General features: G+C 43.0%; 1 long non-coding RNA gene across 1 annotated transcript; it reads left to right on the top strand.

Moving 5' to 3' along the window:
* Positions 1 to 25,663: 25,663 nt before the first annotated feature.
* LOC114675831 (uncharacterized) lies at positions 25,664 to 31,568 on the top strand. Its single transcript, XR_003726680.2, has 2 exons — positions 25,664 to 27,483; positions 28,712 to 31,568. It is a non-coding gene; the product is annotated as an uncharacterized LOC114675831 (long non-coding RNA).
* Positions 31,569 to 64,595: the final 33,027 nt, after the last annotated feature.

Genomic DNA, 64,595 nt, shown 5'->3' with positions numbered 1-64,595 from the left:
TCACACACCAGGGCCTATTGTGGGGTGGGGGGAGGGGAGAGGGATAGCATTAGGAAACATACCTAATGTAAATGACTATTTAATGGGTGCAGCACCCCAACATGGCACATGTATACATATGTAACAAACCTACATGTTGTGCACATGTATCCTAGAACATAAAGTATAATTTTAAAAAAAAACACACATCTTGGCTGGAATACCATAAGCAGTGAGTTTTATCTCAACAACAGTAGAAAAGCAAGCAGATACAGAGTAAGCAGGAAAAAAATAGAGAACTTAGAGGACTCCATATGTTAACTCTATAGTTGTGAGTTTTTAAAATAATAACCATTTAAGCCCTAAATTTTCCTGATGTAATTTTGCCTTTTTATTTTAAAATGTCCAAAAGAAACATCATACTCTGTAGCCACGAGGAGTCCAAGAATCCTAGCATATCTGAATGTTTGAGAATCCTATTCTGTTTCTTATTAATATCTAGAGAGCAAAGGAAATTCTATAAATCTTGTAAGAAAATGCCAGGAGGTTAGCCCAGTGTTTTAGATAGTGGCAACTAAGCTAGTGTCACTTTTTAGAAACAAGTAAGGGGGAAACGTCAAACAAATTCAAAGGAGCCCAAGATAAAAACATTCATATAAAATATAACCTTGCTGTGTAAATCAAACAAAATATAAAACTATGTGTGCAAACTAGAAAATAAATGCTTCACAAACAGAAGGTAAGTTCTGTAGAAACCAAGAGTACACAATCCAGAAAGATGTTTGTCTTTATAGCAGAAAGGACTTACCAGAAATGACAAAAAAGCTTTCATTGTTCTAGGAGCGATATATGGTCTTTTATTAAAGGAGCCTTATTCAAACCAGACCTCAACATACCAAAAATCATGTATCAAATAACTGAGGTTTAAACTGAAAGAAGACTCACCAGGGCAGAAAGGGTGACTTATAGAAGCAGAGCGCTAAAGGGTATAAAGTGAAGACTGCATACATGCTCCAAGAATCACCAATTCCTTCCAATTGTAAACTTTGCAGGTCCCATTTATGACACCATATGTGTAAACCTAAACAGCAAACAAAGAGTCTCTAAAGTAAAAAATATTTACTTGGAATAAATTATTGTAATGAGAATGTAAATGTCATAGTAAACCATGTGCATATTAATAGAGGTAAAGAAGAACAAAATTTTTAATGTGGAGGATTGCATAGTTGTTTTTGAATTAATTATTCTTGGCTGCAAAGATCAGTAACAAGGGTGATGAGTCTGAGGTTAGACCAGCAGTTTCTGGGCCTGTGTCACTGCAGGTGTCTTTTCTGTGTAAGGCTGCAATGGCCTTTGTGCAAGGTTGCGGTTTTTTAAGTCTTTTCTGATAGTTTTTGTTATCAGACATATAAACATGACAGTCCTCTAGTGATGGCCTTCTTGGGTCTATTTGCCCAGGTTTTCTTTTTTTTTTTTCTTTTTTTTTTTTTTTTTTTTTTGAGATGGAGTCTCGCTCTGTCGCCCAGGCTGGAGTGCAGTGGCCGGATCTCCGCTCACTGCAAGCTCCGCCTCCCGGGTTTACGCCATTCTCCTGCCTCAGCCTCCGGAGTAGCTGGGACTACAGGCGCCTGCCACCTCGCCTGGCTAGTTTCTTGTATTTTTTTAGTAGAGATGGGGTTTCACTGTGTTAGCCAGGATGGTCTCGATCTCCTGACCTCGTGATCCGCCCGTCTCGGCCTCTCAAAGTGCTGGGATTACAGGCTTGAGCCACCGCGCCCGGCCTGCCCAGGTTTTCTTAGTCTTAGTGAGACCATTTTGATTCTGATAACTTCCAGAGGGGTAAGGTGTACACGAGAGCAACATACCTTTTGTTTAATTTTGCTGTCAATGTTAAAGTTTTCTAATACAGAGTATATTAAGAAAAAGAAGGAAATATAATTAACCAATATTTAAATAAATTTAAAGATTACCCTGGCCTTTATTGGGAACCTGATAAGATCTTATTTATTTCAGCATGAGTGTGCATAAATTTTACATCAGATAGAGTTTCTGTGCAATGTGAATATTGTAAGATTGTTCATTTTGTTAATTTGATCATTTTAAAACCATATTAAATGAAAATAAAACATATAGAATATTTTAGCTTTAATCCCCATCAGAGACAAACAAACAAAAACATAAACAATGTAATGCATTTAAATTTAGCCATTAATATAAATTGAATTTTATCCTGCTAATAAAACAATAATTTACAATTCAAACTTTATGCATTAAGTCAAAAAATTAAAGAAGGAAAAATTACAACATTAGATCCTAGAATAAAGTATTTGATGATTACACATGCAAAATAGCATAATTTAAAAGTTCTTAGTAAAAAAGGGAAATTCTGCAAATATACTAATCAAGAAAAAACATTAGAAGTATTTCAATAAAGGTAAAGTTAAAAGATGGAGGGGACTGAGCTCTCACAATTCACCACTGTGTGAGATGGCTGAGTAGGAACCAAAACAAGGAAGAGAAGAAAAACAGGAAAGAAGCTGATTCAAAGAATCTGAATTGTAGCTGTTCACAGATGACATGGATGTAAACTAGAAAAGGAAGAAAATCTATTTTAACATTCAGAACATGAACTGTTAGAAACACAACATCCAGAAAATTGGGTAAATGCATGGTCAACATACTACTCTTCAGTAGTAATAATGGATGAACAACAGGAATAACAACAGCATAACACAGACAATCAACGTCTATCTTGATTATCAAATGTACCAAAGTACACATTTACAAGACATGTCTAGGCCTGCAAAAACTCATAAAACTTTACTGAATGACACACACACACAAAAACATGTTTTAAGACAAATCAAATCCTTGGATCAGAAAAGGTAGTAAGATAAAGATCTTTACGACACAAATTTAGTGTACTTTAAACCTGAAGTCAACATATTTCAAAAAAAGTCTCTTATGTATTAATCAAGAAACAAAATTATAGTAAAAGGAAACAAAATGGAGGGCTTGTCAAGTTTGATAGAAACTTATATGTATAATATAGTTTGGCTATGCCCCCACGCAAATCTCACCTTGCATTGTAATAATCCCCATGTGTCATGGGCGAGGCTAGGTAGAGATAATTAAATCATGGGAGTGGTTCCCCTATACTGTTCTCGTGGGAGTGAATAAGTCTCATGAGATCTGACACTTTTATAAATGGGATTCCCCTTGCAAAAGCTCTCTTGCTTGTCATCATATAAGACATGACTTTGCTCCTCATTTGCCTTCAGCCATGATTGCCAGGGCCACCCAGTCATGGGAAACTGTGAGTCAATTAAACCTCTTTCCCTGATAAATTACCCACTCTCGGATACGTCTTTATTAGCAGTGTGAGAACAGACTAATACGATGTATTATCTTAAACTTCTAAATGAATCAAATACAAAACACATACCAAACAATATTGAAATAAAATGACCTTAATACTACTTAAAACAAAATAAACAATGACTCAAAAAATGACCCAAAAATGAAAATAAACTTCACACATAGAATGCCAGGCTTACATATAGTCAAATAAGTAGGAATACAAAAGAAAACATGTTATTTTCACAACTTAAACGTAATTATCCTGTATGTAAAAGAGTGTGTAATTATCCTGGTATGGTGGCACATGCCTGTGGTTCCAGCTACTCAGGATGCTGAGGTGGGAGAATCACTTGAGCCCAAGAGGTTGAGGCTACAGTGAACTATGTTGATACCACTGTACTCCAGCCTGGGTAACAGAGTGAGACCTTAGATCAAAAAACAAAGAAAATAAAAATAAAAGAGTGTCTTACTAGGTATCGGTTAAAGCAGGAGGTAAAGCACACATCTTTGGTGCGAGAGACTATCTTTGCAGCTTTGTGAAAGGGATCTTTCCAGAATGTATCAAAAATTTGGCCCCACACTCACACTTCAAGTTGCCCAACCCAGACAAAACCTGACGTCTGCCATGACATCATCACGGCCCACAGAATCCACAGTCACATTATTTATAATAGTAAAAATTGTATAGTACCCATATGTCCTAACTAAGAAAATACTCCAAGACAGAGCTTAAAAGCAAATATTTTAATATGTAGTACCATGATGACAGTGGCTCCCGGTTGACACAATGATTGGTAGTGGAGGATGTGACAAGGAAGGGTGTTTTACTCCTTAGTATCAAAGCTGTGTCATTGTTAATAATTTTACCACAAAATAAATATATATATTATTTACAAGAAAAATAATATTTAATAACCAGAATTTTGCTTCAACCTCTGGATGGTTAAGAAAGTTGTCTGCTTCAATGTCTCAGCAGAATTTTAAATTTCTTTAACCTATAACAAAAGATGAATGAGAGTACCTCCATGAACAAGATTTCATTGAGATGGATGTGCTGTCAATGATTTAAACAACTTGCTAGCATTAGATATTTAGGTTGATTCAACTTTTTTAAAGCAATGATAGAAAAAAACACCCTTTATTACCTAAATGTAGTGGAACCTTTATTTTTCACTAGTATCAGGTTTTGAATATTCTTTTCCATTGTATTTCTAAAATTGTAATTACTAGTTTAAAGTCAAAAGTATACTGATTCACTCGGTTTAGCTTCAAGTTCATTGCAGCATTAGGCAGAGCAGTTTCCTTTTCAAAAATCTTCCTTGTCCTGAATTTTCCAGCTCTTCCTGCCATTAATACAGCACTGAGGTGTGCTGTTTCTTTAATCCTGGACCACAAAGAGCAGACAGTGTATCCAGATGTGGACTCTGAACAATTGCTGCAGCCCAACCCCACTGACCACACAGGATCTGCTCTTCGTTGCCACCGTAGGTCTGGGGTGGAGCCCTGCCAAGGATGATGCCCCAAACAGAAGCTCTTCACAGCTTTCATTTCACTGGGAGGCTGTGACAAGGAGATGGGAGAGGGCTGAAGCCAGGCCCTCGGTAAATGTGAGCAAATGTGTGAGGCAGGACACTGCAGAGTCGGAGAAGATGAGCAAGTCCTAAACACAGCACTGCAGGATGGAGACAGACCCGTGATTCTATAAGGAAAGGTGCCATTTCTGACGCTTCCTCCTTTTCTCTTCCTCCAGGGTACTTTCTTAGGTACAATCAGTATTGACAAATAGGTCCTGAGTGCTGAGAATATTTATTTTAGGGCTTCAAATCAACACACCCCTTCCTGTGCCAAAAGGGAAGGAACTCAGCATGTGGGAAGGATGGTCCTATGCTGTTCACTGGGACAGGAGAATGTGGGAACAAGAAACTCCAATGTGAGACAACAGGAGCGCTGTTTCTATTGCTGTCCTCAGGACACCCTCCTTCCTAGTGAAGCCCACACATTAGGTGCCTGCCTTGGGTATGTGGCTGCACTGACCCTCCACTTCAGGTCACAAACCTGCAGGTCCTGCCAGCCCCTGGTGAGCATAGCATCACCAGGGGAGGCTGAGTAGAGCTTTTCCTTGCTCCTGGTCCTCAGCTTCCCAGTCTCTCTTCCATTACCGAGCCTTAACCCCAAACTGCATTCTGCCTCCTTCTCCAACCTCCCTTCCCAGAGCCAGTGCCCCCTCATCATTGCACAGTCAGTGAATGAGTAAGTAAATATGTGAATAAACAAATTTCCTTCGTGCACATGTAAGGAAGTCTAGGAATCAGGATACAGGCAGGGTGGAATACGGAGAAAGTGTTCTGGATGACTTTGTATTAAATACACGAGTTTGGAAGTGTCAGCCACAGACATCCCATGCACAGATGGCTATGCCTCTCTAGCAAAGCACCTCTGTGCTGCTTTCTCTGCAGGACACACTCTCCCTGGTGAAGTCCACAGCAACATCCTTGAAGGACACTGGTTCCTGGACAGATGGTGGGCATTCTTATTCAGCCTGCACCATCTCTGGCAATGTCCACAGGAAATGGTCAAGGACTATCTCCCTTTCCACTGGGAAAAGGTAGCTGTGTATATTAAAAGGTCAAAATCTGCTTGGGGCCCAGTCAAATATTCTCCAGGCTGACTTGGCATATGCCTTTCAGATACATTCACAGAGGTAAATACACTCTAAATACATGATACATTTTACCATGAGGACATGACATAAGGTGTGGTGTAAATATCCTGACCATTCTACAATGAGATGCTAAAGGTGACTACTGACTGCTGATTCTAAAATACTTGAAAATCTATAAGTAAACTCTGATCCCAGGTATTTTAATTAAATCTGTGAACTAAACACATGCAAGCAATTATGTCATGAATCTTATTAATTGTGACTATGGACAAATGATTCCCCAATCTGAAACTCACAATTATCATCTGCGAAATTATTTAAGAATCATTTTAGTGTGATTAAATGTTTTAAATGAACCAATAGAGAAAGTGCTTTTGTTTTGTTTTGTTTGTTTTGTTTTGTTTTTGAGACGGAGTCTCATTCTGTTGCCCAGGCTAAAGTGCAGTGGCATGATCTCAGCTCACTGCAACCTCCACTTCCTGGGTTCAAGCAATCCTCCTGCCTCAGTTTCCTGAGTAGCTGGGATTACAGGTTCCTGCCACCACACCCAGCTAATTTTTTGTATTTTTAGTAGAGATGGGGTTTCAGTATCTTGGCCAGGCTGGTCTTGAACTCGTGACCTCGTGATCCACCCACCTCGGCCTCCCAAAGTATTGGGATTACAGGCGTGAGCCACTGCACCTGGCCTGAAATTGTTTCTTATATAACAAAATGCAATAAATAAATGCTACAGGTATATTATTCGTTAAAATATTATTGACCTTTGGTGCAATGTCCGTCGTTCTGCATGACTGATCAGACTTTATACAGAACCTGGAGTCAGCACTTGCTGCCTCTCTCATCTGACCAGAGATCAGGTGTCATTCCCAAATGTGAGGTCAGACAGGTTTAGCTTCACAAGCCTGTGGTACCTGGGACTGCTGTGCTGAAGGATGGTTCTGGCCTGGCCCTTCCTATAGGATGAAGTCTCCCTTTCCCTCCTGTTTACTCTGGATCCTCACAACTTTCACTATGATTATCTCTTCTATAGCCTCCTGTCTCTCTGCTCATAGAGTAATAGAAGCCTTTCAGTGAGTTCAGCTCTCTCCAGTCTTTCAAACATGGCCACAGTTTTCTAAAATATACCTTCCTCGAACTGTCCCCCTAGACGCACCAGAGATGCATCTGTGCCGTTCAGAGCAGAAAAGGCAGGTTCCTAGTCTCCTGCCCGCCAGAGCAGGATGGTTAGAGCTCACTCTGTAGTGATTATTGGGTGCCTCCTGCTGGAACCCCCACTGGAGCACTGAAATTCTCAATGTCCTGCTTTATCTGCTGTGTTGGCTGGGGCATGCCTTGGATCCATGAAAACATAAAGTGAAGAAAGTATTCTTCAATTCCTTGTCACTCTTTTTTCACTCATCATTAGTTATCGAATTTAGTGCCCAGCCAAGAAAACAGAGACCAAGAGAGACTGTGGAAAGACCATGGTGTACCAAGACATCTATCTTACAGACGCAGCTTCTCACAGGGCGTTTGGAAACTTTCAGCCAGTCTGTATCCCAGATAGGCACAAGAGGAATCACCTCAGTCAATTTGGAGACTCCAGGAGCACACACGACAAATAAATATGAGCGCGGAAGATTTGATGGAGAAGGTGGTAGGAGGTAGATAGTTTCCACAGGCAGAGCTACATCACTCAAATCCTATGAAAGGAGAGAACGGGCAGAAGGAAAACTATGGAGAGGAGATATCAGCAAACCTTGAGGCCTAAATGGTAAACAGTCCCGGCTCCGTCATCTGTGCCCACTTCCCAGCAGGTCTAAGTGGAGTGAGCAAAGCTCGTGGCAAGAGAGTTCAGCCCTGGAGACCTGGAGAGAAGTGGACAGGGCTTTCCTCTCCCTCTCTTTTGTATATGAATACAAGGGTTGTTTCTGCTCCTTCCCCAAGAGAAATTTATCTTCCAAAACTTAAAGCCATTTAAGGCTAAATATTTCATATGAAAAACCCTTAAAGATGGAGACAGGAGAGTCAGCTCCAGGAAAATCAGAAGGATGCTTTGGGAAATAATCTTTACTTGAGGGAAGAGTGAAGCAAGATGGTGAAATAGGACCCTCCAGAAATCATCTCCTCCACAGAAAAATAAAATTGAACAACTAAGCACAGAAATACCTTCACAAGAGCTAAGGCAACCAGGTGAGAGATCAGAGTACCTGATTTTAGCACAGCAATAAGAAAAGAGGCTTTGAATATGGAGGAAAGACAATATTCCATTGCTAATCTCCCCCTTTCCCCAACTCCAAGCAGTGCAGCTCAGGGACATGGCTCACTTGAGGAAGGAAAGTGATGAGGGTGAAGGGTTTTGACTTGAAGGCCAGTGCTGGGCCCATCACAGTAAAATGCAATGCCAGGGAGAACCCTACAGTCCTGACCCCAGACCAGGACCCATGGACAAAGTCCCTAGACTCCCCCCAGCACCTGGTGGAAAACTACAGCCCCAACAGGACAGTCTCAGGTTCTGGTTTGTATCACTGCTGGCCTTCTCCAGTGGCATTGGGCGATGAGTAAACTTGAGCAGCAGGCGGAGCATATCAGCACTGGTCTGGGACATGCTCCAGGTTTTTTTCTGGTTCTAATTTCCATGAGCTTTGGGCATTGCCCACCTAAGCCTTGGTGACCAAGGGACTGCCCCCACCATTCCTCAGCAGCACAATACTGGAAGTGACTATCTACTAGGGAAAAGGAGAGGAACATGAGCTCAAGGCTTCGCCTGGCAACCCAGTGCCAGGCTGGCCATGGTGAAATCCAACGCTAGGCAAAACCCAGTGGCCTTGACTCCAGGCTGGTGCCTGTGGACAGAGCTGCTGGACCCGCCACAGTGCCAGATAGAGACCCACAGGCTTGGTGAGACAGTCTTGTTTCCCAGCCCACATCACCACTGACGCTCTGCAGCAGCCTTGAGACACACATAAACCTCAGTGGCAGGCAGTTGTAGCAGTGTGGGCCTTGGGCATCACTCTGTGCTGTGCTGGTCTCTGGCTGTGGGCTTTGGGTGTGACTCAGCATTACAGCAGCTGTGGTAGCCATGAGACTGCCAGTCTCATCATTCCCCTACCCCAGGAAGCACAGCACAGACAGAGGCAGTGTCTGCTTAAAGGAAGGAGAGGGAAGCAGGCACATGTTGCCATGAAGCCCAGTGCCGGGCCTCACACTGGGCAGAGCACTGAAGTGCCTGACCCCAACCAGAGGACCATAAACAGAATCTCTGGACCTGTCCCAGTCCCATCAGGAAACTTGCAAAGCCAGTGGATTGGAGTAGCCACTTCAAGCCCTCTTCTAGTCCTTTCCAGCCAGAACAACACAGCAACTTTGAACATGTGCAAACCTAGGCTTAGAGCGCCCTCTAATGCTGAAAAGAAGCAGTGACCATAGGAGAACACAATAACCAACCTGCTTAGAATCTGTGAAAGAATAAGCACAAAGCCAGACCGCTGAGGCTGTAATAAATAGCTAATCATGTAATGTGCTCATTTGATGCCCACAAGCATCAAATACATTCATAAAACCATGACTTGAAAACTAAAGCACCAGAGACTGACACTAAAGTGATGAAGATGTGTGGTCTCATAGTCAAAGACCTTGAAACATGTGTTTTAAGAAAACACCAAGAATATCAGTAAAACACAGAGAAACAACTTGAGAGTTTAAAAACTTTTTTTGCGGGGGGGGGGCGGAGCAAGATGGCCGAATAGGAACAGCTCCAGTCTCCAACCTCCAGCGCGAGTGACACAGAAGACCGGTGATTTCTGCATTTTCAACTGAGGTACTGGGTTCATCTCACTAGGGAGTGCCGGACAATAGGTGCTGGTCAGCTGCTGCAGCCCGACCAGCGAGAGCTGAAGCAGGGCGAGGTATCGCCTCACTTGGGAAGCGCAAGGGGAAAGGGAATCCCTTTTCCTAGCCAGGGGAACTGAGACACACAACACCTGGAAAATCGGGTAACTCCCACCCCAATACTGCGCTTTAAGCAAACAGGCACACCAGGAGATTATATCCCACACCTGGCCGGGAGGGTCCCACGCTCAAGGAGCCTCCCTCATTGCTAGCACAGCAGTCTGCGATCTCGCGGCAAGGCAGCAGCGAGGCTGGGGGAGGGGCGCCCGCCATTGCTGAGGCTTAAGTAGGTACATTAAGCCGCTGGGAAGCTCGAACTGGGTGGAGCTCACAGAAGCTCAAGGAAACCTGCCTGTCTCTGTAGACTCCACCTCTGGGGATAGGGCACAGTAAACAACAACAAAAACAGCAGAAACCTCTGCAGATGCAGATGACTCTGTCTGACAGCTTTGAAGAGAGCAGTGGATCTCCCAACACGGAGGTTGAGATCTGAGAAGGGACAGACTGCCTGCTCAAGTGGGTCCCTGACCCCTGAGTAGCCTAACTGGGTGACATCCCCCACTAGGTGCAGTCTGACACCCCACACCTCACAGGGTGGAGTACACCCCTGAGAGAAAGCCTCCAAAGCAAGAATCAGACAGGTACACTCCCTGTTCAGCAATATTCTGTCTTCTGCAGCCTCGACTGCTGACACCCAGGCAAACAGGGTCTGGAGTGGACCTCAAGCAATCTCCAACAGACCTACAGCTGAGGGTCCTGACTGTTAGAAGGAAAACTATCAAACAGGAAGGACACCTACACCAAAACCCCATCAGTACGTCACCATCATCATCAAAGACCAGAGGCAGATAAAACCAAAAAGATGGGGAAAAAGTAGGGCAGAAAAGCTGGAAATTCGAAAAATAAGAGCGCATCTCCCCCGGCAAAGGAGCGCAGCTCATCGCCAACAATGGATCAAAGCTTGACAGAGAATGACTTTGACGAGATGAGAGAAGAAGGCTTCAGTCCATCAAACTTCTCAGAGCTAAAGGAGGAATTATGTACCCAGCGCAAAGAAACTAAAAATCTTGAAAAAAAAGTGGAAGAATTGATGGCTAGAGTAATTAATGCAGAGAAGGTCATAAACGAAATGAAAGGGATGAAAACCATGACACGAGAAATACGTGACAAATGCACAAGCTTCAGTAACTGACTCGATCAACTGGAAGAAAGAGTATCAGCAATTGTGGATCAAATGAACGAAATGAAGCGAGAAGAGAAACCAAAGGAAAAAAGAAGAAAAAGAAATGAACAAAGCCTGCAAGAAGTATGGGATTATGTAAAAAGACCAAATCCACATCTGATTGGGGTGCCTGAAAGTGAGGGGGAAAATGGAACCAAGTTGGAAAACACTCTGCAGGATATCATCCAAGAGAACTTCCCCAACCTAGTAGGGCAGGCCAACACTCAAATCCAGGAAATACAGAGAACGCCACAAAGATACTCCTCGAGAAGAGCAACTCCAAGACACATAATTGTCAGATTCACCAAAGTTGAAATGAAGGAAAAAATCTTAAGGGCAGCCAGAGAGAAAGGTCAGGTTACCCACAAAGGGAAGCCCATGAGACTAATAGCAGATATCTCGGCAGAAACTCTCCAAGCCAGAAGAGAGTGGGGGCCAATATTCAACATTCTTAAAGAAAAGAATTTTAAACCTATAATTTCATATCCAGCCAAACTAAGTTTCATAAGTGAAGGAGAAATAAAATCCTTTACAGATAAGCAGATGCTTAGAGATTTTGTCACCACTAGGCCTGCCTTACAAGGGACCCTGAAGGAAGCACTAAACATGGAAAGGAACAATTGGTACCAGCCATTGCAGAAACATGCCAAAATGTAAAGACCATCGAGGCTAGGAAGAAACTGCATCAACTAACGAGCAAAATAACCAGTTAATATCATAATGGCAGGATCAAGTTCACACATAACAATATTAACCTTAAATATAAATGGACTAAATGCTCCAATTAAAAGACACAGACTGGCAAACTAGATAAAGAGTCAAGACCCCTCAGTCTGCTGTATTCAGGAGCCCCATCTCACATGCAGAGACATATATAGGCTCAAAATAAAGGGATGGAGGAAGATTTACCACGCAAATAGAGAACAAAAAAAAGCAGGGGTTGCAATACTAGTCTCTGATAAAATAGACTTTAAACCATCAAAGATCAAAAGAGACAAAGAAGGCCATTACATAATGGTAAAGGGATCAATTCAATAGGAAGAGCTAACTATCCTAAATATATATGCACACAATACAGGAGCACCCAGATTCATAAAGCAAGTCCTTAGAGACTTACAAAGAGACTTGGACTCCCATACAATAATAATGGGAGACTTCAACACTGCACTGTCAACATTAGACAGATCAACGAGACAGAAAGTAAATAATGATATCCAGGAATTGAACTCATCTCTGCAGCAAGCAGACCTAATAGACATCTATAGAACTCTCCACCCCAAATCAACAGAATATACATTCTTCTCAGCACCACATCGCACTTATTCCAAAATTGACCACATAATTGGAAGTAAAGCACTCCTCAGCAAATGTACAAGAACAGAAATTATAACAAACTGGCTCTCAGACCACAGTGCAATCAAATTAGAACTCAGGACTAAGAAACTCAATCAAAACCGCTCAACTACATGGAAACTGAAAAACCTGCTCCTGAATGACTACTGGGTACATAACGAAACGAAGGCAGAAATAAAGATGTTCTTTGAAACCAATGAGAACAAAGATACAACATACCAGAATCTCTGGGACACATTTAAAGCAGTGTGTAGAGGGAAATTTAGAGCACTAAATGCCCACAAGAGAAAGCTGGAAAGATCTAAAATTGACACCCTAACATCACAATTAAAAGAACTAGAGAAGCAAGAGCAAACACATTCGAAAGCTAGCAGAAGGCAAGAAATAACTAAGATCAGAGCAGAACTGAAGGAGATAGAGACACAAAAAACCCTCCAAAAAAATCAATGAATCCAGGAGTTGGTTTTTTGAAAAGATCAACAAAATTGACAGACCGCTAGCAAGACTAATAAAGAAGAAAAGAGAGAAGAATCAAATAGACTCAAAAAAAAAAATGATAAAGGGGATATCACCACCGACCCCACAGAAATACAAACTACCATCAGAGAATACTATAAACACCTCTACGCAAATAAACTAGAAAATCTAGAAGAAATGGATAATTTCCTGGACACTTACACTCTTCCAAGACTAAACCAGGAAGAAGTTGAATCCCTGAATAGACCAATAGCAGGCTCTGAAATTGAGGCAATAATTAATAGCCTACCAACCAAAAAAGTCCAGGACCAGATGGATTCACAGCTGAATTCTACCAGAGGTACAAGGAGGAGTTGGTACCATTCCTTCTGAAACTATTCCAATCAATAGAAAAAGAGGGAATCCTCCCTAACTCATTTTATGAGGCCAACATCATCCTGATACCAAAGCCTGGCAGAGACACACACAAAAAAGAGAATTTTAGAACAATATCCCTGATGAACATCGATGCAAAAATCCTCAATAAAATACTGGCAAACCGGATTCAGCAGCACATCGAAAAGCTTATCCACCATGATCAAGTGGGCTTCATCCCTGGGATGCAAGGCTGGTTCAACATTCGCAAATCAATAAACATAATCCAGCATATAAACAGAACCAAAGACAAGAACCACATGATTATCTCAATAGATGCAGAAAAGGCCTTTGACAAAATTCAACAGCCCTTCATGCTAAAAACGCTCAATAAACTCGGTATTGATGGAACGTACCTCAAAATAATAAGAGCTATTTATGACAAACCCACAGCCAATATCATACTGAATGGGCAAAAACTGGAAAAATTCCCTTTGAAAACTGGCACAAGACAGGGATGCCCTCTCTCACCACTCCTATTCAACGTAGTGTTGGAAGTTCTGGCTAGGGCCATCAGGCAAGAGAAAGAAATCAAGGGTATTCACTTAGGAAAAGAAGAAGTCAAATTGTCCCTGTTTGCAGATGACATGATTGTATATTTAGAAAACCCCATCATCTCAGCCCAAAATCTCCTTAAGTTGATAAGCAACTTCAGCAAAGTCTCAGGATACAAAATTAATGTGCAAAAATCACAAGCATTCTTTTTTTTTTGTTTAACAAGTATTTTGTTCTGAACAGCAAAGATAAAATTATTTGTTTATGAGAGAAAAATGAGAATTTAGAGTTTGTGCATCTGTGATATCTAAAAGAGGAAGCATCATCTAAAGTCATAATAAAAAGGGTATTTATTTGCAGTAAGCTGTTCCTGCAAAACACAAAGGATGGAGAGTTCTTAATCGTGGCCATTTACCAATATTTACTACCCACCACATCTTTCCTTTTCACAAAGTAAAGTGATGTCCTATCATTTTTTTTTCCTGTACAGTTTTTTTCAATTTGGTTTTTCTGAGTTGTATCCTATATAATAACCTGGTAAACACAGGTAAAATTTCTCTGCTAAGTTCTGTGAGTAGTTTTATCAGATTATTAAACTTGAGCCAAGGGGGTTATGGAAGCCTATGATTTATGGACAGTAGCTCAGAAATATAGATGGAATCGCTGGAACCCAGGAAGCAAAGGTTGCAGTGAGCCAAGATCGCGCCATTGCACTCCAGGGTGACAGAGTGAGACTCTGTCTCAAAAATAAATAAATATATTAAATAAAACATTTTACATATTTTAAAATCTTATTTTAATCAATTATTTGTAATTTTGTTAATATCAAAGACCCAACTCTAGAAAGTTTTGTAATTTTCTTCTTAATCATACCCAACTAAATTATACAACTCTGTTTTCTAAAAAAAAAAAAAAAAAAAAAAAAAAAAAAAAAAAAGTTCCTATTAACTAATCTGATTACAGTTTACATAGTTGATTCCAACTATACTTAGACTTTGTGTTTCACCTAATATTTCTCTTTCTTGGACAACCCAGTCATTTTATTTTAGGGCAAAAAATTTACCACACAAAATTCCTTCTTACATAAAATTGCTTTTTTTACCTTCTTTATCAAAAATACCTGTTTATATCTTAAACTTTCTTTACATCTCTTATTTCTTGGTTCCTTTTACATCATTTTATACATAATTTTTATAGAAGCTTTGAATTAGACAAAAATATTTACCTTTTAATAACATTTAAAAATGTTTTCCTATATTTTTTAAGTTGGAAATTACTCAGCTACTTAATATCTATTAATAACCTTAGATTCCCAATCATATGACATGTCTGTTTACAAGTATTTATTCCATTACATTTACAAAATTATTTAATATTTTACCTAGATTATTTATGAAAACTGTGATAGTCATTATTTAAGGTAAATTCCCTGTTAACTATTTTTATAGCTGTGAATTTCAGGTGTTTATTTAAGTAATTTTCTTAAGGCTAAATATAAGAGTATTTTTACTAATAACTCAGAATTTAGCTGTTTTCATTAAACCAACATATTCCATGTCTTATCAAAAATTACACAAGCAAAGATCATTCTGTCTTGGGCTGGGTTTTATAGTTTTATAACCCTTATGACAAATCTTATAATATTCTGCAGGAATAAGCATGAAATCACTTGATCAACACATACAAACAGACCGGGCACAGTGACTCACACCTATAATCCCAGCGCTTTGGGAGGCCAAGGCGGGCAGATCACCTGAGGTCGGGAGTTCGAGACCAGACTGACTAACATGGAGAAACCCCGTCTCTGCTGAAATTACAAAATTAGCTGGGCGTGGTGGCACATGCGTGTAATCCCAGCTACTTGGGAGGCTGAGGCAGGAGAATCACTTGAACCTGGGAAGCGGAGGTTGTGGTGAGCTGAGATTGCACCATTGCACTCCAGTCTGGGCAACAAGAATGAAACTCCATCTTTAAAAAAATGCTAATAATTCTTACATTTCTAATATTATTTTGTCAATAATTTGAAAGCCACCTTATTTATAAAAGATTTTACTTAAGTCACATGAACTTGAAAAAGCATTTGACTAGTCTTTTTTATGATATAATGGTTGATTTATGTACTTGTATTTTTCTTTAAACAAATTAATTAGAGCTATCTATTTATAGTAGGGAAACATTGTGTACACAACACATAAATACATAAACCTATTAGCTACGCTGACAGAAGTATGTGTTATAGATTCATAAGACCTTTTTTTTTTTTCCTATTTGAGACTTAATTTTTTTTCTTTTTTTATTTTTGTTTTTTATTTAAATAGATTTTTGGTGAACAGGTAGTATTTGGTTACATGGATATGTTCTTTAGTGGTGATTTCTGAGATTTTGGTGCACCCATCACCTGAGCAGTGTGCACTACCCAATATGTAGTCTTTTATCCCTCACCCACCTCCTACCCTTTCCCCCAAGTCCCCAAAGTCTATTGTATCATTCTTATGCCTTTGCATCCTCATAGCTTAGCTCCCACTTATGAATGAGAGCACATGATGTTTGGTTTTCTATTCCTCAGTTACTTCACTTAGGATAATGGTCTCCAGTTTCATCCATGTTGCTATGAATGCCATTATTTTGTTCCTTTTTATGGGTGAGTAGTATCCTTGGCATAAATGCAGTCTAGGGAACTCCAAGGCTACTGAGAGTAAGTGGGATAGAGACATGCATGAGAGTGGATAATTCTTATTCTCTAGGCCCTCCCTGCTTCATGAGTGCAAGCTGCTTTGGCACTTATGAGCGGCACCTGCCAAGATTGCAAGGACTCAGGGATGCAAGGACGGAAGAGGGAAAGAGGACATTCTTCCTTCTCTCCCTCATGTACCCTGGGCATATCTACTAGGAAAAGAAGGGAACCAGGTGTGCCTGCTCCCCTCTTTCTAGATGCGTAGCCATTAATCTTCAGTCTATACCCCTTTCAAATGTATCCTGAACCCCTAGGACTCCTTTGAAAAAACATCTTTTCCTTTCTCCTCCTCTGTCCTCTTCACAGATAGGTAATTGTGTCTCCATACTGTGGAACGTTTTCCTCAGTTGCATCCTCCAAACTGAGAAAAGTTAATTTCCCAAACCTTAAACTGGTTGGCTTAGGCCTGGGCTTAGGTGAAGGGAACCAGAAGCCCAACATGCTGGCCAAAGGGTCAAGTTCTTTACCAGTTGAGCTTTTAGCCTCCCTCTCCCTGTGCAAACTGGTAAAAGGGACTTTTGAACTGTCCTTACCCCTCCTCTTGTTTTGTTTTGTTTGTTTTCACCATGTTGGCCAGGATGGTCTCAATCTCTTGACCTCATGATCCACCTGCTGCAGCCTCCCAAAGTGCTGGGATTACAGGTGTGAGTCACTGTGCTTGGCTCATTTTGTTTTGATACATGTTTTCTAATAACGTGCTATGTCTTTTCTCACCTTCAGCCATCAAACTTTGGATGTACATGCAGCTGGAGCCTTGGACAATGGCCCCTTCTCCCAGGGACCCTTAGATAGGCCTCTGAGGGGACTCTGAGTGCTGTTTTCCCAAAACTGCCCCTGACAGATGAAAGCAGTATCCTTATTCTAATGGCAGTTAGATGTGCTTCTTTAGAGGGAGGAATGAGGCAACTGAGTATAAAGGGGTCATCAGAGAACCTCCAACTGGCCTGCACAATGGGAGAAGTGTGCACTGGGGTGGAGCTCTGGGAAGTTCGCTGTGTTTATAGTGGGGAGCCTGGCCCCTTTCCTTCCTGGGTGGAACCTGGAATTCAATCTGTGAGGCAGGAAGCCGATGCTAGCATGACTCTCACACTGCTGAGGGTCCCTGGTTCCCCTTTATCCTTTTTGCTTAATAAATTCCACTTTTCTCATCCTTCGAAGTGTCTGTGAGCCTAATATTTCACGACTGTGTGATGAGGACCCCGTCTTTAGTCTGGAATGTTTTACATTGGACATTTATGCCCTATCATCCATGCATACCTGATGAAGAATCACCACAACAAAAAAGATAGCTCTTTAAATTTTATTTCAAGATGAATAATTGAAATAATTTTAATGTTTTTATTTCCAACACTTGACACTAGTGCTGGCTTGTTATTGAAGAAATAGTGATTGAGCATTTAATATCATTTATTTGGAACATATATAGAAAATGGTTCCCAGTGGCTGGTGCAGTGGCTCACGCCTGTAATCCCAACACTTTGGGAGGCCAAGTCAGGTGGATCACGAGGTCGGGAGTTCAAGACCAGCCTGGCCAACATGGTGAAACTCTGTCTCTACTAAAAATACAAAAATTAGCGGGGTGTGGTGGTGGACACCTGTAATGCCAGCTACTCAGGAGGCTGAGGCAGGAGAATGGCTTGAAACCAGAAGGCGGAGGTTGCAGTGAGCCTAGATCCTGCCACTGCTGCACTCCAGCCTGACAACAAGAGCAAACCTCCATCTAAAAAAGAAGAAGAAAAAAAATAAAAAAGGAAAAGGGTTCCTGGTCTAAAGAAAACCTTTGTAACCCCTTTTACAAAAACAAAGATTTTATTTGTTTATATCTACCTTATAAAAATTTCAAGCAGATCTGACATTCTTGAATAACTTCTAACTTTATTATTGGCCTGATTCTCTATGATTGTGAGAGAATAAAAATGAAAAAAAAAAAAACAATTATATATTCTGGTCTGAAAAAGTTGTCTCTACAATTTTTTTAACTTAGAAGTTTCAAGCTTCATGTCTTCATTGTATTTTTAAAGATATTTTTTGAACTTAAAATTTTTACTGAAATTGCCCCTTTTGAAGACACTAGTTAGGGATAAAATTTTTGTAATTTAATCATTCATTGTTAGGTTCACTACAGAGTCAACCATTCATTACTTTGTGCTGGCATATTTTGGGAAACATATTATTAAGTTAGATTTTAAATAATTTTGATGTATTTCTAAAGTAAGGATTTTGAAACATGAGATACATTTAATAAATTGCTATGGTGTTGAGATATTTTATAAACCAATTTAATAACTTAATAGTTTTAAAAGTTTTAAATAAAATTTAAAAATGAGTATGACACAGAGTATCAAACATTGTCCAATGTTCGAATATAATGGAGCAAATAGGAAAATTATGAGAATTAGTTTTCCTTTTATATTTGTGTTGACAAAGCTAAATAATCTAAATAATATTCTGCCATCTATTTTATCTTGATTAAAACTATGGGTGACTATAATTAAAATCAAATATATCAGAAGTTCTACAAAGACATTTTATTCTATGTCTTGTATTTCTTACAGGAATACATCTCCACTGACAATGCTGCATTCCCATTATCTATAATGAAAGAGTAAAATCTTGATCTCATAAATGGTTACTTAGTGAATGCAACATTGCTGCATTATTATGATTTTTTCATGGATTTGTTAGCCTATTTGTATTTTGTTATAATTTAGACCCTACAGTATTGACTGTACCCACCACAATGCATTAGGAATAAAACACAAACATTTATTCTCAAATAATGTAACAAAAAGAAATAAGCAAAGCACAATTTTCAAATTATCTTTCTTTAGGCTAGAAACTACAATTTCCTAAAATCCTTCTCTGGTCTCATGTAATGCATCATCAGCTTGTGGGGCAAAAATGTAATGTTATTTGTTCTTTCCAAATAATATTTTCTAACCAAATATTTTTACTTTTGTTTTTTATTTTTCATTATCTCAGCTTTGGCAATAAAACAGCTCTATGAAGACCTGGGAAACAGGGAAACCAGACTTATGAGATCTATGGAATCTGATACTGTTTGACTACAGGGGATTTCAATGTGCAAATGCTAAGTGCCACAAAGAGGTGGCAGGGCCTTAAAGGGCAACATTTACATAATTTTTTAATTTACATAATGCCACTTTTGAGTCAGGCATGGTGGCTCACGCCTGTAATCCCAGCACTTTGAGAGGCCGAGGCGGGCAGAGCATGAGGTCAGGAGATCGAGACCATCCTGGCTAACATGGCGAAACCTCAACTCTACTAAAAATACAAAAAATTAGCTGGGCGAAGTGGCATGTGCTTGTAGTCCCACCTACTCGGGAGGCTGAGGCAGGGGAATCGCTTGAACCTGGGAGGTGGAGGTTGCAGTGAGCCGAGATCATGCCACTGCACTCCAGCCAGGGCAACAGAGCAAGACTCCCTCTCCAAAAAAAAAAAAAAAAGCCACTTTCATCTCAAAATGTAAAAAATCCTGGATGGCACCATAGTCTACAGATAGGGACAAATAAAGTAAGACTAAAAGAGCAAAATATACATGAAAGGTATACAACTTAGACAATTCTGGGTTTTTTATTACCTTGCGTATTTTACAAACTTATGCTTGGAAATTTTCTTCCGCTTCTAATCCCTCAAAGCACCTTTAAGAAAACAGCTCTACACTGGGCACATTGGCTCACACCTGTAATCCTAGCACTTTGGGAGACTGAGGTGGGCGGATCACGAGGTCAAGAGATAGAGATCATCCTGGCCAAAATGGTGAAACCCCGTCTCTACTAAAAATACAAAAGATAGCTGGGGGTGGTGGCATGCCTCATTATACATCCGCCTCAGCCTCCCAAAGTGCTGGGATTACAGTGAGCCACCATGCCTGGCCTGCCACATCATTTTCTAAAGTGGTTAGGTAATTTTACCTTCCAACTAGAAACGTGTTGAAGTTCCAGTTATCTCATATGTTCATTAACATGTAGTTTTGCCAATATTTACAGTCAGCCATTTTTGTGGATAGGGCATGAAGTGGTAAATTATGATGGCTTTAATTCTATATATTAAAGTATATTATTCATAAATATAATATACTCGTATTCCTCACAAATAATGAGTTTCAACAGCTTTGCAAATATTTATTGTATATTTATTTGTATATCTTCTCTGGTGAAGTGTCTAATAATTTGCTCATTGTTTTAAAGGTTATTGTCTTTATAGATGTACAGATGCATTGCATAACTTTCAGGTACAAACCTTGTGTCACATATCTGTGCTATAAGGAATATATCCCAGTTAATGACTTCTCTTTTTATTTCCTTAGCAGTAACTTTGATGAGCATGTTATAATTTTGATGGTTAATTAAATTTAACTTTTTGAAACAAAAGTTTAATTTCTGTGGTTATGGTTATTGCTTTCTGAGTCTTGCCTAAAAAGTCTTTGACTATCCAGAATTGATGAAGATGTTCTCCTATATTTTCTTCTAGAAATAACATGTAGATTTCTTTCTTTTGAGACAGAGTCTCACTCTGTAGCCCAGGCTGGAGTGCAGTGGCACGATCTCAGCTCACTGCAACCTGTTTCCCGGGTCTAAGCAATTCTCCTGTCTCAGCCTCCTAAGTAGCTGGGAATACAGGCACGTGCCACCATGCCCAGCTAATTTTTCTATTTTCAGTAGAGACAGGGTTTTGCCATGTTGCCCAGGCTGGTCTTGAACTCCTGACCTTAAGTGATCCTCCCACCTTAGCCTCTCAAAGTGCGGGGATTACACGCATAAGTTACCACGCCTGGCCTAATTTTAGTTTTTATGTTTACATCTACAATGATCTCAAATTAGCTTTTGTCTATGGGATAAGGTAGAGGTCTATATTCACAGTTTCAGTGTATTTATTCAGTTGTTCCAGCACCATTTTCTGCAAAGACTTCTATTTCTCTATCTTCTTGCCTTGGTTTTTGTTAAATTGATTGTTTATGGCTGGATCTATGTCTGGGCTTTCTATTCCGTTCCACTGATCTGTATGTTCATTCTTGTGTCAATAACACACGCTCTGAATTACTGTACTTTTATTGTAAATCTTGTAGTAGTAAAAACCCTCCAGGTTTGTTTTCCTTTCTCTAGAATTCTTTGTCTATGCTAGGTCCTTCACATTCTTATGTAAATATTATCATCAGCTGGTCATTTCATAAAAATAAATTTTGGAATTTTTATTGGTGTTGCAGAGAATATATACACCAATTTGAAGAACACTGGAATCCAAAGAGCCTTGATCTTTTTTATTCACAAACATGGTATATACCAACCTTTATTTGCTTCTCAGTTTAATTCTCTCAAAAATATTTTATAAATTTAAGTGAAGAGTTTTAGGATGTCTTCTGTTACATTTATAAGTGTTTTTACAAAAAAAAAACAAAAGTTTAAGGAACCGTTTAGATTTTTTCAAGAATAATTTATAGATGACGTTATATTTTTTCTACCCAAACATTATTTCTAGCTGTCTTTCTTTTTGTGATATTAGCAGCTGTTTTGAATTCTTTTGTCAACTTGGCAGCAACCACTACACTTTTCTAAAACTAGGAACTCTATATTCTAGAACCCTCTTCCCTAAATGATTCCTCAAAAAATTTGCAAATGAAGAAAATTCACACACAGTTCCAAAGATAAGAGTGAAGCCGAAGTCACTGTCAGCAATTTTTGGCAGCCAGGCACTGAGACTTTCAGAACCTTTAACACGGTTCTTCTCAGCAATTCTAGCATCCAGATGTAGCCCCATGATAGACCTCGCACGAGCGTGTACTTCATAATCCTGCTGAATACAGAAGTTGCCTCGACTCTTTGATGAGCTGCTGCTTTCCCGCCTATATCAATGTTGTCAGCTGATGCCATTTGTGATTGCGTTTCTGACTTTCTGAAGGAAACCTGCCAAACATTCATTTTTTTTTTTTTTTTTTTTTTTTTTTTGCTTACATGCACATGAATGTAGGCACTAATTCTTACATTAAACTGTTTATTTCTATAATACTTAATTGACTGTTCTCCTGGCTGAACCAAAGCAAGAGCAGCAGGGATGATAACTTGCAAAACTGATTAAATTAGAGGTCAAGAAATGGAGCCATTTTAATTCTATTATTCTTCTTTCATATATTAAATATAAAACTTTTGTAGATAGTTTTTCTTCGTTATCTCTTTGGTTACCCTTACGTACTGCTTGTAGAGCAAAGGTAGAATATGTGATTTTTTTCTTTTATTTACCATTTTCTATTTATCAGTTACTATTTTATTTACCAGTTTTCTAAGTAGTAATCTGGTTTCCTAAAATCCTAGAAGGCACTTGAAGAAATTAAAATTGATTGACTTTTTAAAAATTAATTTGGGGAATTATTCTCCTGCCTCTTCTCAGTCTAATGAAATTTTTTCTGTAAGATATTGTATTTTTAAGTACTAGAATTTTTATTTTTTAAGTGTTATCTCTGCTGAGATTTCACATGTGTTTACTCAATATGATTATTATTTCAGTCCTTAAGCATATTTATAATATAGTAGTATCCCCTTATTTGTGGCTTCACTTTCCTCACTTTCAGTCACCCATAGTCAAAAAATATTACATATAAAACTCCAGAAATAAACAGTTTATAAGTTCTAAGTCATGCGTTGTTCTGAGGATTGTGATGCAACCTCCCGCCATTTTGCTGTATTGGGTTCAGGATGTGAATATCCCTTTGCTCAGCAGATCCACACTTGCTGCCTCCTGCTCATTAGTCACTTGCAGCCATCTAAGTTATCAGATGGATTGTCTCGGTATTGCGGTGTTTGTGTTCAAGTAATGGCCCCAGTATGCAAGAGTAGTGATGCTCGCAATTCAGATATGCAAAAGAGAAACACGAAAATGCTTTCAGTAACTGAAAAGCCTAAAGTTTTCCACTTAATGAGGCAAAAAATGTGCTGAGGTTGCTTACATCTAGGGTAAGAATTAATCTTTTATTTGTAAAATTGTGGAAAACGAAAAATAAATTCTTGCTAGTTTTGCTTTTTTACCTCAAACTGCAAAAGTTACAGCCACAGTGTGTGATAAATGCTAATTTCAATCAATATTCTGAGCCTAAATGTGTAGGTGAGTGCTGTCTCCATATTTGCACATGTGAAGTGCTCCTGAACCATAGCCCCATGTATCTCAAACACCATCACACTCACAGAACAGAAAGGAAAGAGCAGTTTCATCAGCCAGCCCTCATAAGCCACTCCCTGGAGTCCTCCCCAACATCTGCTAAATTTGGGAGGCCTGATTCCAGAGGGCTGGATGATGAACTGGCAACATAAACCCAGAAGAATCTTAATTGCAGACAAAGACAAACTCGGGTTCCAGCGCAGACAGACAGCCCATACCAGCGCTTTTGATGTTAGTTGCGGTAAAGGGGACAGGAAAGGCTCCCACTCTATGGTCTGTGGCATGGTCAGCTCAGTGCCGCCACCTCGGCGGGCTCCATCCCACATGACCCTCCCAATCAGGCTGATGGTGCCTCCTTATGCCAAGTGGAAGGAACTGCAGTCAAATTCTGACAAGTCCTGCAAATCCTCCCAGGCCCTGGGCTACTGGTTAGGCCACCAGTAGGGCTGTGGACCAACCGATTAAACCCATTAATAAATGGCAGCACAGCACGGCCTCCTTCTCAACAAATTATGATGCTGATCCCCGGATTCAGCCATCCATGCCCATGGTGTTTTGTCCTTAAGCTTTCAAAACGCCTACCCTGCTTTATGCTTTCTAGTTTTGAGGACTTGGCTTAAGCGTGCTTCTGAATTTCAGCTCCCTCTATTTGACAATTCTTTACACTGTTCTCCAGTTGGGACGCGGCGGGAGACACCATGGAGCCAACCTCTGCAGAAGGCAGGGCTTGGTAGAATGGATAGACCCCAGCCAGGGGAAGGGTGCACTTCGGGCACCGAACTTCAGGGAAAGCGCTCTGGGTCAGGCGTCTCCTCCAGAATGCTCTGTTTAAAGTTAAAAAGGCCACTTTCAAAATAGTTGTAAAATCTATACATTCACCCAGACATACACATTTTTTGGGACATGGTCTTGCTCTGTCGCCCAGGCTGGAGTGCAGTGGTTCGGTCACAAGCAGTCGTCCTGCCTCAGCCTCCCGGAAGAGCTGGGACCACAGGCCTGCACCACCATGCCTGGCTACTTTGGTTCTTTTCTGTTTGTTTTCCTTCGTTTGTTTTGTAGGCATGGAGTCTGACTGTGTTGCCCAGGCTGGTCTCCAACCTCTGGCCTCAAGCAATCCTCCCTCCTCACCAAGTACTGGGATCCAGTCGTGAGCCTCCAAGCCCTTCTCTATTCATTATTCTTAATTAAAACATTCAAAGGACGCGGTGTTTGAGGCCAGCGCGGCGTTTGCAGTGGCTGCTCCCGCCAGGACAGCTCAGGGGGATGCTCCCGAGAATCCTGAGCCCGCCTCCTGTCCCGGCCTGGTCTGGGGTCCCCAGACCCAGCCTCTGACGGGCCACCCCCAGCGCTGCCCTGCCCGCAGCTCCGGGCTACGCTCCCCACGAAGAGGCGCCGCAACCGCCTAGGACATCGTGGGAAGCCTCCTGCGGGGACTGTCCACTGCTTGTCCCAGGAGCTTCTACAACAGACTGGCATTGAGAGTTCAGTTACATTTTCCGCTAGTTATTCCCATCCTGGCCCCCAAGCGTCTCAAGTCCCCGCCTTAGGCTCCTGGGGGCCTCCCCTGCAAAGGCACCAGGTCCCCGACATCTGCCAGTGAATCGGCGTCCAAGGAGGACGGCGTGGCGGGGGCGGAAGCGACAACCACACGACCCATGACAGTGGCCAAGCCTTAGAGGCCCCGAGTGCCTCTCAGGCGCCCGGGCCCAAGCTGTCCACGCTTCCCCGCCCCGGCAGGAACCAGCTGTTCCCGCTGCACCAGCCAGGGGGCTGGGGTCATCCCTGCCAGGCCCGACCGTAGGCGTGGTCCCAACCGCCCCGTCCCAGGAGCGCGGGAAGCCTGGCTGTCGCCTGACAATAAGAAAATCATCATGGACAGAAGGAAAGCCGGGCGAGGCTGGGAAGGGAGCGGCTGTAATTCGGCGCCGGCCCCCTTCAATTCTCCAGCTCAGCGGCCCCAAAAGTGGGGTGGGGACGGTGATTGAGGCTCAGCTCGCTTCTTCCTTCTTACAGGTCTCGCGCCTCTGAAGCGAACTGGGCCTGGAAGGATGCTGAGGGTCGAGGGAATGGGGCTGAGGGTTGACCCAGGGAAAGGTGGGGCCGGCCCCTGGGCTCCGGTTGGAGGCGGATTCCCAGGCTGTGCAACTGCTCGCCCGTGCCCCACCCGCTCTGTGCTCTGTCAACCGAACAGCTCCGCCCTAGACTCGCGGCTGCGGAAGCGGCGGGCCGGGTGGTGATTACAACCTGGGGGAGGGGGGCTATCCTTTTGCAACCTGACCCCCAACTCCGCTCAATAACCGAATTTCCGGAAGCCGCGACCTGGAAGCTCTCGGCGCTTCTCCATCGCTGGCACGGCGGAGACGCCCGGAATCTCGGAGCCGCAGCTCCCGCCTGCAGCGCGCCTCAGCCGCCAGTGGGGAGCGCAGCGAAGCGGGGGTCCCCCGCGCATCCGGAGCGAGGCAGGCGGGCCGGAGGCTGAGGACCGGCGACCTCGTGGGACGCCGGTGCCCGCCCCTACGGGGAGCAGAGGCAGCTCTGGAAGTCGGTTGAAGGCGGAGACCGCAACCGGAGGGGCGCAGAATACTCCCCCTCCCAGCGTTCCGGGCTACGCGGGTACAATTTTAAAACTAGCGGCGAAATCCGAGTCCTGCGGCCGCGTGGTGGGTGGAATGTGGCTGCCTAGCCGAGTGCGGTCTCAGGCTGCCCCCGCTTCTGCGCCGCAAGGCCGCCCTTGAGTTCCAGGACTCTGTGGGCCCCGAGCCGCTGGCGCTCCCGGGAGTCTCCTAGCCGCGGCGGGAACGGAGCTGGGCGCCCAGACTGCGCCGGGGTCTTTTCTCTGCCCCCAGTGGCCGGAGCCGCAGACCTGCCCCTTCCCCACCGGGGCCGCGCCCTCATTCCTCGCGGCGGTACCGCGCCGCAGCCCGGGAAACTCGCAGGCCCCAGGCGGCCCGGCTGCAGCTGCGGTGGTGAAGCTGGGCCCTGCGTGCACGTGAGGTGCCCAGCAGAATCCCCGACCGCCCCGCGCCCGCGTTCTCGCCCACGACAGTGGCCGACGGCGGCGGCTGGTTCCCGGACCCGGGAGTCGGCCCTGGGACCTGCTGCTTCTCTTGGCTCCAGGCCCTCAGCCGTCTCCCTAGCCACAGCCTGCGGGGCCTAGAACTGCAGCCCCGGGCGTCCCCTCCTAAGCAGTGGCCAGGGTTGGCGGGGCGTGTGCGACCCTGGACCCAGAGATCCGCAGCAGCCGCTGCCAAGCATGGCGAGGAGCAGCGCAAGCCTCTCCCCACCGGGGCGGGGGACGGCGGACGTGGGTTAGGAACCGGCCCGGGACGTCCAGGCAGGATCGGCCACCATTCAGGGGCTGTCCCAGGCGCAGCACCAGATGCTGCCGGTGGAAGCGGCCAGGGGCAGGCTCAGCCCGGCGCAGTGAGCATAGACAGGGACCCAAAGTTTATGCCAAAAACGTGTCTTCTCCAACCTCCTCCTCAAGCCCCTGTCTCATGCTGGTTCCTATTTCTTTCTTATAATAAATAGGTCCTGTGTGCCTGGGAGCAGAGACTCGGCCCGTTCTCCCCAGACTCAGCTGTAGTCTTCAGGGACCTGGGCAAGGTCTGATTAAACCTGCCCATCTTTTGTGGAGGAAGGCCGGTTGCTCCCCTGGCCTTCACTGTGACACTAGGAGGCAAAGGCAGCCAGACCAATTGCTGGTTTCATCTGGGACTCCGCAGGTGATAAGATTGGCAATGACAGGTGGGTTGGTAGCCGGGCTGGAGTGGCATGGCCAGCTGCTGTGGGCACCGTCTTCCCTGCCTGTCACCGCTCCTAGCTGCCCAAGTAGCAAAGCAAAGTCACAGTGACAAGATCCAGAGAGAGGAAGCTCCAGCTGGAGTTGGCGCTGGTGTCAGAGGCCTTCAGAGCAGCAATGTGACAGCTTCTCATGAGGGTGGGCTCTGTCCCCAGTCCATGCCCTCCTCTAGCTTGATCCTTGTTGGCGTTTATTTCTTTGCCTTGCCATTATCTCAGCTTCGCTTCCTTCCAGGATTTCAGCTCTTAAGTGGCTCTTGGTCCACACCTGTCTCCATCTCTCCCTTCTCTTCCCCCCTCCCTAAACTCAGGACATAGTCACTCCTGCTCCTTACACACATACTCTCTTACACACACACACACACACACACACACACACACACACACACACACTCTAACATACACGCACTCTGACACTCTCCCTCCCCACCCCGCCCCACCCACAAACACACTCCCCTCTGCCTTCCACAGGAAACAAGTTTCTCTCCCAGAACCTTTATTAAGACCTGTGGAATGACCAGGATCTGGGCCCCCAATGGGTCTGTGAGTGTGAGCCTCTGTGTGTGCAAAGATGTGAGCCTGTGTGCATCCACGTGGCTGTGGAATTTCAAAAGCGTGTGTACACATGTGAGTGTGATGGTGAAGTGTTGAGAGTTGAGAGAGTGTGTGTTTGGGGTCAGTGTGACCTCGATCATGTGGACATACAGGTGAGCTGTGGCAAGGGTGGAGCAATGTGAGTGACTCTGAGTGTGGAAACTGAGCCGGGGACAGATGGACAAATGCATCCTTTGAGTTCTGGGAGGCTGCCACCCCATACCTTGTTGAACTACTCCCTCTTTGTCATCCTGTACACCCTCAAATCAGGATGGTAGCGGGAAAGGGGAATGAAGCTGCTGACCTCTGGGAAGGGGCCTGCCCACTCACTGGGCCTGTCAGCTCCTAATCTGTTACATGTTACTGTAAATACTTACAAATCCCAGCTGCTGAGGAGCAAGACATCCTCCACCAGCCAGCTGGGGCCCCTGGCCTGGAAGTTGGTGGGGAGGGAGCTAGAGAGCAAGACACATGGGGGAGGGAAGCAGGGGACCCCATCGGAGAGGCTGGCATCAGGGACTCCTGAGTTCAGCTCGTAGTTTTGCCAAAGGTTAGCCTGGGTGCCCCAATATTTCTTCAGGAACTGCAGAGCCAGAAATACCGTCCACGCCTCTGCCTCAGGAAGCTCCCCTACCTCTGCCTGATGAAGAGACTCCCCCTCAACAGCCAGCTTCCTGTCTTCTAGTCACATCTTTCAAGTAAACGGGTAAAGAGAGAGGTCTTCTTGCCTTTTTTTGGAGAGGGGCCATCTCACTATGTTGCCCAGACTGGTCTCTAATTCCTGGCTTCACGTGCTCCTCCTGTCTCGAGCTCCCAAAGCATAGCAATTACAGGTGTGAGCCAAGACACCCAGCAGCTTCTTACTCTTTAAATGACACACAAAATTCTCCTGGAGTTTCTGGAGGGGATTGTCTCTTTGAACTCAGAATCTTTCCCAGGACACCTTGATCAATCCATCAGGCTCTTACTAGATTGGAGGCTGAAGACACTGCAGCTCGGTGAACCCCTTTGCAAGGGTCTGCTCCGCAGCTCTTGAGGGGAGCGAAAGCATTTTCATCTGGCCTCACCCCCATCTGCAGCCAGCTCTTTCACTTCTGGAGCTGGGCTGATTGTGATAACCTGGAGGAGGGGGAATTAGTTGGGATGACTCACTTGCTGGAGCCCATCAACACTGGCCCAGGCTTGTGGCCAGATGCCTGGTTAACCAGCCCAATAGAGCTTCCTTTCTCAGGAAGAGAATGATTATTGATTATTGGTCCTCTTTACCCATTCATTGCCCAGGACAGTGTCAGGTGCACCACAGGCCCCTGGGCATTTGTGTGGCATCATCAGCCTTATGCCTGGATCACCAAGTCAAACTTTCCTATTAGCTCTTGGTGGCAAACTCGAATTCCTTCTGTCAGAAGGCACCACAAGGCCCAGATGTCCTGGGCCTCCCACCTTAGGCAAGCCCAACATGACACAGAAACCCCTGACACCGAGCCAAGATCTATCCCCTTGTCTGGCTTGAATTTCAGATTTATTAATGGTGAGCCCTCCTGGCCCACAGTGGGACTCCCCTTGGCCTTACACAGGTAATGCCTATATCCTGGCCTAGGCTTTTGCAAGAATCCAGACTCTGGGAAGGACGTGGAGTGGAGGAAAAACCAGGCAGAGGGAACCCCATGATATTGAGGGGCTCTGGGTGCTGTATGGGACACCCCGCTGGAAACTTGCCCCTAATGGGGCCTCAAAGCCAGGCAAGCAGGGGCTCCTTCTCTACCAGAGTTTAGAAGCCAGGACCGCAGCTTCCCATCTTATTCTCAGGATGCAGGTTAGTTGTTTTCCCTCAGATGAGGGAGTCTAATGTTCCAGTTTTATAAGATGAAAAGAAGGGCTGAGGTGAGGCCCCTTCTGCCACTTTGCTGAGTCCAGAGCTGTGATGAAGTGAAGAGGGAGAAAGCACAGGGCAGGACAAAGAATGGGGCCCAGGGGCCTGGAAGTTTTCCTTGGCAGAAGTCAACTTGCCCCATCCCTGAGAAAACTCTAACCTTCTCAGCTGCAGGGAGGAAGGCTGGGACTGGGGAGGAGAGGACAGGGAGGGGCAACAGTCTGGTGCTCTGTGCTCTAAGAGAGAAGTCTGATGATGGCAAGTGACCCAGGAAGGGTTAAGAATATTCCTAAAGTAGACAAGCCACAGCCTAAGCCAGTCCATGAATACCTCCTCTGAAGAGCAGATCTGTAGCCTGATCTTTGCCTCACTGCCTGCTGTCTGGCCTGGCTGTTAATTAAGCCTCCCACCCTGTCCCTTCACCAACTCCTGTCATAGTGGGGATGGGGTAGGAGTAGTCAGAGGGGCCAAGTCTCCCCAGTCAACAGGGAACTCCAGCTGGGCCCAGGAGCACTGGGGCTCAGTGTCCACCCCCCATCTACACTTCTGGTCTGAGTCAGGTAGGGGGACACAGGGGGACAGAGAGGCAAAGTGCAGGCCTTGTGCATGGGATGGAGGCTGCCAGAATAGAGAGCAGCCAAATTCTCCCACCCGCACACGTGCATCACCAGCCATGCTCAGGTGAGACTTCCAAGATCATCATCAAACACCAGCTTCTCCTAGCTGTGTGTTCCCCTTCACTTAGGGTACCTTGGAGTGGGATGGACAGGGAGGAGTAGGGAGGGCCCTTCATGAACAAACTATGTCTTTGCTTCAGGGGCAAAACTGGGTACATAATTTATGGGACCCAGTGTGAACTGAAAATGTGGAATACGTTGTCCAAAAATTGTTAAGAATTTCAAGACAGTGATAGCAGAACATTAAACCAAGTTCAGGTCCCTTCTGAGTGTGGGACCTTTGCCACTGCACAGGTGGCACCTCTGAAGCCAGCCTTGTGCAAGGGTTTGATTTAATGAACATTTACTAAGATCCCACTGCTCAGCTCTTCTGGCTCTGTGATATGATCTGGCTCTGTGTCCCCACCCAGATCTCATCTTGGTTTTAATCCACATGTGTTGGGGGAGGGACCTCCTGGGAGGTGATTAGATCATAGGAGTGGTTCCCCCATGCCGTTCTCATGATAGTGAGTGAGTTCTCACAATATCTGATGGTTTTATAAGGGGCCTTTTCCTCTTTGTTCTGCACTTATCTCTGAATTGGCTCGGGAGATAGTACCATAAAGCCCCTGCGTTTGTGTCCGGCAGATAACACGCAGAGCCCCACACCTATCACCTTGTGATGATTTTAAGCCACTGCACCTGGAACTGTTTGTTTTCCTGTAACCATTTGCCTTTTTAACTTTTTTGCCTGTTTTACTTCTGTAAGATTGCTACAGCTAGAATCCCCCTCCCCTCGCTAAAACAAAGTATAAAAGAAAATCTATCCCCTTCTTAGGGGCCGAGAGAATTTTGAGCGTTAGCCGTCTCTTGGTCGTCGGCTAATAAAGGACTCCTTAATTTGTCTCAAAGTGTGGCATTTCTCTCTAACTCGCTTGGTTACAAAACAATGTTAGGTAGGATTTAAAATATTTAATAGATTTTAAGGTGAGATTAAAATATTTTTATATTTTTTAGGTGAGTTTCAGCTTCTCAGACATGCCATTGCCAATTAACCAGTCCAAAGAAAGAAATGGAAGCCCTAAAACGTGATGAGATGTTTCCGCGCACACGTGGCCAGTTGATAGCTTAACTAGGCCTTAAGAGCTAGTGTCTGCCTCCTGGTTCCCACTTTCCCATCTTGCCCAAACCAGGGCTATAGACCTTTTATACTAATATATGCCTTTTATACTCCTGGGCCCTGACCCTACAGTGGCTTTGTCTCCCCCACTAGGTGCATGCCTGCTGGGCTGGGTGGGATGGAGTTCCGAAGAGCCCGCACCTGGGGTCAAACAGGCCTGAGTTTCAATCTTGCTCTTCCTTTTACCTTTTTCCTTTTATCCTGGGCAAGTCACGGAACCTCTCTGAGCCTCAGCATCCTCATCTCCAATGTGGAGATCATGCTTAGTCCTTAGACTTCTGGTGAAGAGTAACTGAAATAGAGTGTGTAAAGCCTCAGACACATATCAGTACCCGGGCAACAGCAACAGCATCCATTTATCCTTCATTCAATAAACATTTCATGATCCTTCCAGAACCTAGGAGTCTTTTGCCCCCACCCAATCCCCATCCCCATCCCCATCCCCATCCCCGTTTTCATCCTCATTCCCATCCCATCCAATCTGTCAGTAAGTCAGCCAATCCCACCTTCTACCTCCCCAAGTCAGGCTACCATCAGCTTTCACCTGGACCATACTGGTGAGGAACCCTACAAATGTAAAGAATGTAGCAAAGCTTTTAACTAGGGCTCATTCCTTACTAAACGTCAGATAATTCATACTGGAGAGAAACCACTCAAATTTAATGAATGTGGCAAAGCCTTCAACCAGTACTCAACCCTTACACAACATTGCAGAATCCATAGCAGAGAAAAACTAAAACTATAAAGAATACGGCAAACCCTTTAAAAGGTGCTAAAACCTTACTCAACACAAAAGAATTCACAGCAGAGAAAAACCGCAAATTCAAAAAATGTGGCAAAACCCTCAACTCATGCTCACACCTCCCTCAACATTAGAAAATAAGTACTGGATAAAAATCTTATACACATAATTATTTTGAAAAGACCTTTGTACATGCTGTACACCACAGAGGACACCAGAGTAATTACACTGGAAAAAATTATAAACATAAAGCAGTTAGCAAAACCTTTAATTGATACTTTAATCTTACTCAACAGATAATTCCTATGAGTGAGAACCTCTACAAATGAAATAATTGTAGAATAGCCTTTGTTCAAAATGTATACCTTAAAAAACACCAGAGAGCTTCTACTGGAAAGAAACTTTACAGGTACAATAAATGTGGGAAATTAATTAAAAAATATCAACTCTGAAAATTTGATAAATAAAAATAAAAATTGGATTAATCACCCTAGAAACAACTAGGAAACTCACAGTGGTATACATTACTCTAAATCAGAGTGTTTATTATGAAGAATAATCCAAAGTCCAAACAATAAAATAATTTAATTGTATGTTTCAAAAACCAGAGATTGATGGAGCAATAGATATATTCAGTGTATACTTTTTTGGTAATGACAGTATTTGAAATTATTTGAGCAAATCTTATTAATATAATTAAACTCTTGAGTTATCTGATGCTTTTTCTTCATTTGTAACATTTAAGTAAAAGTGTGAAGTGGATTTGTGCCACCCGTTAGCTACTACAGGATCTTATATATTATGTGAAGATCATTCACATGGAAGATTAAGGGTACAAAAATCTAAATGAATGTGGGTGCTCTTAGATTTGACATATAACAGTGTTGTAAGTCATGCATGAGTCAGGTATTCAGGATACAATTCTTCTGCATTAAATTATGAGACAGGGGCACTCTGAGATTTAGAAATAAATAGTTTTACCAACGAGTTATTCGGGAGAAAAAGCTGAGCTTTTTGGATACACCTTTATAGTAGCAATAGTTAGAAGTCCTGAATGTTAGTTGGTGTAGTAGCAGTAAAGAAATTTTCACACGTTAGAGAAATGTTCAGATGTAACTCCTATCAGTTAGGATGTAGATTTATTGTGAACTCAATTTTCTAAATACTTAACCTCAGATTTTTTAAAAAAGGATGCCCATTTTTTACATAGAGCATGGTATCAGAAAGACAAGAATGCTTTGTGAGGGTTTGTAATCTACATTTTAGCCTTTGAGGATACAGCAGGTTTTGAAATGTCTTATTTAATTTATGTGTATACTTAATTTGTTTTAACAATTAAAACTAAACTTTTTTTAACACTGTTGTGTATTGAATGACATGTTATCCTACAAAAATATTAACCTATTAACCTTGCTTAAGATTCTAGATAGCATATGATAATTACATACTATTGGATAACCTAGCCCCATCTCTAGCAATTTTTATTCCCAGTGGTGTTAAACTCTAAATAGTTCCAAGAATATTAATTCCATATATCAAGAACATTAATTCCATAAGTTGTATTTTATTCTTTTATTGTAACTACTGGGACTTTATCATGGCCATAATGAAAATTTTATAGGAGTATAATAATAAACTATAATCTTTCTATAACATTTGATCCTATAATGTCTTTTCTACATGCCACCCCTCTGGGCCTATAAAATATACACAGAGGGCCAGGCGTGGTGGCTCATGCCTGTAATCCCTGCACTTTGGGAGGCTGAGGCAGTCAGATCACCTGAGGTCAGGAGTTCGAGACCAGCCTGACCAACACGGGGAAACCCCGTCTCTACTAAAAATACAAAAATTAGCCAGACGTGGTGACACATGCTTGTAATTTCAGCTACTTGGGAGGCTGAGGCAGGAGAATCACTTGAACCTGGGAGGTGGATGTTGTGATAAGCCAAGATCCTGCTGTTGCACTCCAGCCTGGGCAACAAGAGTGAAACTACACCTCAAAAATAAATAAGTAATACACACACACACACACATACACACACACACACACACACGCACAGAGAGTTTTGGATTTTATTTATAACAAATATACAAATATGCAAATCTAAAGTTTAGGAATATGAGCACTATGGAACAATTAATGTGTGCGTGTGTATGTGTGTGTGTGTGTGTGTGCAAGCAAGAGAGAGAGAGTTCCTATCTTGAGAATGAGAAGAAGAAACAGAAAATATTAGAACAAAACAGATTATTTTAAAAAGTTGATGTTTTAATAGCAATCTAGAAACCTCACAGATAATGAAATAAATTGATGGTCCCTACATTGAATTCATTTATTCAAAAATATGTCTCCCTTAGTACAAGTCCTGTGTTTTTTGCCTATTACTCATGTGAGAACTATTACATGATTTACACGTTCCAGCATTCATTAGGTTTTGTTTATATATTCTGCTAATAGTTCTGTTCATATAATCTACTAATGGACACTTTTATGAAATTTAATGGTATTCAGAAATTAATTCAAAGATGTAATTCCATGGTAAGTATAATAAGTTATATTTTATTTAATGTATACATTCCATTTTTTCTACTCAATTGAAGAACTGTATTGAAGCCATTTTTAATTGTTCCATTCTCTTTTTATAAGTAGCATCATAAGGTTTTCTGACTATACTGTAACAGTTGAATCAGGTGAAAACTTGTGAGGCCTCACGAATCAAGGCGTTGTTTTAACACGTCTATAGAGTAAACTAATAACCAAGACAATTCTGGGTGTTTATTCGATGCTCCAGAATTAGTAGTAAAGTATTCCTATTGAAATGTATTTGTAGCTCCAGGTAAGAGACTGAAACATCCAGTCCAGAAGTGACATTACTTCTACATGTAGCGAGAGAACATCTGTATCCAGGCAGCACAATTGGCTCCATGAATTTAGAAGACGTAGTTCTATCTGCTTTATTTTCTAATTATTTGTAGTTTCTCATTGTCTCTTCACCCTCAGCTCCACATTCATTACAACTCTTCTCCTACGCCTGTGCTGTGGCTGCAACTTTCTCAGCGCTCTCTCCACCCAAGGTCATGTCACACAGGGCTTTCTTGGTTCTCATGAGTGGGATGGAATTCTTTAATGCAATGAGAAGTAGTTTTAACTGAGAAGTTTGTATCCATTTGAAAGCTTTAAATACAACATACTGACCACTTAATTGAGATAAGAGGGAAAGAGTCTCATGATCCAGAGGATTGAACCAGGTAGCCAGCTCTGTGGCGGATGTGGAGACAGAGAAACACGATGATGACGTTCTTCTCAGAGAGGTAGATACGACCTACTGAAAGAAAATATGGGGAACACTTCTGGAATTAAAGTGGAAGTGAGTTTTTAAAAATCACTTTGAGGTCATAGGGTAGCTACTGGTGATGTCATCTCAAGGAAATATGTAACAGAGATAAAAAGGGGATGTGGGGAATGTGGTCCATTTTGAGGATTAGGGAAGTGGTATTGGGTCTTTATGACTTATGGGACTTATTTAGCAGTAGTGCAGACCATCAGCTGCTGGGAAACAGAGCTTGTTGTACTTTCTCAGGCCTAGATCGGGGCAGTGAGAAGATGAGGTGGTGGCTGAAGCAAACTCTGTGGGCACAGCTTTAAGATGTTATGTTGTCAGACAAGATGTTCGGGGTGATGATGCCTTTGGGAGACTGTACTAGGCAGGATTGGCAGGTGCTGTGGTTACTCATACTCCAGTATCTTGGGAGATGATCACAAAATATAACCTCAATTTAGTTTTAATCCACTGTAGATGGGTGATTTTCCAGGGAAGCTGACCCACAGGTGGCAGGGCCCTTCCTGACTTCCACCCAGCCTATGGATCAGTGTAGTCCTGTGGTCCTGGCTTTGTGAGAGGCACTGGCAAAAATGGGGGAGCAGTTGGCCAGTCAGATGCAGTGAGCATTTTATCCTCAAACATTCCAACCAGCGTTTAGCAGGAAAGTTCCCAGGTTCTTTCACAGTCAATGTTCCGTTTTCACCCAGGCTGTCTAGAGTAGAAAGTGGAGTGTCAATTTTTGGAAATAGATGCAACAAAGTTGGGTAGCTCACACATTTAACATTGGTACAATTGAAATACAATAATGCATCTCACTCTGTAGCTTCGAGTTTGTGTTCAGATGTACGAAGAAAAGACTGTTGGATAGTATCAGAATAGAATATGTGTATTTGTCTTATTTTCACTGTGAATAGGTAGCATCCCAGGACTGATGCCACAGTGCAGTGGTCTTATTGAATACCAGTTTGTTTTCATTTCCTCAAACCATATTCCAAACAGCAATGAGGAGAAAATGTAAAGCTAACAGGACATAGGGAATTAGGTATGAAGCCATTTCTCTTTAATTCAGAGAAGGCCATCATTGCCAGGAACTTCTCTCTAAACCTCATTGACCAGAACCGTATCCTGTGGCCACTCTATGAAGAAACATCTCTCGGGCACTGGAAGACACATGAGCATGTGATTGGGAATGGCTATTGTTACTTGTGCTGTTTTACAAGATCTGACAAAAAGGCCATCCTTTGTGCACTAGAACAGGGTGTTATCAAAATCCTCAAGTTCAAAATACACTCTTTCCACATGCGCAAGAATTTAATTGCATATGTAAATGATGTGTCCATTCTTTAGAGGTGTGCTTAAAGAGCTATTTAATTGATTGTTGTTTATGACTCTATGATGGACATTATTATGATAGTATAATGGTTTAATAATAAGAAAACTATATTCATGAAATATAACATATCTTAATCTTTGGCCACATGTATTATATCTTATTTGTTGAAAGGTTTACTGTTTGTTTTAAATTGTATTATTATGATGCTTGACATGAGTGCAAGTTTAGGTTCAGGGTTAGGCTAGGGTTAGCACAAGTTATTGGAATGGTGATCACTGGAAGCACAGTAGGGAAGTGAGAAAAGGAAGAGTAAGAAGCCAACAGAAGCTGTTTTTCTTTTTTTTCTTTTATTATACTTTAAGCTCTGGGATAAATGTGCAGAATGTACAGGTTTGCTACATAGGTATACATGTGCCATAGTGATTTGCTGCACCCATCAACCTGTCAGCTACATTAGGTATTTCTACTAATGCTATCCCTCCCCTAGCCCCTATCCCCTGACAGGCCCCAGTGCGTGATGTTCCCCTCCCTGTGTCCATGTGTTCTCATTGTCCCACTCCCACTTATGAGTGAGAGCATGTAGTGTTTGATTTTCCGTTCTTGTGTTAGTTTGCTGAGAGTGATGGTTTCCAGATAAGCTGGGTTTTTTTTTTAAGATTTATTTTATTGATAATAATGTTTATTGAATTTTGGTCACCTTTATAACATCATGTTGGGCCAAACCTCATTAACTACAATGAAGAAGGCACCAGGTTCAAGAGGTTAAAGAAGAGACTCAGCATCAGCAAATGATCCATGGGGTTTAATAGGGGTTTCCATGCTGGGGAGAGTCCAGTGGTGATCAGCTGGGCAGGAGAGCTGTCGTACAGAAACAGTCCGGGACTGGCAGGCTGGAAAAGGTATCTGCATCACATACAGTCTAGAGCTGATGGGCCAGACAAGGTACCCACCTTACATATAGTCTAGGGGGTGGCACGCTGGACAAGATAACTGTGCAGCTCAGTGCCAGTAGGATAGGCAGGAGAACTGCAACCATTTGCCAACAGCATGCAGGTTATACAGCATTTTCACTTATACCCTACCCTTAATAACCTCCTCAAGGCAAACTTTATTTAACATAAAACGCAGGACTTCAATCCCACAGGACAGATCGGGGGCTCAAATATTCCTTACAGATGAGGAACGAATCTCCAAGGTGGCTGCTCCCAGTTTTCCTAGCAGGAAACACATATTCAGATGCATCTGCCATACAAGGTCATTCTCAGGGTATGCTTCCGTTATTGCTCTCAGGTGTGTTTACCCTACAGCCCATCCCAGGATACTGGAATGGCCCCCACATTCTGATAACGCCATTTTAAAAAACTTTCCTGGGGCAAGGTATGCAAAGGAGCATTGTAGCCAGATGCCACAGCAGCAGGACAGACTACAGCAACAATGAAATCATGAATACAATAACAACCGGTAGGCTATTCCCAGCGCTTGGGAGTTGATCTTGGCTATGCCATGGCAGGCCCTTAGTGGAGGAAAGGAGCAGCTCTCCATGAGATCACAGCCTATTTTGTTCTGGAGAAAGGTCACTGACTGTGCCCAGTCAGCAAAGAAGTTTTCTGCACATCATCTATGGGTGGAAAATGAGATGTTTAGTGGATACAAGCAAGGGCAAGTCATGACCCTTTAGCAAGACACAGAAAGTTGTGTTGCTCTATTGGAGCACACCCTTGGCAATGGCCTGGTGCCTGGTTTACAGTACCAAATGTATTGGCCCCCTCTGTGACACAGAAGGACAGAGCAAGACACCAAGCCTACTACAATGATCCACAATGAGGATGATTGCCCGTTGAGTAATAGAGGATCAGGACTCATTATTCCGGAGGTATGAGAGGGAGTAGGATGCAGGAGAAGTGTGAACTGTATATCTTGTTCTAGACCCTTCCCCCATAGAGTGGGAAATTGAACCATTAGAGGACTGGTTTTCTTTTTCTAGGGTCACTAATAATGTGGGCAGGTCCTGTGGCAAGGAAAACACTAGGTTTCCACGAGTCTCAGGCTGAGGCAAAGGTGTGTCAGGAATTGGGTCCTGTCCATCTTGTATGAAGGAGGAAACCTATACAGGTCAATGGCCTCTATCAAAGACTGCCCTTCAGCTGCCACATAGGTGATAGGGCCAAGCACCAAATACAGTTCTGTGCTTAAGGGGTTATTGGTTAATGTGCTCCTTTGTGACAGGCATGCATGCCATGTGGTCATAGTCTGTGTCTGGGCACTTTCAGACTTCATTCTCTAGATAGCAGCCTTCAGCCAACCTGCCATGGACACTGGGCACATGGCAGCACTGGGACCCACTCTGCAACATCCCCCAGCGACCGCAGAGCATGACATGCAGCACAGAGTTATTTCATTACACCGTTATCCAACTTCAGTTCCCTTCCATAGTTGGGACCAGAATCCTGAAGGCACACATTTCTGACCTAGACTTTGCCATGGGTCCCACCCAGACCCCTCAGGGTACCTGTCTATTTTCACCTCACAAGACTGTTCCTGCACTAGACCCTCCCCGCAAGGCTTGTGTTTGTTTTGTTCCTGGACCAAACTGAGGGTCAGGCTGCTTATTCTCACGGCCCAATAACGAGATGCAGATGAACTGAGAAAGAGAGTTTGTTCCTCAAACCAGGCACAGGGAAAAGACAGTGAAAATATGTCCAAACTAACTCAAAATTACAAAGTTTTCCAGTGCTTCTAAGCTATGTGTCTACCTGTAACTGTGCATTCATCTAAAGACATAAGTAATTAATTTCTTCTAATCTATAACTAAAGTCTGAGTCTTGGGGACCTTCTTCCAGAGGCTCAGTAAGTGTACTAAATCTAGATAAGTTCATGTGCCAAAGTTGATTACCCTTATCAAAGATCATTACCCTTATCAAAGGTGATTATACTTACCTTGTCTCCCACTAAGTTGTGGAGGTTTGGGGAGTTCCTTCTGACTGCCAATAAAACTTGTTTAATCCTGAATGGGTCTTAGTATGAAGAATGTTAGCAATCTTTCATTATCTTGTCATGCTTCAAGGCCCAGGAAGACCTGGGCAAGACTCTTGATGGGCCTTTATTACTTGATCCAGCCTCTGTGTAAGGGCACCAGCTCTCTCAGCCTTTAATATTTAACCTAACCACTCAGTCAGTGCTGAAACACTTGTGATGGAGGCCTGCCTGTTCAGCTTTTGGAGACCTGGCCTACCACAGTTTCACTGTGACTACCTTGTTCAAAGGCATCGTCTTTCCTTGTGAACCAATCCCAGAGGTCCCCTTCTTGACTAAGTGGTATAGGGGGCCTAAGAAATTTCTCCAAATGGGGAGGAAAATAATACCCTAGCAGGCCTAAGAAGCTTTCCAACTGCTTTGGTGTGGCAGGACATGGGTTGGCTTGCACTCTATTCATAAAGGCAGATGGAACAACTTTAGTCTTACCTGACCAGATGACACCAAAGTATTTGACTAAGAAGCCTCAACCTTAGACTTTGTCCATGCTGACCACCTACCCTCTGTTGTCAAGGTCACAGGCTGGGGGGTGCAGTTGGTAAGCTGGAAAAAATCTTCAAAGTTAGCATGATATTATCAATGTAATGAAAATCTGTACCCCCTCCAGAATGGTATCCCTGGAGCAAGGTGGAGAGGGTTCATTGTTCTCCTTCTCAGGTGAACACAAATTGGCCTTGACTCTTTGGAGTAATGAGTGTGCTGAAGAAGGCATTGGATAAATTGATCAAAAAACATGTGTGTAGAAATTCTCCTACTCATGTCAGAAGGGAGGCAATATTGACAACAGCTGCATACTTTGGGGGAACCATCTTATTTAGTTCCCAGCTATCTATCTTCATTCTTGATGTCCCATCAGGCTTTCACACAGGTCATATAGGGCTGTTGCATGGGCTGTATCCTGGCCTTATAATGTCTACCTGGGCTAACTCCTTAACAGTCCCTGGGATGTCCTAATTCCCACCCCTGCAGGTGGTATTGCTTCAGTGCTACTACTTGCTGTGGGGTTGGCAACTATACCCGTGTCCATTTTACTTTCCCCCAGTTGCATGCTTTACCATATTGACTCTCAGTTGAAATTTCCTGGCAGTTGTTTGCAAGGTCAGGCCTGATAAAATATCCATTTCCAAGATGTATTCCATGATAGGAGCTATGTATACTAAATAGGGTTTTGGTGGCAGTCTCTCAACTTGTAATTCTAGTTCAACCTGTTTGGCTTTCATGGCCCCTCCTCCATAACCATCTATTGCTGTCATAGGGCAAGCAGTCTGTTTTGTCTTAGATGACAAATACATAGTTAGCCTCCAGTCTCTGTGGCCTCCAGTCCCCAGATACCCTGGCCACCATCCATTGCTTTTACTGGGTTTTCAGGGCCTTGGCGTTAATTCTAGTCTACATAGGTTGGTACCTGCCAGTCATTTGCAGGAGAGCCTATAGGCTGAACCTGAGGCCCCTTTTTGAGCTTCCACCCCAATCTGACTAGAACAGTGCTAGGCTGCTTATCTATTTACATGGTTGGTGTCCCTGCCATGACCAGGTCATGCTACATTTGTCGCTGGGTTACCCGGATGGGCCCCATGGCTGTGTTCTTCCCTTTGGCTCCCTTGTCTTTAATTCTGGCAGTGCACACTTATTGCCCATGCACTTTCTCCATTTCTCCTAAGTCAGTGGCCACCAGGGCTGTTTGAGACCGTGGCTGTCCTACCAGGGGGCACAGGATAGACACACTCTTGGTTGAGTACTGACTGTAGGATAGTATCTTTTATGTTGGCAGTGAGAACTCATTGTAAGGACCCACAGTAATGCTCCTTAAAGGTAGCATGTCTTATCCCTAGTTCCTGAAGTATGTATTTCAATTTCTCCACAATCTGCCATCACGGAGAAGACATGGACATCAGCCTCATTTGGCCAGGCTACCTTGCAGCCCACAACCACCCAGCTGAGGGAGATAGTCTGATCCCCATTACAGGTGCCACCAAGACATGGCCTTCAGGGCCAGGTGGTTTATGATGAATGCCATTCTACTCATCTGCAGTTTGGAGAGTATAATGTCCTCCACCTCCATGTCCCATAGATGGAGAAGGCACCCTGCAAACAACTCTCTCACCTTCTGTCTGAACGTATTTCTCAGAGTCACCAATTGCACTGCAATGCAGCCCTGCATTCTGGTGCACTGTAATCTTCTAGTGAGGGCAAGTACTGTGGGTCTGCTCCCTGTGTGTGCGTAAGAGTTGCTGACCCTTCAAACAGGCTACCTAACAATCCAGGGTCTCCGTTTTGTCTGGCATCTCTCTCTAATGACAGTTCATCCTGAACCGATGAACCCTTGCCTGCGCTGTGAGCAGAGCCTCCCTGGATGCTTGGAGCATAGTTGGAAGTTGCCAGCCAGCCATGGCTGCTTCCACTCTAGTATCTGACTCTTGTTCAGTCAAATACCCACCCTGCAAAAACTCCTCCAGATCCTTCAGCATTGTCAGGATGTCCTTGTACTTATGCAGTGGGGCCCATCCTTCAGGGATAGTGGCTATTGAGCTCAACAACAAAGTGGATAGACAGGCTGGGATTCCCCCCATGTATTTCCCCTTCCCTGATCTTAGTTTTATTGTGCTCATAGGCTACTTGCTGTGCCAAACTCCTATTAACTTCAATAGGGAAGGTACCAGGTTCAAGTAGCCAAAAAAGGGTCTCAGAGCCAGCAAAAGAGATATGAGGTTTAGTAGAAGTTTAAATATAGGGGTAAGTGTTCGGTGGTGGCAGGCTGGAGCACAGCCACCTTATGTACAGAAATGGTTCAGTGGCAGCAGGCTAAATATCGCCTTACATACAGTCCAGTGGCAGTGGGCTGGACAAAATCTTCACCTGACAGGGTGGTGGGCTGGACAAGATAACAACATAACTGCACTGCCCAGTGGTAGTGGGCAGGAAAGGACAGCAGCACCTTCTGATACACAGCATGTCGTTTTTGTAGCTTTTATCTGAATGATGTTCTTCACACCCACGTGAGCCTCCTCGGGGTGCTTTCTCTCATGAGCAGAATCTCACCCAGGGTACTGCACTTTTGTTTTTGCCATTTCAGGGAAAGAAATGGGTCATAGTGTTGCCTCCACATACTCTTGGGAGCTTTTTCAGTTTTCTTCTCTTATTTTACCTGCTGTGAAATTCTCTCTCAATTGACACCCTCAGAAATATGTTATGGAAATATTTACTGCCTATTCGGTAGTAGGTGAAATGATCTATATAAACTTCTCAACCCATATCTAATCACAGTTCACAAATTATAAATCGAATTGAGAACTTTTATTTTTAAGCAATATTTGTTTGCATTTTAAATTTCTTTTTTTTGTTAGTTTTGATTTCTTGGAGATGTTTTTAAACTGAATTATTCCCTTACAAAATAAATTGTAATCCATTATTTAGTCTCTAATCAATTTTGACTTTGTATCTGTTTAAACTTTCTGAAAAAATAAAACATGCCGGCCCGGCGCGATAGCTCATGCCTGTAATCCCAGCACTTTGGGAGGCCGAGGTGGGCAGATCATGAGGTGAGGAGTTTGAGACCAGTCTGGCCAATATGTTGAAACCCCGTCTCTACTAAAAATACAAAAATCAGCTGGGTGTGGTGGTGCACACCAGTAGTCCCAGCTACTAGGGAGGCTGAGGCATGAGAATTGCTTGAACCCAGGAGCCAGAGGTTGCAGTGAGCTGAGACTGCACCACTGCACTCCAGTCTGGGTGACAGAGTGAGACTCTGTCCAAAAAAACAAACAAACATGCAAATGTGTTGTTATTACTTTTCTAAATTATGCTTATGTTTTATTTTATACTTATAAAAAGCCTTTTCAATTATTACATAAAATTGTCATGCTTCATTTTGGTGTTTTAGATGTGTTATTTGTATTTAAATAAGTTATTTATGCATCTGTAGTAATGTTTTTTGAACCTCATTTGGCCAGGCGCAGTGGCTTACACTTGTAATCCCAGAACTTTGGGAGGCCAAGGCAGGTGGATCACCTGTGGTCAGGAGTTTGTTACTAGCCTGGCCAACATGGTGAAATCCTGTCTCTACTAAAAATACAAACAAACAAACAAACAAACGAAGCTAAGCTTGGTGGCAGGTACCTGTAACCCCAGCTACTTGGGAGGCTGAGGTAGGAAAATCACTTGAACCTGGGACGCAGAGGTTGCAGTGAGCCGAGATTGCGCCACTGCATTCTAGCCTGGGCAACAAAAGCGTGAAATTCTGTCTCAAAGAAAACAAAACAAAACAAAAAACAAAGCAAACAAACAAACAAAAAAGCAAAAACAAAACCATCATTTAAGGGCTATTTTTGTTCTTATACAAGATGATGAATTTAATCACTTTCTATGTTTAGCTTTAGTATAATAATATAATAAACAAATTGTACAAATCTAAAAATAGGAAGTTATTTTACTTAATTATCTTGTCCAGCACACTGCCCTTGGACTGCATGTATATTCTTGTGCATCTGTGATGAGTGTTCTCAATATGACAGGTTTATCATGACACCCTGTTCCAGTGCAGAAGCTGACAGCCTTTTTGTCAGGTCTTGTGAAACAGTACAAGTAACAACAGCCATGCTCATGCATGTTCTCTTGTGTTCTTCTGTGAGTCAGAGAGTTGTCTCTGCGTAGGGTGGCCATATAATAGAGTTTCAATCAATATGATTTAAAGAGAACACCTGGGGAGAATGTTCTCTGAACTAAAAAGCAATGGTTTTTATTCAAATATTCTATGTGCTATTGGCTTGACGTTTCCTCTTTGATGTTGTGTGGAATGTGATTTGATACCTGTTGGTGAAGCAGCCCACATTGGGTTGTAAAAAATTAGGCATGAGCACAATGACTAAGTACGCACATAATCAGAGAGAAAAGAGAAAAACTAACTGATACCTTGTAAGGTCATTGGGCTATTTCATCAGCACTGAGTTGCTACTATTCAAGGTGTACATAAGACAAAATACAAATAATATTTTCTGACACTGTACACCAGTCTTTTTTTTGATATCTCTGAACAAAAAGTAATAGCAATGGAAAAAGATAAATTATTGTATTTTAGTTGCACCAATGTGAAATGTGTGAGCATAACCTATTATCTAACTTTAAAAAAATCTATTTCCACAATGGACACTTTACTGTCCACTGTAGACAGGCTGCATAAAAACAGAGCATGGGCTGTGAAAGAACCTAGGGACTCTCACCTGAAGGCTGGGTGGAGTGAGTGCAGTTGAAATGCTTATTATATCTGAGTGGTTAACTGTTCCCCAACCTTTCCCAGTGCTTCTCACAGAGCAAGGGTCATGTGATTAGATTTATCAACACATGTGTGTGATATGTGGGAGTGAGGGAGATCCCTGCCGCCTATTGAGGACAGAGGCCATTTCTCCTGAGGTTAAAGATTAACCCCCCACTCTAACCACATGTGCTATCTGTGGATCTTAATCTGTCATGGCCTTTTCACGTGAACCCCTTAGATTTGTAAGCCCTTAAAAGGGCCAGGAACTCTTTCTTCGGAGAGCTCGGTTCTTGAGACACAAGCCTGCCAATTATTCTGGTCAAATAAAGCCTCTTTCTTCTTTAACCTGGTGTCTGAGGGGTTTTGTCTGTGGCTAGTCTTGCTACATTTCTTGGTTCCCTGATTGGGAAGTGAGGTGATTAATGGATTGTTGAGGCAGCCCCTTAGTTGGCTTAGGCCTGCCCTATTGAGCATCCCTGTAGGGGACTCCTGCCAGCTTGAGTGATGCGGATCCTGAGAGTGCTCCCAGGTAGGCATTTGCCCCGGTGGAACCCTTTGTCAGAGCAGTTCATGGTAGGCCCCTGTGGAGGATCAACACAGTGGCTGAACACCAGGAAGGAACCAGCGCTTGGAGTCTGGACATCTGGAATCTGGGAGGACCAGTCCTGGGAACTTGTCTGCTCCATTTGAGTGGAAGCATGGCCTGATCACCCAAGATGTGCCCTTATTGGTACTTTGATCTCAGTATTGATTTGACTTGACTTGTTTGCAAAAAGGAAAGTGAAAGTGAGTAAGTGCTTGAGTTTGAGACAGGTGAGGCAAATGAGTGACCCCTTAACCCTTTCCTTCTTGTGGTGTGAGTGTTGTTTTATCTTGGGAGGAAGATGGGTAGAACATAAAGTAAGCCCTCTCTGCTAGGAACCATGTTAAAAATTTTTAAGAAAGCATTTATTGGAGACTGTGGAGTTACTATGACAGCAGGAAAACTTAGAACTTTGTGTGAGATAGACTGACTGGCATTAGAAGTGGGTTGGCCATCTGAAGGAAGCCTAGTCAGGTCCCTTGTTTCAAAGGTATGGCACAAGGTAACTCATAAGTCCAGACACCCAGACCAGTTTACGTACATAGACACTTGGTTACAGCTGGTTTTAGACCCCCACAGTGGTTAAGAGGACAGGCAACAGTAGTACTAGTGGCAAAGGAACAGACAGCCAAGGAAGAATCCCCCTCTACCCGCCAAGGGGAGTCGGCTCCTAAAGTCCTCTCCTACCCGACATCAGAGGATTCATGGCAAGAAATGGTGCCAGTGACCCCCTACTTTCACCAAAAAGGAAGACCTCCTACTCCTGAGCCCACTGTGCCTGAGCTTCCACAAGGCCTACACACCCCTAGGTCACCCAGAGTGGAAAAGAAAGGATGCGAGACCTCAGGAAACCCCTTCCTTGGCAGCCTGTTTAAGGCCTAGAACTGGGATACAAATGCCCCTGAGAGAGCAATGGTATACTGGGGTAGATGAGGACGGGCATATGGTGGAAAGGCATGCCTTGGTGTACCAACCCTTCACCTCTGCTGATCTCCTCAATTGGATAAACAATACCCCATGCTATACTGAAAAGCCTCAAGCTACAATTGATTTGCTCCAAGCTGTTACCCAGACCCACAACCCCACCTGGGCTGATTGCCACCAGTTGCTCACATACCTCTTTAACACAGAGGAAAGGCAGAGAGTGCTCCAAGCAGCAACTAAGTGGCTGGAAAAACATGTTCCAGCTGATTACCAAAGCCCCAAGAGTATACGGGGATCCAATTACCAGGAACAGACCCCCAGTGGGACCCAAATGAAAGACAGGGTATGCAAAGTCTAAACTGATACAGAGAAGCCCTTCTGGAAGGGTTAAAGAAGGGAGACTGTAAGGAAATAAGACACTGGAAGGACAAGTGCCCCCAGTTGAAAGTGAAACAAGGTGACTCTGAGCAGGAGGCCTTAGACAAGGATGAAGGGGCCTTGTTCAATCTGGCAGAAGGGTTACTGGACTGAGGGGGCCAGGCTCATGTGCCCCCAAAGAGCCCATGGTCAGGATGACAGTCGGGGGCAAGGACATTGAGTTTCTTGTTGATACTGGTGCTGAACATTCAGTAGTAACCACCCCAGTTGCCCCCTTATCCACAAAGACTGGTGATATAATTGGAGCCACAGGGGTTTTGGCAAAGCAAGCTTTCTGTTTGCCCTGGACCTGCACTGTTGGGGAGCATGAAGTGATTCACCAGTTTCTGTACATGCCTGACTGCCCCTTGTTTGCTAAGAAGGGACTTACTTAGCAAGCTGAGAGCCACCATCTCTTTTACAAAGCACAGTTCTTTACAGCTAAAGCTACCTGGAACAGGAGTCATCACGGCTCTTATGGTTTCTCGGGAGGAGGAATGGAGACTCTTCTTAACTGAGCCAGGCCAAGAGATAGGACCAGTTCTGGCTAAGTGGTGACCAAAGTTGTGGGCGGAAGACAACCTTCCAGGGTTGGCAATCAACTAAGTCCCCGTACTCATGGAAGTTATGCCTGGGTCCCAGTCAGTCAGGCAAAAACAGTAGCCAGTTTCCAGAGAAGCTCCTGAAGGCATCCAGGTCCATCTCAAATGCCTGAAGGCTTTTGGAATTATAGTCCCTTGTCAGTCTCCATGGAACACTCCCCTCCTGCTTGTTCCCAAGCCAGGGACCAAAGACTACAGTCTGATACAGGATTTGCACTTGGTCAACCAAGCTATAGTGACTTTGCACCCAATGGTACCTAACCTGTACATGTTGTTGGGGTTGCTGCCAGCTAAGGAGAGTGGGTTCACCTGCCTAGACCTGAAGGACGCTTTCTTTAGCATCAGACTAGCCCCTGAGAGCCAGAAACTGGTTGCCTTTCAGTGGGAGACCCGGGGTCAGGTGTCACCACTCAATAAACTTGGACCTGGCTTCCCCAAGTGTTCAAGAACTCCTCCACCATCTTCGGGGAGGTGCTGGCTCAAGACCACCAGAAGTTTCCCGTTAGAGACCTAGGCTGCATGTTGCTCCAGTACATTGACGACCTCCTGCAGGGACACCCCATGGCAGTTGGATGTGCCAAGGGAATGGATACCCTGATCTTGCACCTGGAGGACTGTGGGTATAAGGTGTCCAAGAAGAAAGCTCAGATCTACAGACAGCAGGTATGTTACCTGGGATTTACTATCTGACAGGGAGAGCACAGCCTGGGATCAGAAAGAAAGCAGGTCATTTGCAACCTCCCGGAGCCTAAGACCAGAAGGCAGGTGAGAGAATTCTTAGGAGCTATGGGGTTATGAAGGCTATGGATCCCAAACTTTGCAGTACTGACCAGGCACCTGTATGGAGTCACAGAGGGGTGACAAGGAACCTTTCGAATGGGGGTCCCAATAGCAATGAGCTATTCATGACTTAAAAGAGAAACTCATGTCAGCCGCAGCCCTAGGGCTGCCTGACCTGACAAAGCCATTTACACTATATGTGTCAGAGAGAAAATATGGCAGTTGGAGTTTTGACCCAGACCATGGGGCCCTGGCCGAGGCTGGTGGTCTACCTCTCTAAACTACTAGATGGGATTTGTAAAGATTGGCCTCTGTGTTTGAGGGCCTTGGTAGCAACTGCCCTGCTAGCGCAAGAAGTGGATAAGCTGACTCTTGGGCCAAACCTGAACATAAAGGCTTCCCATGCTGTGGTGACTTTAATGAATACCAAAGGACATCATTGGCTAACGAATGCTAGACTAACTAGGTACCAAAACTTGCTCTGTGAAAATTCTTGCATAACCACTGAAGTTGCAACACCTTGAACCCCGCCACCCTACTCCCAGTATCAGAGAGCTCAGTTGAACATAACTGTGCAGAGGTGTTGGACTCAGTTTATTCTAGCAGGCCCAACCTCTGAGACCATCCTTGGACATCAGTAGACTGGGAGGTATATGTGGACAGGAGCAGCTTCATCAACCCACAAGGAGAGAGGTGTGCAGGATATGCAGTGGTAACCCTGGACGCTGTCGTTGAAGCCAAATTGTTGCCCCACAGCACTTCAGCCCAGAAGGCCGAAATCATTGCTTTAATTTGGGCCTTAGAGTTAGGTGAAGTTAAGACTGTAAACATTTACACTGGCTCTCGATATGTCTTCTTAACCCTCCAAGTGCATAGGGTGTTATATAAAGAAAAAGGCCTGTTGAATTCTGGGAGAAAAGACATAAAGTATCAGCAAAAGATCCTGCAATTATTAGAGGCAGTGTGGAAGCCCAAAAAGGTGGCAGTCATGTACTGCAGAGGTCACCAGTGAGCTTCCACCTCGATTGACTTGGGGAACTCCTGAGCTGACTCAGAGACTTGAAAAGCAGCATCCATCCCCTACTGGGCATCAGTCACAGCCCCCCTGCTCCCTCAGGCACTTGACCTTGTACCTACTTATTTTAAAGAAGAGAAGGACTTTCTCCAGGCAGAGGGAGGGCAAATGATACAAGAGAGATGGATTCAGTTATCAGATGGAAGAACAGCCGTGCCACAACTGCTGGGAGCTGCAGTCATACTGGTGGTGCATGAGTCCACCCACCTAGGCCAACAGTCACTTAAAAATTTGTTAGGCCAGTACTTCTACACTCGCATCTGTCAGCCCTTGACAAAACAGTGGCACAGCACTATGTCACCTGCCAGCAGCACAATGCTAGGCAAGGTCCAACCATCCCGCCCAGCATACAAGCTTATGGAGCAGCCCCCTTTGATGATCTCCAAGTAAACTTCACTGAGATGCCCAAATGCAGAAGTAACAAGTATGTGCTGTTTCTAGTGTGTACATACTCTGGGTGGGTGGAGGCCTATCCACCACTAACTGAGAAAGCTCGTGAAGTAATCCATGTGCTTCTCTGAGATCTCATCTCTAGGTTTGGACTGCCCTTAAGAATCACCTCGGACAATGGGCAGGCATTTATGGCTGACTTGGTACAGAAGACAGCAAAGGTATTGGGTATCATATGGAAACTACATACCACTTAGCGACCACAGAGTTCCGGAAAGGAGGAACGGATGAATTGTACTATCAAAAATAGTTTAGGGAAAGTGTGCCAAGAAACAGGATTAAAGTGGGTACAAGCTCTCCCTATGGTATTGTTTAAGATTAGATGTGAAGTTCTAAAAGAACAGGATATTCCCCTTATGAAGTATTATATCATAGGCCCCCTCCCATACCACGGGGACTCCCAGGCACTCTTTGAGAGCTAGGTGAAATTGAGTTACAGCAACAGCTACAGGCTTTAGGGAAAATTACACAAACAATTGCAGCCTTGGTAAATGAGAGGTGCCCCGTCAGCTTACTCTCTCCAGTCCACCCTTTCTCCCCAGGAGATCAGATATAGATCAAGGATTGGAATGTAGCCCCCTTGGGGCCACAGTGGAAAGGATCCAAGACCATAGTCTTGATCACTCCTACAGCCATAAAGGTAGAGGGAATCCCAGCCTGGATCCACCACAGCCACATAAAATCTGCAGCACCTGAGACCTGGGAGGCAAGACTGAGCCTGGACAACACCTGCAAAGTGATTCTGAAGAAGACGACAAGCCCTGCCCCAGTCACACTCAGAAGCTGACTGGTCCACACATGGCTGAATAATAATAATAGTGTTAGGAACCTGCATGTTACTTCCCTGTAGGTTACCCATATTTCTCCAGTTCTAAGAGGTTTTGTTACCACCTTAGTTCATCAAAAGACCTCAGCACAAGTGTATTACAGGAAACACTATTCATCTGTCTCGCAGGAAAACCTGGGTAGTGAAGATGAGAGTGAGAACTCCCATTAATGAGTGAGGTTCTCAAAGTGGGGAATGAAGACAGAGGCCATTTCTCCTGAGGTTAAAGATTAACCCCACACTCTAACCACATGTGCTATCTGTAGCTCCTAATCTATCATGACCCTTTCATGTGGACCCTTGGAGTTGTAAGCCCTTAAAAGGGCCCAGAACTCTTTCTTTAGAGAACTCAGTTCTTGAGACACAAGTCTGCCAATGCTCCTGGCCAAATAAAGCCCCGTCCTTCTTTAACCTTGTGTCTGAGGGGTTTTGTTGGTGGCTTGTCCTGCTGTACTGTGGGTCAGCTTCCCTGGAAGGTCACTCACCCACAGTGGATCACTGTATGCTGGTGTTATATTTCATTAGCAGTCCCTGGTAAACTGGGGCAGGGGGGTTGCTGTCAGGATGCTGGTGGGACCATGATAGTAACATGGAGGTAGCCTCAGACACAGGCACAGAGTGAGGGGTCAGAGAGCCTCCCTGGTCACCAGGGAGTGGCTGGAGAGCTGTGGGTGAAGGTTCAGGTTTGGACTCCTTCAGGGGCACTCCAGTTTCCTCTGACCCTGCCCTGGGGCTGGACAGCCCCCATATTCCCGTTGGTGGTGCCAACTTCAAGCCATCGGCTGCCAGCCCTTTGAAGTTCCCTCTTCTAAAAGCCTTGTTCACTGCAGAAGAATTCGAACATATAGAGAGATGAAAAGGATGAAAATGAAAGAATATAGCTCCTCCTGTTCCCATCAGAAGACACTGTCGGAAGCCTCAAGGTGTGTGTGCCATTTGGGGTCTGGCCTGGGATTCAGTGCCATGGTCTTAGCTTGTTGGCTGCCTACCATCCCAGCTCCTCTGTGCCATTGATATGATTTGGATGTTTGTGCCCTCCAAATCTCATGTGGAAATGTGGGCCTGGTGGGAGTGTTGGAGGTGGGCCTGGTGGGAGGTCAGTGGATCATAGGGCCAGATCCCTCATGAATGGTTGGTTTAGGGCCATCCCCTTGGTGATGAGTGAGTTCTCTCAAGATTTGGTTGTTTAAAAGTCTAGAACTTCCCCACTCTCTTGCTCCCTCTCTTGCCATGTGACATGCTGACACTCCTTGCCTTCCACCATGATCATAACGTTCCTGAGGCCTCACTAGAAGCAGATGCTGGTACCTGTACAGCTTACAGAGCCAGGAGCCAAAATAGACCTCTTTTCCTTTTAACATGTTTTTAAACACCATGTTTTCAAATAAGTATGATTTGACTTCTTCCTTATTATCTTGGATGTTTGTATTTATTTTTCTTGCCTGATTGCTCTGTCTACATCTTACAGTGCTATGTTGAAAAAAAAATGGTTAAACGTGACTATCCTTGCCTTGTTCCAGATCTTACGGAGAAAGTTTTCAGCTTTTTTCTGTTCAGTATAGTGTTCACTTTGGGTTTGTTTTATGTGGTCTTTATTATGTTCAAGTACTTTCCTTCTATAACTAATTTCTTGAGAGTTTTTTCCATAAAGAAATGTTGGATTTTATAGTTTGTTTTTTCTGCATCTATTGAGATTATCATATGACTTTTATCCATTATTCTGTTGATGTGATGTATTACATTTGTTGATTTGCATGTGTTGGACAACATCTTTGCAGCTCTGGGATGAATTCTACTTGATCATGGTAAATAATCTTGTTGATGCCCTGTTAGATTTAGTTTGCTAGCATTTTGTGGGGATTTTTGCATCTATGTTGATCAGGAAGCCTGTAGTTTTCTTTTTTAGTTGCGTCCTTGTCTGGTTTTGGTATATTTTCAAGCAGCCTGTCTTGGAGCTCACTGATTCTCTTTTCTATTTGATTTATTCTGTTGTTGATGCCTCCTATTGCATTTTCCATTTGGTCCATTGTGGGGTTTTTTTAGCTCTAGTATTTATTTATGTTTTTAAATTATTTCAATCTCTCTTAACTTTCATTGATAAATTTATGAATTATCAATCTGTGTTTTTTTGCAGTTCCTTGAGCTTCCTTAAAACATCATTCTTGACTTCTCTGTGAGATTACACATCTTCCTTTCTTTGGAGTCAGTCTCTGGTGTTTTACATTCTCGATTTCTTGAGGTCATGGTTTCCTAAACGTTCTTGATGCTAGTGGGCATATGACAATGCCTGTGCATTGAAGGATTCAGGATTTATTTCAATTTTGCACTTCTACTTTATTTGTGCTCATTCTCCTAGAGATACTGAGCAGGCTGATTATGATATCCCATGAGTCTGTGGTCACTGGTGCCCTAAGCCAAGGTTTGCCACAGGTCCGTAGTTGGCGTGTTGCACTTTTTCAGCATTAGAGGACACTGAGACCAGGTTTGCCCCTGACCACAGCTGCTGTGTTCTTCTGGCCCAGTAGAACTACAGAAAGTCCTAAAGATGATAGTCCTTCCTATTGGTTCTGCGAGTTTCTGCCTGGGACAAGAGAAAGTCCAGAAGTTTTGTCCATAGTCACCAGCTTGAGAGGCACTATGGGGTTGTGACCAGTGCAGTGCCTCACTATGGCAGGCCCAGCACTGGGCTCCAAAGCAATGTCTCACATTTGCTTCTTTTTCCTTCTTTCAAGCAGACAATGTCTCTCCCCATGCTGTGCTGCCTGAGGTTGAGGGAGGAATAGGCCTATGGCCACCAAAGCCAGCATAACACTCTGTCAACTCAAATCCCACAGCCCCAGAGACAAGCACATCCCAGGTTCAGTTAAGACCCACACTGTTACATGTTGCCTGCTATTGAGGTCTATTCCTACTTGAGGCTGTAGCTGCAGAAGATCAGTGGTGATGTGGATTGGCACCTGAAACTGCGCCACTGGGACTGTGGGGCACTACCTGTTGCTCCGGTGGATCTAGCTGCTCTGTCTATGAGTAATGGCCTGGGGCCAGGGGATATCAGACTTTGGCCATGTTTGATTTCACCATTGTGTCCCCACACTGAGTTTCAAGGAAAATTCTCGCCTTCCCCCAGCAGTTGGAGCCACTCTGCACTGTGCTGCCCAAGCTTGGGGGAAGAATGATGGCAGCAGTGCCTTGGACGTCAAGGCTGAAGCTCATCAGGGTCACACTCAAAGCCCAGCTGCCAGGACCAGGGCAGTCCTTGAACACTCCCCAGGTCCACACTGCCAGGGCCTGCCTGCCACTGAGGTTCACTCATGGGCTGATGCCACTGTAGAAGGTCAGCGATGGTGTGAGATGGAATACAAGGCCATCCTATGGGGCTGAATGTTTCTGTTCAGCACTGGCATGCGTCTTGAAGCTCCATCTCTAGGTCCTGGCTCTACAATATGGAAACATCATTATTAGCTTCTGGTGGGACAGGACTTTATAGAACACCTGGGGGAATTCTCATTAAAAATGATATTTTAAAAAGCTGTATTGGCAAACAGTACCCAGTTGAAAGATTTGCACTATGTGGTAATATTATGCATGTTAGAACTCTAAGAGAGTTAATAGAACAATTTAGAACTTTAAATAAAATTAACTCAGAAAAGCAGCAGGTATCTTTTGTAGCACAGTTTACTCAAAATTTCTTAAAAACTAAAAATCCAAAAATTTAAAACCAAACTAAGATTAGGAGATGGGATTCAGACAAGTCATTAATGTCCAATCCTGATCTGAGGACCAGGTGACAAAATTTCAAACATTTTCAACAGAGATTATATTTTTAAGGCTCAGACAGAATTTTCGAAACCACCAACACGGTTTTTAAGGATCCAGGCCAAACAGGTAAAATAATTGGAACCACCTGCAAGACAAAGGAAATGCAGACAAAACAATAACCTGATTACACAAAATAATTCATTTAGACAACAACCTAACTCACAACAAGAATAAATGATTCAAGACACTCAAACACCCAGGTATCAATAGAGACAAACAGAATATATACCCAAACAAAGGAAATAATACAAGCTGTTCTGACAATCATGAGGTGGTCATGGTCTCCATGATATAGAGGCCCAACAGGAGGATAATTACCCCTCTATTATATTAGTCATTAATAAAGAAAATGATACCAATATAGACAATACTACTAATTTCTGTACCTTTCTTATAGATATTGGTGCTCAATTTTCTTTTCCTTTTTTTTTTTTGAGACTGAGTCTCACTCTGTCCCCCAGGATGGAGTGCAGTGGCGCAATCTCAGTTCAATGCAAGCTCCGCCTCCTGGGTTCACGACATTCTCCTGCCTCGACCTCTTGAGTAGCTGGGACTACAGGCGCCCGCCACCATGCCCGGCTATTTTTTTTTGTATTTTTCATAGAGACGGGGTTTTACTGTGTTAACTAGTATGGTCTCTATCTCCTGACCTCGTGATCTGCCTGCCTCGGCTTCCCAAAGTGCTGGGATTATAGGTGTAAGCCGCCGCGTCCGGCTGGTGCTCAGCTTTCTATACTTAAATTTGCTTTCCCTCCTATATCCAGTGACAATAAAGATAAAATAAAGGTTGTGGGATTGGACAGTTCTGTGGTAGAAGGAGAAATAACTACACTTTCTATTTGAAGGACATGACAGAACACCATCACAGATAACAATGACTTACTACCTTTATTAGAAAACATATTGAGAATGGACTGAATTTCTTTTATAAAGCATTTACTCAAGACAGATGAATTAGGAGAAATAAAATAAAAGTGTTATTTCACTTCAATGGACACTATGACCTTACCAAAATCATTCAAAGTGACTTTTATACCACAATACTCTTTGAAGTTAGGACATACTAAGATAAGACAAAAAATAATGAGTTACTTGAGGATAAAATAATTGAAGCTGCATTTTCTCCAGGCACTTTCCTGATCTGGCCAGCTAGGAAATCTGCTGGACTCTATGGATTCACAGGAGTTTATAGACAACTCAACAAACACTCATCATTAATGGAAGGAGCACGACCAGGTGCAGACCCAGCAATCAGGTTTCCACACACCCAGGAGGATACTATGTAGTTGTTGATTTGTCTAATATGTTCTTTGGACAATATTACTTACTTGTATGAGAAGGAAAATGATGTCAATTCGCTAGTTTACCATAAGGAGCCCTAAATAGCTCTGTAATTGAACACAATATGCTCACAAGTCACTTCAGTGATTTAAAACTTAATCCTCAGGTGATTTTGTATATTGATGATATTATCTTGATAAACATAAATTAAAACAATTGGTAGAAGACAAATGAAAACTTATCAAATTTTTAATCTTTCATCCTTTGGAGGGTCATAATATTCCTAAAAATTTGACTGATGTCTCTGGACCTTGTACTTTCTCCAGGTTTTTATTATATTTTTAGGAATATAATAGTCCTTTGAGGGATGACAGATACCACACTCTATCATGAATAAGATTTTAAGAATAACAGAAGCTACTAATAAAGAAGAACATCTGAGATTAATTGTATTTTTGGTTTATTTGTCTATTTTTTTTCATCCTTAAGATTTTATATCTTTATTTTTTTATTTTTTAATTATTATACTTTAAGTTCTAGGGTACATGGGCATAACGTGCAGGTTTGTTACATGTGTATACTTGTGCCATGTTCACGTGCTGTACCCATCAACTCGTCAGCACCCACCAACTCGTCTTTTACATCAGGTATAACTCCCAATGCAATCCCTCCACCCTCCCCGCTCCCCATGATAGGCCCCGGTGTATGATGTTCCCCTTCCCGAGTCCAAGTGATCTCATTGTTCAGTTCCCACCTATGAGTGAGAACATGTGGTGTTTGGTTTTCTGTTCTTGCGATAGTTTGCTGAGAATGATGGTTTCCAGCTGCATCCACGTCCCTACAAAGGACACAAACTCATCCTTTTTGATGGCTGCATAGTATTCCATGGTGTATATGTGCCACATTTTCTTAATCCAGTCTGTCACTGATGGACATTTGTGTTGATTCCAAGTCTTTGCTATTGTGAATAGTGCCGCAATAAACATACGTGTGCATGTGTCTTTATAGCAGCATGATTTATAATCCTTTGGGTATATACCCAGTAATGGGATGGCTGGGTCATATGGTACTTCTAGTTCTAGATCCTTGAGGAATCGCCATACTGTTTTCTACAATGGTTGAACTAGTTTACAATCCTACCAACAGTGTAAAAGTGTTCCTATTTCTCCACACTCTCTCCAGCACCTGTTGTTTCCTGACTTTGTAATGATTGCCATTCTAACTGCTGTGAGATGGTATCTCATTGTGGTTTTGATTTGCATTTCTCTGATGGCCAGTGATGATGAGCATTTTTTCATGTGTCTGTTGGCTGTATGAATGTCTTCTTTTGAGAAATGTCTGTTCATATCTTTTTGCCCATTTTTATGGGGTTGTTTGTTTTTTTCTTGTAAATTTGTTTGAGTTCTTCGTAGGTTCTGGATATTAGCCCTTTGTCTGATGAGTAGATTGCAAAAATTTTCTCCCATTCTGTAGGTTGCCTGTTCACTCTGATGGTAGTTTCTTTTGCTGTGCAGAAGCTCTTTAGTTTAATTAGATCCCATTTGTCAATTTCGGCTTTTGTTACCGTTGCTTTTGGTATTTTAGACATGAAGTCTTTGCCCATGCCTATGTCCTGAATGGTATTACCTAGGTTTTCTTCTAGGGTTTTTATGGTATTCGGTCTAGTATTTAAGTCTCTAATCCATCTTGAATTAATTTTCGTATAAGGAGTAAGGAAAGGATCCAGTTTCAGCTTTCTACTTATGGCTAGCCAATTTTCCCAGCACCATTTATTAAAAAGGGAATTCTTTCCCCATTTCTTGTTTTTCTGAGGTTTGTCAAACATCAGATGGCTATAGATGTGTGGTATTATTTCTGAGGACTCTGTTCTGTTCCATTGGTCTATATCTCTGTTTTGGTACCAGTACCATGCTGTTTTGGTTACTGTAGCCTTGTAGTCTAGTTTGAAGTCAGATAGCATGATGCCTCCAGCTTTGTTCTTTTGACTTAGGATTGTCTTGGCAATTCAGGCTCTTTTTTGGTTCCATATGAATTTTAAAGCAGTTTTTTCCAATTCTGTGAAGAAACTCATTGGTAGCTTGATGGGGATGGCATTGAATCCATAAATTACCTTGGGCAGTATGGCCATTTTCATGATATTGATTATTCCTATCCATGAGCATGGTATGTTCTTCCATTTGTTTGTGTCCTCTTTTATTTCACTGAGCAGTGGTTTGTAGCTCTCCTTGAAGAGGTCCTTTACATCCCTTGTAAGTTGGATTCCTAGGTATTTCATTCTCTTTGAAGTAATTGTGAATGGAAGTTCATTCATGATTTGGCTCTCTGTTTGTCTGTTACTAGTGTATAAGAATGCTTTTGATTTTTGTACATTAATTTTGTATCCTGAGAGTTTGCTGAAGTTTCTTATCAGCTTAAGGAGATTTTGGGCTGAGAATTTGGGGTTTTCTAAATATACAATCATATCATCTGCAAACAGGAACAGTTTGACTTCTTCTTTTCCTAACTGAATACCCTTTATTTCTTTCTCTTCCCTGATTGCCCTAACCAGAAATTCCAACACTATGTTGAATAGGAGTGGTGAGAGAGGGCATCCCTGTCTTGTGCCAGTTTTCGAAGGGAATTTTTCCAGTTTTTGACCATTCAGTATGATATTAACTGTGGGTTTGTCATAAATAGCTTTTATTATTTTGAGATATGTTCCAGCAATACCGAATTTATTGAGCGTTTTTGGCATGAAGAGCTGTTGAATTTTGTCAAAGGCCTTTTCTGCATCTATTGAGATAATCATGTGGTTTTTGTCTTTGGTTTTGTTTATATACTGGATTACGTTTATTGATTTGCGTATGTTGAACCAGCTTGCATCTCAGGGATGAAGCCCACTTGATCATGGTGGATAAGCTTTTTGATGTGCTGCTGGATCCGGTTTGCCAGTATTTTATTGAGGATTTTTGTATCGATGTTCATCAGGGATATTGGTCTAAAATTCTCTTTTTTTGTTGTGTCTCTGCCAGGCTTTGGTATCAGGATGATGTTGGCCTCATAAAATGAGTTAAGGAGGATTCCCTCTTTTTCTATTGATTGGAATAGTTTCAGAAGGAATGGTACCAGCTCCTCCTTGTACCTCTGGTAGAATTCAGCTGTGAATCCATCTGGTCCTGGACTTTTTTTTGTTGGTAGGCTATTAATTATTGCCTCATTTTCAGAGCCTACTATTGGTCTATTCAGGAATTCAGCTTCTTCCTGGTTTAGTCTTGGGAGAGTGTAAGTGTCCAGGAAATTATCCATTTCTTCTAGATTTTCTAGTTTATTTGCATAGAAGTGTTTATAGTATATTTCTGATGGTAGCTTGTATTTCCATGGAGTCAGTGGTGATATCCACTTTATCCTTTTTTTTTTTTTTTTAATTACACAGTCTTAGGTATGCCTTTATTAGCAGCATGAGAATGGACTAATACATGCCCCAATACATTTCACAATTATTTTCAGAGATATGTGACCTTACTCTAATAAAATTATATAACAATATGAGAAAAAGTAAGTATCCATGGAAGGGTTATAGGTTGTCAGATCTTATAGAAGTGAAAGAACTATGTGGAAATTGGTTACTATCTAGGAGGAAGATGGATAGCATCCCCATTTTTTAACAAAGGAGATCACTGCATGCACATCAGTTGAGACATTTTATCATAAATTCTTTCGTGTTATAATGCTACATCTTAGCAATTCTTTAACTGTGGACATTCTCCTAATGTGTCCACTGGTGTAATTTGCTTAGTTTTATTTTTAAAACTAAATTATGCTATAAAATTTATGTCACCCTTTATTTGGACGAGTTTCATATTTTAAGGCCTTCTCACTTATAGTGGCTCTGCTGAGTGTTCCAGATCCAAGTTAATAGCTGCCATACATTTAATTCCAAATTCTGCTGAATTAATAATGAAAGAGCCTTGTAAATACCATCACATCACAGCAAACTAGCACAGAGTACTACTCAACATGTTTTGTTTTTTCTCCCTCAGAGAAGTTCTGTTTTACTACCACTTTAAATAAGGCTTGAAGTTAAATTATATCCCAAATGATACAAATAGTATATCACATTAAAGGAAAATTCAATCGAGGGAAGTTTTTTTCATGTTGGAACACACGGCTATTGCTGTTGAATTCTGGTATCTTTCCTCTTAATATTATATTCTGGGTTACATGTATTTTCTTTTTTTTTTTTTAATTTATTTATTATTATTATACTTTAAGTTGTAGGGTACATGTGCATAACGTGCAGGTTTGTTACATATGTATACTTGTGCCATGTTGGTGTGCTGCACCCATCAACTCATCATTTACATCAGGTATAACCCCCAATGCAATCCCTCCCCCCTCCCCCCTCCCCATGATAGGCCCCTGTGTGTGATGTTCCCCTTCCTGAGTCCAAGTGATCTTATTGTTCAGTTCCCACCTATGAGTGAGAACATGCGGTGTTTGGTTTTCTGTTCTTGTGATAGTTTGCTAAGAATGATGGTTTCCAGCTGCATCCATGTCCCTACAAAGGACGCAAACTCATCCTTTTTGATGGCTGCATAGTATTCCATGGTCTATATGTGCCACATTTTCTTAATCCAATCTGTCACTGATGGACATTTGGGTTGATTCCAAGTCTTTGCTATTGTGAATAGTGCCGCAATAAACATACGTGTGCATGTGTCTTTATAGCAGCATAATTTATAATCCTTTGGGTATATACCCAGTAATGGGATGGCTGGGTCAATTGCATCTATTTGATTCTTCTCTCTTTTCTTCTTTATTAGTCTTGCTAGTGGTCTATCAATTTTGTTGAACTTTTCAAAAAACCAACTCCTGGATTCATTGATTTTTTGGAGGGTTTTTTGTGTCTCTATCTCCTTCAGTTCTGCTCTGATCTTAGTTATTTCTTGCCTTCTGCTAGCTTTTGAATGTGTTTGCTCTTGCTTCTCTAGTTCTTTTAATTGTGATGTTAGAGTGTCAATTTTAGATCTTTCCAGCTTTCTCTTGTGGGCATTTAGTGCTATAAATTTCCCTCTACACACTGCTTTAAATGTGTCCCAGAGATTCTGGTATGTTGTATCTTTGTTCTCATTGGTTTCAAAGAGCATCTTTATTTCTGTCTTCATTTCTTTATGTACCCAGTAGTCATTCAGGAGCAGGTTATTCAGTTTCCCTGTAGTTGAACGGTTTTGATTGAGTTTCTTAGTCCTGAGTTCCAGTTTGATTGCACTGTGGTCTGAGAGCCAGTTTGTTATAATTTCGGTTCTTGTACATTTGCTGAGGAGTGCTTTACTTCCAATTATGTGGTCAATTTTGGAATAAGTGTGATGTGGTGCTGAGTAGAATGTATATTCTGTTGATTTGGGGTAGAGAGTTCTGTAGATGTCTATTAGGTCTGCTTGCTGCAGAGATGAGTTCAATTCCTGGATATCCTTCTTAACTTTCTGTCTCCTTGATCTGTCTAATGTTGACAGTGGGGTATTGAAGTGTCCCATTATTATCGTATGGGTATGGGAGTCTAAGTCTCTTTGTAAGTCTCTAAGGACTTGCTTTATGAATCTGGGTACTCCTGTATTGGGTGCATATATATTTAGGATAGTTAACTCTTCCTGTTGAATTGATCCCTTTACCATTATGTAATGGCCCTCTTTGTCTCTTTTGATCTTTGATGGTTTAAAGTCTGTTTTTTCAGAGACTAGTTTTGCAACCCCTGCTTTTTTTTTGTTCTCCATTTTCTTGGTAGATCTTCCTCCATCTCTTTATTTTGAGTCTATGTATGTCTCTGCATGTGAGATGGGTCTCCTGAATACAGTATACTGATGCGTCTTGACTCTTTATCCAGTTTGCCAGTCTGTGTCTTTTAATTGGAGCACTTAGCCCATTTACATTTAAGGTTAATATTGTTATGTGTGAACTTGATAATGTCATTATGATATTAACTGGTTATTTTGCTCGTTAGTTGATGCAGTTTCTTTCTAGCCTCGATGGTCTTTACATTTTGGCAAGTTTTTGCAATGGCTGGTACCAGTTGTTCCTTTCCATGTTTAGTGCTTCCTTCAGGGTCTCTTGTAAGGCAGGCCTAGTGGTGACAAAATCTCTAAGCATTTGCTTGTCTGTAAAGGATTTTATTTCTCCTTCACTTGTGAAACTTAGTTTGGCTGGATATGAAATTCTTGGTTTAAAATTCTTCTCTTTAAGAATGTTAAATATTGGCCCCCATTCTCTTCTGGCTTGTAGAGTTTCTGCTGAGAGATCTGCTGTTAGTCTGATGGGCTTCCCTTCATGGGTAACCTGACCTTTCTCTCTGGCTGCCCTTAAGATTTTTTCCTTCATTTCAACTTTGGTGAATCTGGCAATTATGTGTCTTGGAGTTGCTCTTCTCGAGGAGTATCTTTGTGGCATTCTCTGTATTTCCTGAATTTGAATGTTGGCCTGCCCTACTAGATTGGGGAAGTTCTCCTGGATGATATCCTGAAGAGTGTTTTCCAACTTGGTTCCATTTTCCCACTCACTTTCAGGCACCCCAATCAGATGTAGATTTGATCTTTTTACATAATCCCATACTTCTTGGAGGCTTTGTTCATTTCTTTTTCTTCTTTTTTCTTTTGATTTTTCTTCTCACTTCATTTCATTCATTTGATCCTCAGTCGCTGATACTCTTTCTTCCAGTTGATCGAGTCAGTTACTGAAGCTTGTGCATTTGTCACGTATTTCTCATGTCATGGTTTTCATCTCTGTCAATTCGTTTATGGTCTTCTCTGCATTAATTATTCTAATTATCAATTCTTCCACTCTTTTTTCAAGATTTTTAGTTTCTTTGCACTGGGTACGTAATTCCTCCTTTAGCTCTGAGAAGTTTGATGGACTGGAGACTTCTTCTCTCATCTCGTCAAAGTCATTCTCTCTCCAGCTTTGATCCCTTGCTGGCGATAAGCTGCGTTCCTTTGCAGGGGGCGATGAGCTCTTATTTTTTGAATTTCCAGCTTTTCTGCCCTGCTTTTTCCCCATCTTTGTGGTTTTATCTGCCTCTGGTCTTTGATGATGGTGACGTAGTGATGGGGTTTTGGTGTGGGTGTCCTTCCTGTTTGTTAGTTTTCCTTCTAACAGTCAGAACCCTCAGCTGTAGATCTGTTGGAGATCACTTGAGGTCCACTCTAGACCCTGTTTGCCTGGGTATCAGCAGCAGAGGCTGCAGAAGATAGAGTATTGCTGAACAGCGAGTGTACCTATGTGATTCTTACTTTGGAAGCTTCCTCTCAGTGGTGTACTCCACCGTGTGAGGTGTGGGGTGTCGGTCTGCCCCTAGTGGGGTATGTCTCCCAGTTAGGCTACTCAGGGGTCAGTCAGGGACCCACTTGAGCAGGCAGTCTGTCCATTCTCAGATCTCAACCTCCATGTTGGGAGATCCACTGCTCTCTTCAAAGCTGTCAGACAGAGTCGTTTGCATCTGCAGAGGTTTCTGCTGCTTTTTTGTTGTTGTTTTTGTTGTTTAGCTGTGCCCTGTCCCCAGAGGTGGAGTCTACAGAGACAGGCAAGACTCCTTGACCTGCTGTGAGCTCCACCCAGTTCGAGCTTCCCAGCCACTTTGTTTATCTACTTAAGCCTCAGTAATGGCGGGCGTCCCTCCCCCAGCCTCGCTGCTGCCTTGCTGTGAGATCGTAGACTGCTGTGCTAGCAATGAGGGAGGCTCTGTGGGCATGGGACCCTCCCGGCCAGATGTGGGATATAATCTCCTGGTGTGCCCGTTTGCTAAGATCCTTGGTAGAGCGCAGTATTGGGCTGGGAGTTACCCGATTTTCCAGGTGTTGTGTGTCTCAGTTCCCCTGGCTAGGAAAAGGAATTCCCTTCCCCCTTGAGCTTCTCAGTTGAGGCGATGCCTCGCCCTGCTTCAGCTCTTGCTGGTCGGGCTGCAGCAGCTGAGCAGCACCAAGTGTCCCGCACTCCCTAGTGAGATGAACCCGGTACCTCAGTTGAAAATACAGAAATCACCTGTCTTCTGTGTTGCTCGCGCTGGGAGTTGGAGACTGGAGCTGTTCCTATTCAGCCATCTTGCTTGGCCCCCCCCCTTTTTTTTTTTAAGTAGAGAAGAGGTTTCTCCATGTTGCCCAGGCTGTTGTTGAATACCTGGCTTCCAGGGATCCTCCTGCCTTGGCCTCCTAGAGTGCTGGAATTAGAATCATGAGCCTCCACACCCAGTCTCTTAATTGTACTTTTGGGATAGTGTACTCTTTGGAGACAACAGATGCCACACTTAGAGATTGCTTTGCAACTTCTTTATAGGATAACTAGGAATTCATCACAATT

Source organism: Macaca mulatta, chromosome 9, assembly GCF_049350105.2.
Source record: "Macaca mulatta isolate MMU2019108-1 chromosome 9, T2T-MMU8v2.0, whole genome shotgun sequence".
NCBI classification, from domain to species: Eukaryota; Metazoa; Chordata; class Mammalia; order Primates; family Cercopithecidae; genus Macaca; species Macaca mulatta.
The sequence above is the reverse complement of the archived record's forward strand: the minus strand, read 5'-3'. Positions and strand labels throughout refer to the sequence as shown.